This window comes from Phyllobates terribilis, unplaced genomic scaffold (assembly GCF_046119375.1).
Source record: "Phyllobates terribilis strain yellow unplaced genomic scaffold, ASM4611937v1 Scaffold_7__3_contigs__length_470593459, whole genome shotgun sequence".
NCBI classification, from domain to species: Eukaryota; Metazoa; Chordata; class Amphibia; order Anura; family Dendrobatidae; genus Phyllobates; species Phyllobates terribilis.
This window is the reverse complement of record NW_027362767.1, coordinates 117540739-117612827: the sequence shown is the minus strand read 5'-3', so window position 1 is coordinate 117612827 and position 72089 is coordinate 117540739.

Genomic DNA, 72089 nt, shown 5'->3' with positions numbered 1-72089 from the left:
GTAAAGTGCCAATATGTGTCAGAGCATAAATCAGTAAAATGCAAGTGCCTATGTTTGTTTAAATTGTAACACATTATATCAGCTATTCAAAGTGTTGCAAATGGGGAGGAATTTAAATGTAAATTATTAGTGATCAAACATGATTCTTACTTACTTATAGTTGATTAGGAGCTTGCTACCCGGCCACCGCCCCGACGACACCGTTTCTCCCTGGCTTTTTAAAAAAAAAAGTTTGTCTACAAGAACAAAACAACGAAACACGAAAAGTGCAACGGTCACTTTAAATATTCTTTTAATGTTTTTAAGTAAGTGAGGCTGCGCACCCACTATGCGTTTTTCAATCGTTTTTGCCGCGGAATTTACGCAGTGAAAATGCTTAAAAAACACTTGGTAATATTTGCCCCATGGTCCCCAATGATAATCCGCATGTGCTGGGCACATGATGCAGAAATTTCCGCTGCGGATTATCATTGCGGAAAAATAAGCAGCAAGTCCATTAATTTTGCGGACACGCAGCGTAATTGCCGCCATTGACTTTCATAATATCCGTGTCAGCACATTTGCACACACGGATATTATGTGATTCTATGTGCGGATGGTACCCGGGTCTGGAGAAGAGGAGACTATCATCCAGACCTGGGTACCAGAGAACCTGTTAAAAAAAGAATTTAAAATAAAAAATAAAGATTATACTTAACTTCTGATGGCCCCCGGTCTCGACAGTGATGCGTCCGGTCTGTTGTATCGGTCACGGTGGTGTGAAGGACCTGCTAGGACGTCATTTAGTCATGCGACTGGTCACGCGACCGCTTACGTCGGCGGTCGCGTGACCTGTCACATGACTCAATGACGTCATTGCAGGTCCTTTCACACCACCGCGACCCATACAACAGACCGGACGGAGCGGAGAAAATATCGGGGGCCATCGAAAAGTAAATATAATCTTTATTTTTTACCATTTTTATTCTTTTTTTTTAACTATTACTTGGTCACACTATATAAATACATGCCGTTTGCATGGATTTATATAGTGTGACCAAGTTGTCAAGCATCACTTGGAAAAGCGCTTGGTAACCTGCATGCGGAAATGCATGTGAAAAACGATTGACAAATGCTTCTACCTGGCAGGAAAAAAGCATGTAAAATCCGCATGCGTTTTTCCTGCCAGGGAGAAGCGGAAAAAATATGCAGCATTTCTGCATCGTGGGCACATAGCCTAAGAATCATGTTTGATCACTGATAATTTACATTTAAATTCCCCCCCATGTGCAACACTTTGAATAGCTGATATAATGTGTTACAGTTTAAACAAACATAGGCACTTGCATTTTACTGATTTATGCTCCGACACATATTGGCACTTTGCACTTTTTTTTCATTATTTATTGCTGCAATCAAATATAGGGAGTATTGATATTTATGATATAAAAGCACTAGCACTTTCAAAATTAATTTAATATCTCTCTCATTTACAGCCATCAGCACATTAAAACCTCAGAGTTGAATCTTATTTAGGGAGGATCAATAAACATTTAAAAAAAAAATTTAAAAAAACTTTTTTACATGCTGTGCTACCTGATTGCTACATGTTTTGATACCTTTGCTTATTTTATGTATGTTTTATACTTATTCATAATAAAATTAACATTTTTGTAACAATTAATTTATGCCTCATTTTAATAGAGACATTATGGGCGCTCTGTTAATGTGTTTTTGATCAAGGAATAATAGGACCTGTGAGGCTACTAAACATAAAATGGCTTCTATCAACCGAAAGGATAAAAATACAAGGTAATCAATCTGTCTTCACATAATTTAACTAAAACCCAATATGAGATCCTGAACAAGGGTCTAACTTTCTCACCTACTAATTATTTTATTTTTTTCACAGCTATGAGGGATTCGTATATCTTTCCACATAAATTGATATTGAGGAAGCTAAATAATCGTGTCATGCCTCATTGGGGTTGGACAGTGCTGCTGAGCGAGAGGCACTATTGGCTTTGGAAGAATTATTGAGGGAACAGATGCCTGACCACCAATGTATGTTTGCCCAAACCGTTATGCGTAGATCAATGAGGTCCAACCCTTGTCCTTATGTCCAACTGTTGAGGTCTTCACGATATTGGTTGACACCCAATCAATGTAAAAACCTCAAAGACCTGTTAGCTAGAAGCCACTATGTACCATGTACGCCTAACCCCCTTAGACTCAAGGGTTCCACTAATAGTTGTTTCCCATGCGGGCACTGTTTTGCCTGCTCCAATGTCTCTCGCTGCTCTAATTTTGAGATAATTTCTTGCAGCAGCACTAATGTGATACATTATGCAATATACAGCTGCCCTAAACTATATGTTGGCCTTACTTCTACAGAGCTGAGAGTGAGGGTTAGGAAGCATGTGAGGGACAGTGGTGCAGACAAGACAGTGGATGTTATCACGCAGTTAAAACACTATGGAGAAAGTAGCGTAAATAGGGTCTTATCTGACATACAATTCGAGTTATTTATCAGATTGTACTAACCTCAATTATGACTTTAAAGGCGTTTTTTAAATCATTGTACAGCTGCTGCAGATCCACGGGTTGCAAAACTGACAAGCATGAAGATAGGAATCATTTCTGGATACGTTTTGTGCTGCTGTGTATGGAAAACACTAATTCTCAGGGATTTATTCAAACATTTGGTTTTTTTCAACGCGTTTTAGAGTGTTAAGCACTTCTTCTTCAGAGAATAACCACATACTCCGGAAGAAGCGAAAGCGAAACAGCGTTGGGGTAGGGAGACACTGCACCTTTATTTTCTTCTTCTTTGGTGGTTTCTGATTCGATGTAATGTACCTTCCTCTACTTGCTACTTCAGATTTGCTGCTATCTAGTTTTCCTTGTCCATGACGTGACAACTGAGTATCAATATTGTTTAAATTGTGACACTTTTCCCTGATGTGAATATGACTGTACTTGCACTTTATTAATATAATTATACTTGCAATTACTTTTCATTCCAGGTAATATCCTCTAATTCTTTATTACTTTAGATATGCTGCTATCTATGTTTTCTTTGCCTATTATGTGGTATCCAAGTACCTACATTGTACAAATTGGGAGGCTTTTTTTAATAAGACTATAGCTGCACTTGCACTTTATCGAGGTTATTGCACTTGCACTTTGAACATATGTATGCCATTGCAGCATTAAACCCTAAAAGCCCTTACTACTTGAGAACCAAGGACTCCTATCTGGCCTATTAATTAAGAATAACTTGGATACACCACAATATTAATTGGGATTTATGCTATGCCTGTGTCTCCCCCTTTGTTAGAGGGTTTTTTCTGCATTGATTGCAAAGTGTCTAGCATTACACAACTCTTTTTGGGACATATGGTTGAATAAGAGAAGAGAGCCAAGCTTACTACATAGATACAGTATCAGAACCAAGTGTACTACATAAATATGTTAATAGATCTAAGATTACTACATAGAAGGGATAAAATAACCAAATTTACTAAATAAATATGTTACCAAACCCGAGCTAACTACATAAATACTGAAACAGAACTTACTACATAGATACATTACTAAGCTTACTATATAGAAACAATAACACAACCAAATGTAGTAAATAGATAGGTTATCAGAACCAAGCTTAATACATAAATATGGGAACAGAACCAAGTTTACTACACAGACATGGGAACAAAACCAAGCTTACTACATAGATATGGGAACTGAGAAAAGCTTACTACATAGATACATTACCAGAACTTAGCTTACTACACATACACCGTAACAGAAGAGAGCTTACTATATAGATAAAGGAACAGAACAAAGCTTGCTACATAGATACTGTACCAGAACCAAGCAAACTGCATAGATCTGTTATCAGAACCAAGCTTCTTATTGTACATATTTGACTAGAAATAAGTTGATTACATAGATTTGTTACCAGAACAAAGCTTGTAACATAGATGTGATAATAGAGGCAAGATTACTACATAGATATGCTACTAGAACCAAACTCACTACAGAGATACAATAACAGAACAAAATTTACTAGATAAATACGGTACAAGAACCAAAGTCATTGCAAAGTACTTATCCAACAGTAAGAGTTGTGACAGAGTCACTGGTGAAGTATGTGAGGCGAGGTATGTTTCTCTACGGCTATTAGCCCTAGTGAACTGATCTACAACTTTCCACCAGGGTGTTATATGTTGGAGGGTTTAATCACCATTTTGAAGGGTGTGGTTTGTTGTGAATGACATAGAGATGGGAGGGAAGTCATTCATCCTACCTCCCCTCAGGGTGTGGCTGAGCAAGGTTAAATGCTTAGTCACTATTTTTTTTTAACTGGTGTGTGATCTGCAGAGTGAAGTCTCCAAGCTGTGCATGGTGAAGCCAGAGACCTCCACCAAAGGACTGGTGTTTGGTGGGACTTCACTGTGTTACATGTTACGAGGTCATGGGGGATTCCCTGTTGAGAGGAACAGAGGCCGCTATCTGCAGACCAGACATAACCTCAAGAGAAATGTGCAGTCTTCCAGGTGCAAAAATTAAAGATGTGTCTGACAGGATACCAAGACTCTTCAGACCTACAGATCACTACCCATTCCTGCTAATACATGTGGGGACAAATGACACCGCAAGAAAGGACCTGGAAACCATCTGCAGTGACTTTGAAAACTTAGGCAAGAAAGTGAAAGAATTGGGAGCGCAGGTGGTCTTCTCATCCATCCTCCCAGTGGATGGCCATGGAACAATGAGGTGGAATAAGATTCTACAGGTGAACAACTGGCTATGTCAATGGTGCAGTCAACAAGGATTTGGATTTCTGTATCACAGAATGAATTACCTATATGATGGACTACTTGCTAGAGATGGGGTGCACCTTAGGAAGACTGGAAACCGTGTATTTGGAAGTCGCCTTGCTACACTCATCAGGAGAGCTTTAAACTAGAACAATGTGGGAAGGGAAGCAAAAGGCCAGAAAAAGCTATACAGCTGACAAATACTATTGAGATCACTGCTATTGGAATTGGAAAGAAAGAACAAAGACAAAAAAATCTAAATAATAAAAATATGGGAGGAAGAGAAACCAATCACAAACTAAAATGTTTTTATACAAATGCACAAAGCATGGGAAACAAACAAGGAGAATTGGAACTACTAACGCAGGAAAAGAAATATGATGTCATTGGAATCACTGAAACTTGGTGGGACGATACACATGATTGGAATACAAGGCTAGAAGGATACAACCTATTTGCAAGAAACAGACTTGATAAAAGAGGAGGAGGTGTCGCATTGTATGTTAGAAAAGCGTATATCTGCACAGAGATTGAAGCTTCAGAGACTGGGAGTTCTGTGGAAACTGTTTAGGTCAGAATACAAGGAGAGAACAACGGAAAGGACACCATTGTAGGCATTTACTACAGGCCACCTGGGCAAACTGAACATATGGATGAACTCTTTATGTATCAAATGACCAAGTTCTCCAAAAAATATGACGTAGTGGTCATGGGAGATTTCAACTATCCAGACATTTGTTGGGAATCTCTCTCAAGTAAAACTAACAGGTCAAGCAAATTCTTATCCTCTCTTGCTGACAACTTTATCTTCCAAAAGGTAGGGGAGAAAACAAGGGGATCTGCTACTTTGGATCTAATCCTTATAAACAGGGAGGAAATGGTTGAGGAGGTAAAAGTGGCTGGGACGCTAGGAGGCAGCGATCATGCTATTATAGAATTTTGGATAAATAGAGGAGGAAGCCATGTGAAGACTCAAACTTCAAGGTTAGATTTCAGAAAAGCAGATTTTAAGCGACTCAGAAAGAGAATAGGAGGGATCCAATGGCTGGATGTCCTTAAGGACAAAAATGTCCAGGAAGGATGGGAAATTTTTATAAATGAGATTCTCAAAGCACAATCATTAACAATCCCAAAAAGTAGGAAAAATGGGAAGCATTTAAGGAAAGCAGGATGGATGAACACAGAACTTAAACACATGCTAAAAAGAAAGAAAGAAATGTTTATCAAATGGAAAGAGGGAGGTATATCTAAAGAAGATTATAATGCAGTCGGCAGAACCTGTAGGGCACGTATTAGGTTAGCTAAAGCTGACAATGAATTAAGGCTTGCAAGAGATGTCAAAAGCAATAAAAAAGGATTTTGGGGGTATGTCAAAAGTAAAAGAAAAGTCAAAGATGCTATACGATTTTTACAGGATGAAAATGGTGAAATGGTACGAAAGGATGCTGAGAAGGCCGAACTTTTTAATTCCTCTTTTGCATCAGTTTTCTCTCAGAAAGAAAATGTAACATCAACTGAACTTCACTGTCCTATTAAAGGAATAGAAGTTTCCAGGTTATTTGTAAACAGAAAGATTGTTTGGGAATATTTAGCTAACATAAATGAGTTCAAGTCTCCAGGTCCAGATGAATTACACCCCATTACACCCCAGAGTACTGAAGGAAATCGTAGAAGAAATTTTAGAACCACTCTCCATAATCATTGAAAATTCTTGGAGAACAGGAGAAGTCCCAGAAGACTGGAGAAGAGCAAATGTTGTTCCTATCTTCAAAAAGGGGAAGAAGGTGGACCCAGGGAACTATAGGCCAGTGAGTCTGACTTCTATAGCAGGAAAGATCTTTGAACAAATTATTAAACAACATGTTTGTAAGTACCTGGGTAAGAATGAAGTGATTAACCAGAGTCAGCATGGGTTTGTAACTAACAAGTCGTATCAGACTAACTTAATTTCCTTCTATGACAGAATCACTGACTGGGTGGATCAGGGAAATGCTGTAGATATAGTATATCTTGACTTCAGCAAAGCATTTGACAAAGTATCTCACACCATCCTTATTGAAAAAATGACCAAGTATGGAATGGACAAGGCAACTGTTAGGTGGATTCATAACTGGCTTAGTGATCGGACTCAAAGAGTGGTCATAAATGGCTTCACATCCAGTTGGATTAATGTCTCAAGTGGGGTACCACAGGGCTCTTTCCTGGGAACTGTATTGTTCAACATCTTTATCAATGATTTAGATGAAGCAATTGATTGTAAACTGATTAAATTTGCTGATGACACAAAGCTTGGAGGGATAGCTAACACTAGAGAAGAGAGAGAGAGGATTCAAAAAGACCTAAATAAACTGGAGCAGTGGGCAGCAACTAACAGAATGTTTTTTAACAGGGAAAAATGCAAAGTACTACACCTTGGCAATAAAAATGAAAAAAGCATATACAGAATGGGAGGAATAGAGCTAAGCAACAGTACATGTGAAAAAGACTTATGTATACTAATAGATCATTGACTGAACATGAGTCGACAGTGTGATGCAGCAGCATAAAAGGCAAATACAATTCTGGGATGTATTAACAGAAGCATACAGTCCAGATCACGTGAAGTCATTATCGCACTTTACTCCTCATTGGTCAGACCTCATCTGGAATACTGTGTTCAGTTTTGGGCACCACATTTTAAAAAAGACATTGACAAACTGGAGCAAGTTCAGAGAAGAGTGACCAGAATGGTGACCGGTCTGCAAACCATGTCCTATGAGGAACGGTTACAGGATTTGGGAATGTTTAGCTTGCAAAAAAGAAGACTGAGAGGTGACTTAATAGCTGTCTACAAATATCTCAAGGGCTGTCACATTGTAGAAGGATCATAGAATCATAGAATGGTAGAGTTGGAAGGGACCTCCTGGGTCATCTGGTCCAACCCCCTGCTCAAAGCAGGATTCACTAAATCATCTCAGACAGATGTCTGTCCAGCCTCTGTTTGAAGACGTCCATTGAAGGGGAACTCACCACCTCTCGTGGCAGCCTGTTCCACTCATTGATCACCCTAACTGTCAAAAAGTTTTTTCTAATATCTAATCTGTGTCTCCTCCCATTCAGTTTCATCCCATTGCTTCTAGTCTTTCCTTGTGCAAATGAGAATAAAGATGATCCTTCTACAATGTGACAGCCCTTGACATATTTGTAGACAGCTATTAAGTCTCCTCTCAGTCTTCTTTTTTGCAAGCTAAACATTCCCAAATCCTGCAACCGTTCCTCATAGGACATGGTTTGCAGACCAGTCACCATTCTGGTCGCTCTTCTCTGATCTTGCTCCAGTTTGTCTATGTCTTTTTTAAAATGTGGTGCCCAAAACTGTACACAGTATTCCAGATGAGGTCTGACCAAAGAGGAGTAAAGACCGATAATGACTTCACGTGATCTAGACTGTATGCTTCTGTTAATACATCCCAGAATTGTATTTGCCTTTTTTGCTGCTGCATCACACTGTTGACTCATGTTCAGTCTATGATCTATTAGTATACCTAAGTCTTTTTCACATGTACTGTTGCTTAGCTCTATTCCTCCCATTCTGTATATGCTTTTTTCATTTTTATTGCCCAGATGTAGTACTTTGCATTTTTCCCTGTTAAAAACCATTCTGTTGGTTGCTGCCCACTGCTCCAGTTTATTTAGGTCTTTTTGAATCCTCTCTCTCTCTTCTCTAGTATTAGCTATCCCTCCAAGCTTTGTGTCATCAGCAAATTTAATCAGTTTACCCTCAATTCCTTCATCTAAATCATTGATAAAGATGTTGAACAATACAGGTCCCAGGACAGAGCCCTGTGGTACCCCACTTGAGACATTCATCCAGCTGGATGTGAAGCCATTTACAACCACCCTTTGAGTCCAATCACTAAGCCAGTTATGAATCCACCTAACAGTTGCCTGGTCCATTGCATACTTGGTCATTTTTTCAATAAGGATGGTGTGAGATACTTTGTCAAATGCTTTGCTGAAGTCAAGATATACTATATCTACAGCATTTCCCTGATCCACCCAGTCAGTGATTCTGTCATAGAAGGAAATTAAGTTAGTCTGACATGACTTGTTAGTTACAAACCCATGCTGACTCTGGTTAATCACTTCATTCTTATCCATGTACTTACATACATGTTGTTTAATAATTTGTTCAAAGATCTTTCCTGGTATAGAAGTCAGACTCACCGGCCTAGAGTTCCCTGGGTCCACCTTCTTCCCCTTTTTGAAGATAGGAACAACATTTGCTCTTCTCCAGTCTTCTGGGACTTCTCCTGTTCTCCAAGAATTTTCAAAGATTATGGAGAGTGGTTCTAAAATTTCTTCTACGATCTCCTTCAGTACTCTGGGGTGTAATTCATCTGGACCTGGAGACTTGAACTCATTTATGTTAGCTAAATATTCCCTCACAATCTTTCTGTTTACAGATAACTTGGATTCCTCTATTCCTTTAATATGACAGTGAAGATCAGTTGATGTTACATTTTCTTTCTGAGAGAAAACAGATGCAAAATAGGAGTTAAAAAGTTCGGCCTTCTCAACATCCTCTCTTACCATTTCTCCATTTTCATCCTGTAAAAATCCTATAGCATCTTTGACTTTTCTTTTACTTTTGACATACCCCCAAAATCCTTTTTTATTGCTTTTGACATCTCTTGCAAGCCTTAATTCATTGTCAGCTTTAGCTAACCTGATACGTGCCCTGCAGGATCTGCAGACTGCATTATAATCTTCTTTAGATATGCCTCCCTCTTTCCATTTAATAAACATTTCTTTCTTTCTTTTTAGCATGTGTTTAAGTTCTGTGTTCATCCATCCTGGTTTCCTTAAATGCTTCCCATTCTTCCTACTTTTCGGGATTGTTAACGATTGTGCTTTGAGAATCTCATTTTTAAAAATTTCCCATCCTTCCTGGACATTTTTGTCCTTAAGGACATCCAGCCATTGGATCCCTCCTATTCTCTTTCTGAGTCTCTTAAAATCTGCCTTTCTAAAATCTAACCTTGAAGTTTGAGTCTTCACATGTCTTCCTCCTCTAGTTATCCAAAATTCTATAATAGCATGATCGCTGCCATCCTAGGGTCCCAGCCACCTTTACCTCCTCAACCATTTCCTCCCTGTTTATAAGGATTAGATCCAAAGTAGCAGATCCCCTTGTTTTCTCCCCTACCTTTTGGAAGATAAAGTTGTCAGCAAGAGAGGATAAGAATTTGCTTGACCTGTTAGTTTTACTTGAGAGAGATTCCCAACAAATGTCTGGATAGTTGAAATCTCCCATGACCACTACGTCATATTTTTTGGAGAACTTGGTCAATTGATACATAAAGAGTTCATCCATATTTTCAGCTTGCCCAGGTGGCCTGTAGTAAATGCCTACAATGGTGTCCTTTCCGTTGTTCTCTCCTTGTATTCTTACCCAAACAGTTTCCACAGAACTCCCAGTCTCTGAAGCTTCAATCTCTGTGCAGATATACGCTTTTCTAACATACAATGCGACACCTCCTCCTCGTTTATCAAGTCTGTTTCTTGCAAATAAGTTGTATCCTTTTAGCCTTTTATTCCAATCATGTATATCGTCCCACCAAGTTTCAGTGATTCCAATGACATCATATTTCTTTTCCTGCATTAGTAGTTCCAATTCTCCTTGTTTGTTGCCCATGCTTTGTGCATTTGTATAAAAACATTTTAGTTTGTGATTGGTTTCTCTTCCTCCCATATTTTTATTATTTAGATTTTTTTTGTCTTAGTTCTTCCTTTCCACTTCCAGTAGCAGAGATCTCAATAGTATTTGTCAGCTGTATGGCTTTTTCTGGCCTTTTGCTTCCCTTCCCACAATGTTCTAGTTTAAAGCTCTCCTGATGAGTGTAGCAAGGCGACTTTCAAATACATGTTTTCCAGTCTTCGTAAGGTGCACCCCATCTCTAGCAAGTAGTCCATCGTATAGGTAATTCATTCCGTGATCCAGAAATCCAAATCCTTGTTGACGGCACCATCGACGTAGCCAGTTGTTCACCTGTAGAATCTTATTCCACCTCATTGTTCCATGGCCATCCACTGGGAGGATGGATGAGAAGACCACCTGCGCTCCCAATTCTTTCACTTTCTTGCCTAAGTCTTCAAAGTCACTGCAGATGGTTTCCAGGTTCTTTCTTGCGGTGTCATTTTTCCCCACATGTATTAGCAGGAATGGGTAGTGATCTGTAGGTCTGAAGAGTCTTGATATCCTGTCAGACACATCTTTAATTTTTGTTCCCGGAAGACAGCACATTTCTCTTGAGGTTATGTCTGGTCTGCAGATAGCGGCCTCTGTTCCTCTTAACAGGGAATCCCCCATGACCACCACTCTCCGTTTTTTCTTCACAACATTCTTCTTTTTCCATCCAGGGGGATTCTGAGGGCTTACAAGGTTATTCATTGCTGGCAAAGTCTTATTTTGCTGTATTTCTTCATAGTTCTCCTGTGTGAGAGCTTGGTACTGGCTCATCTTTATTCTCATTTGAGAGCCTGGTACTGGATCATCTTTATTCTCATTTGCACAAGGAAAGACTAGAAGCAATGGGATGAAACTGAATGGGAGTAGACACAGATTAGATATTAGAAAAAACTTTTTGACAGTTAGGGTGATCAATGAGTGGAACAGGCTGCCACGAGAGGTGGTGAATTCCCCTTCAATGGACGTCTTCAAACAGAGGCTCGACAGACATCTGTCTGAGATGATTTAGTGAATCCTGCTTTGAGCAGGGGGTTGGACCAGATGACCCAGGAGGTCCCCTCCAACTCTACCATTCTATGATTCTATGATGGAGCGGGTGAAGCCCCGCTCACTTATGGACGGTGCTATACTTTATCTTTTGTTTTCCCGTTATCCTGGAGAGAACTTGTTTATTTTTGTGGAACCTTGCTGGAGTTTATGCCAGCAGGAATTTAACCTGAGACATGTTTCCTGAGTCTGCCTCTGTGAGAGCCGAGCAAGTCGCTTTACCACAGAGTGTTTAAAATAACTGTGAATGATGCACTAAATTATCATAGGACACTGTCGCGGTGGCCACTGGCAGCTTCAGGATGCAGCACACAAACGTAGATGGTGGGTGGTTTGGGTGACCAAAGGCACAATCGAATCCACAGTCTCTAACTTCCCATATTATCCTTTTTTTCCAGGCCCTAAAAGAGCACTAGCTCAATGGGCATAAGCACCCCTGCCTGATATAGGCTCCTCAGCCCAACTGATGTATGCTGTTCCCCTGCCCTACTAATGCAATGGTCTATAACCTATGACTGTGAGTGCTGGGAGTTTTAGTCTTGAAACAGCTGGCAAGTTGACCTCCTGTGGTGCCAGTGGGCTAAACAGTCTTCCATCTAAACAACCCAGGGTAGGGTGTCTGGCAGGAAACCTAAAATCTTTACAAACTAACCTGTCACCTGTGGACTAATCTCCCCACACCATCTTGGGCACAGCCTGGTCATAAATAGGAAAGAACCATCAGACTCATATACAGAATACTTCAGTTTACCGTGTATACTCTTAAATAACAATTGGGCATTGGAGGTCTCCTCCTCAGCTTACATACACAAACAGGGGCCACATGATGCTTTTGCTAAGGGTCCCTTTCTACTCAAAGCACAGCCCACAGGCACACACATAGGGGTCCATGCTCCTTACAGATCTCATTGCCCACTTTCCCTACAGTTCTAATCTGCAAACAAGCAACACTGTCAAATCCTGATAACACGACATCAGTGGCGCAGATCCAACCGGCCTTAAGATTAATGTTCTGTGCGGATTATAGCTTAAATGTTTTTGTCTCAAAAGTAAAATATTGTGCTTTGCTTTTTTCTCATTAATAGATTCAATAAGTTTCTGGCTCACTGCTGGATCTTTTCTTAAGGAGACAGCTTCTTCTAAACACAAGGAACTATCAAGCAGCCAGAAATGTACCACATATGATGGCCATAATTATACTGACATAGAAAACGGTTTTACACATGATAGGAGTAGACTAAACCAACAAATATGACCACACATACATATTAAAATAACCTGTATTATATAAGCATAAACACATACATGGTATGCATATTGTGTATTACCTTCTAGCCCCTGACGCGCGTTTCGCTGTCACTTCTTCTAGGGGCAAGGTATAGTGAAGACATAGCAAGAATTTATACAGTACTCAGTACTAACATGATGGGAAGCGCCTGAAGCTAATGGATGCCCTCAAAATAAGGTAAAATCAGCCTCAATGGTTACAGCTCACAGAAAAGGACAACAATTCAAAAAAAATCACAGAAAAAAACAGCCTTACCAATACCAGGTCAGATTACTAAAGCACAAGCAGGACGCGACGGATCCTCATGATAAATGCAGGGGCCACACAGGTGCGAAATACTGATGCGACAGCCACTTCCTCCATGAACTGCCCAGGTAAGGGGAGATGTTGGCAGAAGCAACTTACTTTATGTGAAGTTTTCTAGATACTGACTCTAAATACTGACGCGACAGCCACTTCCTCCATGAATTGCCCGGGTAAGGGGAGATGTTGGTAGAAGTAACTTACTTTATGGGAAGCTTTCTAGATACTGACTCAATTTAAAATTATGGGCGTTATTAATAGGCTGTAAGCCAAACACAGTGCTCCACACCTACCTATGTGACTGGCGTCTTATAGAGCTGCATTAGTGTGCATTGGTAATACTACACAGCCACTCACATATCCCTCAATGGTTACAGTAACCTATAGACATGCTAAAAAGAGGTGTATAGAGCTCACCACGCTAGTCCAGCACAGCTGAGGATACTGCATTGGTGGGTGCCGGATCCTACTAGTGCAGCACAGCATAAGAAGGTGGAAATAGAGGAAATTTTCAGCACTACAATTTTGAAGTTCATACCGTGTGGGAACTTGGTGTTTAGAGTCAGCATCTAGAAAACTTCCCATAAAGTAAGTTGCTTCTGCCAACATCTCCCCTTACCTGGGCATGTAACCTTCACGATACCGTAAAACAGCAAATGAGAATCATCCCCATTATGTTTAGTAATGAAATGTTTTACTGCTCTGGAGCAAGATCCTTTTTTTATTAATATTAGATAAGTGCTCTGCAATACGCTTTTACAATTTCCAGCCTGTACAGCCTACACATTTACCATAACAGAGATTACATTCAATGCAATATACAATATGGTGTGATTCACAATTAATAAATTCATTAATGGTGCGGCTGAAACCAGACGGTACCTAATGGCTGTGCTTTCCTGGCCACACATCTGTACTCTACTTTTAAAACCTTTTTCAGGGTGTCATCCTGGTTAATCACTGGTAAATATTTAGAAATAATAGCTTTAAACAGTGTTGAGCGAGCATGCTCGACACTGCTCGGTACTCGCCAGAGCATCTCGCTACTCGGGATGTTCGGCGAGCACTGAGCATTTCCGAGTTACTCGGGCGGGAACTCGGGTCTGCGCCCTGCACGTTTGGCGCTCTTTACAGAGCCAATAAACATGCAGGGATTTCCAGCCAGTCACTGTAATGAAGCAGCCATGTTGTTTGTGGGCATTACAGTGATTGGCTGACCGCACAGCATCACCTCGAGTATTTAAAACCGGGCGCCGCCATCTTGGACACAGTCGCTCCGGATCAGACAGTGTAGGGTCAGTGCTGCAGAGCTAGGGAGAGATTTATACTGCAAAATAGTTAGTGTAGGGTCTCTAAAGCCTGCCAAATCAAACAAACAGTCCTTCTGAGGACTAATATCCATCCCAGATATCAGGCAGGCAGGCAGGCTGTATATGAGACGCAGTGGTTATACCAGCAAACGCTGCATTACAGTCCTGTGTGCTCCTGCTGGACAAATTGCTAGACTTATCCCAAGGTCTCAGGGGCCAGGAAAAACACTTTTTTTTTCATCTAAATCCTGTATTTTTTTTTTCCTCAGTCAGACAAATACGCATCTTATTAATCTTTTGATATTTTTTCCACCCCCCAAAAAAATTGAGTGTGTCTGTGACTGTTCAGACACCAATATATCTGTTTAAAATATTCTGGTGTAGGCCACAAAACTAGAAGTTTGGTTTTGCAGTTCCACGGTTCAAATCTCTGTATTATCCAGCTTCTGGCCTTTTATCCGTAAAAAAAAACAGTAATAGTATCTCCCTGACTGTTCAGACACAAATAAATCTGTTTAAAATATTCTGGTGTAGGCCAGATTACTAGAAGTTTGGTTTTGCAGTTCCACGGTTCAAATCTCTGTATTATCTAGCTTTTGGCCTTTTTTCCGTAAAAAAAATAAGTAATAGTGTCCCCCTCACTGTTCAGACACAAATAGATCTGTTTAAAATATTCTGGTGTAGGTCAGATAACTAGAAGTTTGGTTTTGCAGTTCCACGGTTCAAATCTCAGTATTATCCAGCTTTTGGCCTTTTTTCCATAAAAAAAACAGTAATAGTGTCTCCCTGACTGTTCAGACACAAATATACAGTGGTGGCCAAAAGTATTGGCACCCCTGCAATTCTGTCAGATAATACTCAGTTTCTTCCTGAAAATGATTGCAATCACAAATTCTTTGGTATTATTATCTTTATTTAATTTGCTTGCAAGGAAAAAACACAAAAGAGAATGAAGCAAAAATCAAATCATTGATCATTTCACACAAAACTCCAAAAATGGGCCAGACAAAAGTATTGGCACCCTCAGTCTAATACTTGGTTGCACAACCTTTAGCCAAAATAACTGCGAACAACCGCTTCTGGTAACCATCAATGAGTTTCTTACAATGCTCTGCTGGAATTGTAGACCATTCTTCTTTGGCAAACTGCTCCAGGTCCCTGATATTTGAAGGGTGCCTTTTCCAAACTGTCATTTTGAGATCTCTCCACAGGTGTTCTATGGGATTCAGGTCTGGACTCATTGCTGGCCACCTTAGAAGTCTCCAGTGCTTTCTTTCAAACCATTTTATAGTGCTTTTGGAAGTGTGTTTTGGGTCATTGTCCTGCTGGAAGACCCATGACCTCTGAGGGAGACCCAGCTTTCTCACACTGGGCCCTACATTATGCTGCAAAATTTGTTGGTAGTCTTCAGACTTCATAATGCCATGCACACGGTGAAGCAGTCCAGTGCCAGAGGCAGCAAAGCAACCTCAAAACATCAGGGAACCTCCGCCATGTTTGACTGTAGGGATCGTGTTCTTTTCTTTGAATGCCTCTTTTTTTTTCCTGTACACTCTATGTTGATGCTTTTTCCCAAAAAGCTCTACTTTTGTCTCATCTGACCAGAGAACATTCTTCCAAAACGTTTTAGGCTTTCTCAGGTAAGTTTTGGTAAACTCCAGCCTGGCTTTTTTATGTCTCGGGGTAAGAAGTGGGGTCTTCCTGGGTATCCTACCATACAGTCCCTTTTCATTCAGACGCCGACGGATAGTACGGGTTGACACTGTTGTACCCTCGGACTGCAGGGCAGCTTGAACTTGTTTGGATGTTAGTCGATGTTCTTTATCCATCATCCGCACAATCTTGTGTTGAAATCTCTTGTCAATTTTTCTTTTCCGTCCACATCTAGGGAGGTTAGCAACAGTGCCATGGGCTTTAAACTTCTTGATGACACTGCGCACGGAAGACACAGGAACATTCAGGTCTTTGGAGATGGACTTGTAGCCTTGAGATTGCTCATGCTTCCTCACAATTTGGTTTCTCAAGTCCTCAGAAAGTTCTTTGGTCTTCTTTCTTTTCTCCATGCTCAATGTGGTACACACAAGGACACAGGCAGAGGTTGAGTCAACTTTAATCCATGTTAACTGGCTGCAAGTGTGATTTAGTTATTGCCAACACCTGTTAGGTGCCACAGGTAAGTTACAGGTGCTGTTAATTACACGAATTAGAGAAGCATCACATGATTTTTCAAACAGTGCCAATACTTTTGTCCACCCCCTTTTTTAGGTTTGGTGTGGAATTATATCCAATTTGGCTTTAGGACAATTCTTTTTGTGTTTTCTCATTGAAGACAAATTAAATGAAGATAATAATACCAAAGAATTTGTGATTGCAATCATTTTCAGGAAGAAACTGAGTATTATCTGTCAGAATTGCAGGGGTGCCAATACTTTTGGCCACCACTGTATCTGTTTAAAATATTCTGGTGTAGGCCAGATAACTAGAAGTTTGTTTTTGCAGTTCCACGGTTCAAATCTCTGTAATATCCAGCTTTCGGCCTTTTTTACATAAAAGAAAACAGTAATAGTGTCTCCCTGACTCTTCAGACACAAATATATCTGTTTCAAACATTTTGGTGTAGGCCAGATAACTAGAAGTTTGGTTTTGCAGTTGCACGGTTCAAATCTCTGTATTATCCAGCTATTGGCCTTTTTATATAAAAAAACAGTAATAGTGTCTCCCTGACTCTTCAGATACAAATATATCTGTTTAAAATATTCTGGTGTAGGCCAGAGAAATAGAACTGTGGTTTTCCTCTTCCACGGTTCTAATCTCCTTTTTATTACCCTTTTCCATTGATAGTGCGAGTATAAGCGATTTTACTTCATTTACAATGGGCAAGGTGCGTGGCAAGGGACATGGAACTGGACGTTCTGGTGATGGTACGTGTAGAGGACGGGGCCATGGCCAAGGTGAAAATGTGCCACAACCAACAGCCACATCTTCTCGCTCCCACTTTTTGACCGATTTACTAGGGAAGCACACTACACCAGAATTGCAAACTGATCAGTGTGAACAGGTTATTAATTGGATAGCAGATAATACTTCCAGTTACCTGGGCACCACCACCTTCGGTCTGTCTTCCACACGGTCAAGTTTTAGTAGCCGTGAGTCTCGACCGCATACTCCTCCTCACCCTGATGCTCCTTCCTCCCACCATGCCGAGTGTCGTCAGACAGCAACTGATTCCACAGTTGGACACTCTGAAGAGCTGTTCACTGGTCCATTTCCATATTTTTGCCACTCACCTGCTCCACTTGAAGTGGTGGAAGAGGAGATCCCATGTAGCGATGCCTAAATATTTGAATAGCCACGGCCAGAGGAAGTCGACACTAGCAATTTGTCACAACAGGTGGACGATGACGAGACACAATTGCCACGAAATGAGGAGGAGGATCGTGGTGCGCAAGTGGAAGAGGAAGAGGTGGTGGATGATCTAGTAACTGACCCAACGTGGCAGGAAGACACGCAGAGCAAGGCCAGCAGCACACAGGGGGAGGGAGGCAGAGTACCCCAACAGGCAGGAAGAAGCAGTGTGGTGGCCGCACACAGAAGGCGGGAAACAGTTCCCCGTAACATCAACACGAGGGACGTTGCCAGTACAACCGGTAGGTCTTCCAGAGTCTTGAATTTTTTTAAAGACTCTGCTGATAACCCCAAAAATGCCATTTGTACTACCTGCCATGCCAGCATCAGCAGGGGTGACAAAACTACCAGCCTGACCACCACCAGCATGATCAGGCACATGTCAGCAAAGCACCCGACTTTGTGGGGCGAACCCCAGGGTCCACGACCAGTGTCAGCGGGTGTCACCACTGCTTCTTCCGCTGTTGTGCGTGTAAAAGAACCCTCTGTTGTGCGTGCAAGGCAATCCCCTGTCCATACTGCATGCAAAGATGCCCCCTCCTCTCAGTCTTCACTTGTTATGGCAGTTTCTCAAGAAACAGCATCAACGTCCACGTCCACGTCCCATCGCAGGGTTCAATTGTCCATATCCCAGACCTTTGAACGAAAGCGCAAATTCGCAGACAACGCCCCACAGGCCACAGTCCTAAATTCGCACATTTCACGACTGCTTGCGTTGGAAATTCTGCCTTTTAGGCTGGTGGAGACGGAATCCTTCTGCAACCTTATGGAGGAGGCCGTCCCTCGGTACTCGGTCCCCAGTCGACACAATTTTGCCCGGTGTGCCATCCCCGCACTACGCACTACACAAGCACGTGTCCCAAAACATCTGCCGTGCCCTCAACAATGCAGTTACTGGGAGAGTCCACCTGACAACGCACAAGTGCTTGTGGCCAGGGATGGTACATCTCCCTGATGGCACACTGGGTAAACATAGTGGAAGCCGGGACCCAGTCGGACCTTGGGACGGAAAACATCCTCCCCACACCGAGGATTGCGGGCCCTATGTTAGTCAGAGTTGCCCCCACAGTGTACAGCTCCTGCGCATCATCCTTCTCCTCCTCCTCATGTTCAGCCTCCATCTCAGATATCACCACATCAGTTACAAGCTGGAAGCACTGCAGTACTGCCTCAGCCAAGCGGCAACAGGCTGTGCTGAAACTCATAAGCTTAGGTGAGAAACCTCACACTGCTTGTGAGTTGTGGACAGCTGAGAAAGAGCAGGCAGATATGTGGCTGAGACCGCTGAACCAACATCCAGGCATGGTCGTGTGTGACAATGGCCGTAACCTGGTGGCGGCTCTGAGGTGAGGCGAGATCACACACACACCATGCCTGGCTCATGTGCTTAACCTCGTGGTTCAGCGGTTTCTTAAATCGTACCCCGAGTTGCCAGATCTGCTCGTCAAAGTACGCCACCTGTCAGCTCATTTTCGGAAGTCGGCTACAGCTTCCGCCGCCCTTGCTGTGTTGCAGCAGCGTTTGCAGCTTCCAGCACACCGACTGGTGTGTGATGTCCCCACATGTTGGAACTCTACCCTCTACATGTTGCAAAGGATTTGAGAGCAGAAGAGAGCAGATGTTGAGTACCAGCTGCAAGAAGGCCGTTGATATTCAGGTCAGACTCCACACATAAGACCTCAGGAGTGGACCTGGATGTCTGACATATGTATCATGCTGACAAACTTTGAGGAGTCCACCAAGATGGTGAGTGGCGATGACACCATCATTAGCGTCAGCATCCCACTTGTCTGCCTTTTGCAACGCTCTCTGCAGAGAATTAAAGAGGAGGCATTGCAGCCAGAGTATGATGAGATGGATCAAGAAGCCGTAACGGGCGATTACACACAGCCCAGCCTCATCTCATCCCAACGTGCATTGGGGGACAATGAGGGAGAGGAGGAGGAGGAGGAAGAACAGGATCTGGTATCATGCGCTGTAGATGGTAGTACCTCTACAACTGTCATACCGTCGGTTCAGCGTGAGTGGCCTGAGGACAGGGGGGAGGAGGAGGAGAGCATGGTCAGTCGTCATCTTGGTGAGGACACGGAAGTCTTGCCCATTCCAGTCTGGCACGCATGGCTGACCTTATGTTACGCTGCCTTAACCGTGACCCTCGCGTTGTCAAAATGTTGGGTGACAGTCATTACTGGTTGGTGACACTTTTAGGCCCCCGCTACAAGGAGAACTTTCACTCTCTTATTCCTGAGGTGGAGAGGTCTACAAAAATGGGGCAGTACCAGAAGGCCCTTGCTGCAGAACTGTTAAAAAAAATTCCCATCTGAACACTTTAGAGGCAGAGGTCACTTTTCATTGCCCAACCAAGGCGTACAGGCGAGAGAGACGCAACTCCAATCCAGCAGAGGCAGGGGAACACTGTCAACATTCTGGGACAGTTTTCTGAGACCCGCCCAGCTTACAGGCCCTGAGGCGTGGGGTACTCTCACAAGGAGTGGAAAGTTTCAAAAGATGGTGAGGGAATAACTTGCCGACCGTACCAGCATCCTCCGTGATTCCTCTGTGCCTTTTAATTAATGTGTATCCAAACTGGACACTTGGAATGAACTCGCACAGTACGCCTTAGAGGTCCTGGCCTGCCCTGCCGCTAGCGTGTTATCGGGGCGTGTTTTTAGTGCCGCTGGGGGAATTATAACTGATAAGCGCACTTGCCTGTCAACTACTGTTGAGCGAGCACTAAGATGCTTGGGTGCTCGAAGCTCGGGCCGAGCTCACCGTGATACTCGGGTGCTCGACCCGAGCAACGAGCCCAATGTTAGTCTATGGGAGACCCGAGCATTTTTGCGGCGGCACCCCCGGCAGTCTGTAGAAAGCCTAAAAAGTGCCCAAAACTATAGTGACAGTGCTCAAATTACATGGGGACAGCATGGGCTTCGCCCCAGGAAGCATTTCTGACCACCAGGTCACAGCTGTCAACAACGTGGTCAGAGGTATTAAGCCACTTTTAACGGCTCACAATAAAACGTTCAAAAACTAAACTGAAACTGCTTTCCTGTGAAATATGTTAAGGAAGTTCCTTTCCAGGGTAAAGACTTGTGTATAACTTAAAATAAATAACCCCCCCAAAAAATACTCCTCCACACCATGGGCTATGTTCACAAGTAGCATTTTTTATGCGATTTTGCACTTTTGTATTGCTTTCAACCGTGACAAATGCATTCACTCGGTCCCCAGCCGCCCCGCGGCCGGTTGTCCACAGACGGTCCCCAGCCGCTTGGGGGCAGCTGGTTGTCCATAAACGGTCCCCAGATGCCCCTATTTCTCCTCTCAACTTCCCCAGACACACTTTTCTTAGCCCGGCCTGCTTTAGGGCAGCATTGGACGAGCCCACCAGAGAACCAAACTTCTCCGGTGGGCCCTGGATTCTCCATCAGGGGAGTTGAGAGTGCCAAGGTGAGGAACATGATGATGATAGAAGTTAGGATCTGCTTTGTTTTCTTGGAATGCAAGGGTAAGTGTGCAGCCTGCCACCCACCCACCCCCAGGCTGCAATACCATACTGCTTGCTTGCTTGCACTTGAAATTGGGCCTTTTAGGCATGTGGAGGCGGAATCTGGCTACCACGTCATGGCTGCGTTGGCAGCCTGGAATCCATACTCAGTCCCCAGCCGCCCGGTGGCCAGGTGTCCACACATGGTCCCCAGCCGCCTGGGGGCAGCCAGGTGTCAATAAACGGTCCCCAGCCGCCCCTATCTCTCCTGTCAACTTCCCCCCACACACTTTCTTAGCCCAGCCTGCTTTAGGGCAGCACTGGATGAGCCCACCAGAGAACCAGACTCCTCCGGTGGGCCATGGCTTCTCCATCAGGGGAGTTGAGAGCGCCAAGGTGAGGAGCATGATGATGATGATAGAACTTAGCATCTGCTTTGTTTTCTTGGAATGCAAGCACATGTAGGTAGTAGCGGATTGGCCTGAGGTGGTCAGCGTTTTGGCGCATATCCTACCTTCTCCGAGGATTGCTGGATGTTTTCCTGCTACTATCCCAGTTCTATGACTCCGATTAAAACTAAGCTTCAGGTGATAAATGATGGATGAGGTAGTGGAAAAGAAGAAAGAGCAGGAGGAACAGGGACCATTCACATCAATATCAGGTCAGTCAACCACATATGTCTTGTAGGATATGTTTCTGTAACAAAAGGAGCGTTTCGGCTACACAGTTATAGGGCATACAGTGAGTGCAATGCCTACCAAAAATTTTGAGGCACTCCAGTGCCCCTTGCAAATGACAACGAGGTCAGAGGGCCTTAGCTAAACCGTTTTTTCCATTTAAAGCAACTGGGTCTCCTGTACACTGTTGGCCTAAGCAGTGAATGGAAGGCTTTCCAAAAATTATGAGGAACTGCAATGACTTTGAAACAGACGTGGATTACAGCGTACTAAAAACCTTCTACCCATTATTGGAGAGTGGGTCTCCCTTATTTTTCGCCTTTGCATTGAAAAGCAAAAGCGGACTAAAATTAGGAGGAAATGCAATGCCCCTTGGAAGAGTCGTGGAGGTTAGAGGTAACTAAAAACAACATTTCAATGCCCCTTGGAAGAGCTGTGGAGTTCAGAGTGGCTAAAGAAGACGCTTTTAATGCCCCTTTGAAGAGACGTGGAGGTCACAGTAGCTTAACAAGATGGCTTTAATGCCCATCGGAAAAGACGTGGAGGTCCCAGTAGCTTAACAAGACGGTTTGAATGCCCCTTGGAAGAGACGTGGAGATCACAGTAGCTTAAAAAGACGGTTTTAATGCCCCTCGGAAAAGTGGTGGAGGTTGTAGTAGCTTAACAAGATGGTTTTAATGCCCCTTACAAGAGCCATACAGTACAGCATCATAAAAACATTATTCCCAGTATTGGGGAGTGTGTCTCCCATAGTCTTTGCTTATACCTTCCAAGCAAAAGCTGCCAAAAATTAGGACGGAGGAACTTGCAATGCCCCTTACAAGAGCCATGCAGTACAGCATATTACAAACATTATTCCCATTATTGGGGAGTGTGTCTCCCATAGTCTTTGCTTATGCCTTCCAAGCAAGAGCTGCCAAAAATTAGGACGGAGGAACTTTCAATGCCCCTTACAAGAGCCATGCAGTACAGCATATTACAAACATTATTCCCATTATTGGGGAGTGTGTCTCCCATAGTCTTTGCATATGCCTTCCAAGCAAAAGCTGCCAAAAATTAGGACGGAGGAACTTGCAATGCCCCTTACAAGAGCCATGCAGTACAGCATATTACAAACATTATTCCCATTATTGGGAAGTGGGTCTCCCATAGTATTTGCTTATGCCTTCCAAGCAAAAGCTGCCAAGAATTAGGACGGAGGAACTTGCAATGCCCCTTACAAGAGCAATGCAGTACAGCATATTACAAACATTATTCCCATTATTGGGAAGTGTGTCTCCCATAGTCTTTGCTTATGCCTTCCAAGCAAAAGCTGCCAAAAATTAGGACAGAGGAACTTGCAATGCCCCATATAAGAGCCATGCAGTACAGCATATTACAAACATTGTTCCCATTATTGGGAAGTGGGTCTCCCATAGTATTTGCTTATGCCTTCCAAGCAAAAGCTGCCAAAAATTAGGACGGAAGAACTTGCAATGCCCCTTACAAGAGCCATGCAGTACAGCATATTACAAACATTATTCCCATTATTGGAGAGTGTGTCTCCCATAGTCTTTGCTTATGCCTTCCAAGCAAAAGATGCCAAAAATTAGGACGGAGGAACTTGCAATGCCCCAAACAAGAGACATGCAGTACAGCATATTACAAACATTATTCCCATTATTGGGGAGTGGGTCTCCCATAGTCTTTGCTTATGCATTCCAAGCAAAAGGTGCCAAAAATTAGGACGGAGGAACTTGCAATGCCCCTTACAAGAGCCATGCAGTACAGCATATTACAAACATTATTCACATTATTGGGGAGTGTGTCTCCCATAGTCTTTGCTTATGCATTCCAAGCAAAAGGTGCCAAAAATTAGGACGGAGGAACTTGCAATGCCCCTTACAAGAGCCATGCAGTACAGCATATTACAAACATTATTCCCATTATTGGGGAGTGTGTCTCCCATAGTCTTTGCTTATGCATTCCAAGCAAAAGGTGCCAAAAATTAGGACGGAGGAACTTGCAATGCCCCTTACAAGAGCCATGCAGTACAGCATATTACAAACATTATTCCCATTATTGGGGAGTGTGTCTCCCATAGTCTTTGCTTATGCCTTCCAAGTAAAAGCTGCCAAAAATTAGGAGGAAATGCAATGCCCGTTCGAAGAGCTGTGGAGGTTAGAGTTAATTAAAAACAATATTTCAATGACCCTTGGAAGAGCTTTGGAGTTCAGAGTGGTTTAACAAGACGCTTTTAATGCCCCTTGGAAAAGTGGTGGAGGTCGCAGTAGCTTAACAAGACGGTTTGAATGCCCCTTGGAAAAGTGGTGGAGGTCGCAGTAGCTTAACAAAACGCTTTTAATGCCCCTTCCAAGAGCCATACAGTACAGCATCTTAAAAATATTATTCCCATTATTGGGGAGTGGGTCTCCCACAGTCTTTGCTTATGCCTTCCAAGCAAAAGCTGACAAAAATAAGGATGGAGGAACTTTCAATAATGGCAACACGGACCACAATCACCCTGGTGGTATAGTGGTGGTGGAGGCTGAGGATAAGAACATAAAACAGCCGAAATGAGGAAGCGTATACCCATGTGTGGGTGTGAAGCGGTGCATGTGAATACACCTCTCGAAATAACACAGTGGATTTGACTTTATCTTACTCTGCTGTCATTTGGTGGTGATGAGAAGTCTGGCCAATCCAGCCCTTGTTCATTTTGATAAGGGTCAGCTTGTCAGCGATGTCAGTTGACAGGCGAGTGCGCTTATCAGTTATAATTCTCCCAGCGGCACTAAAAACACGCTCCGATAACACACTAGCGGCAGGGCAGGTCAGGACCTCCAAGGCGTGCAGAGCGAGTTCAGTCCAAGTGTCCAGCTTGGATAACTAATAATTAAAATGCACAGAGGAATCACGGAGGACACTGGTACGGTCGGCAAGGTACTCCCTCACCATCTTTTGAAACTTTCCACTCCTTGTGAGAGTACCCCGCGCCTCAGGGTCTGTCCGAAGGGAGGGTCTGAGAAAACTGTCACAGAACGTTGACAATGTTCCCCTGCCTCTGCTGGATTGGAGTTGCCTCTCTCTCGCTTGTACACCTTGGTTGGTCAACGAACTGTGACCTCTGCCGCTAGCGTGTTCAGATGGGAATTTTTTTAACAGTTCTGCAGTAAGGGCCTTCTGGTACTGCCCCATTTTTATAGACCTCTCCACCTCAAGAATAAGAGAGTGAAAGTTCTCCTTGTAGTGGGGGTCTAAAAGTGTCACCAACCAGTAATGACTGTCACCCAACATTTTGACAACGCGAGGGTCACGGTTAAGACAGCGTAACATAAAGTCAGCCATGCGTGCCAGACTGGTAATGGGCAAGACTTCCGTGTCCTCACCAAGATGACGACTGACCATGCTCTCCTCCTCCTCTTCCTCCTCCCCCTGTCCTCAGGCCACCCACGCTGAACTGACGGTATGACAGTTGTACAGGTACTACCGTCTACAGCGCATGATACAAGTTCCTGTTCTTCCTCATCCTCCTCCTCTCCGCATTGTCCTCCAATGCATGTAGGGATGAGATGAGGCTGGGCTGTGTGTAATCGACCGCTACGGGTTCTTCATCCATCTCATCATACTCTGGCTGCAATGCCTCCTCTTTAATTCTCTGCAGCGAGCGTTGCAAAAGACAGACAAGTGGAATGCTGACGCTAATGATGGCGTCATCGCCACTCACCATCTTGGTGGACTCCTCAAAGTTTGTCAAGATGGTACATATGTCAGACATCCAGGTTCACTCCTGAGGTCTTATGTGTGGAGTCTGACCTGAATATCGACGGCCTTCTTGCAGCTGGTAGTCCACAACTGCTCTCTTCGGCTCACAAATCCTTTGCAACATATGGAGGGTAGAGTTCCAATGTGTGGGGACATCACACACCAGTCGGTGTGATGGAAGCTGCAAAAGCTGCTGCAACACAGCAAGGGCGGCGGAAGCTGTAGCCGACTTGCGAAAATGAGCTGACAGGCGGCGTACTTTGACGAGCAGATCTGGCAACTCGGGGTACGATTTAAGAAACCGCTGAACCACGAGGTTAAGCACATGAGCCAGGCATGGATGTAGGTTCAGCGCTCTCAGCCACAGATCTGCCTACTCTTTCACAGCCGTCCACAACTCACAAGCAGTGTGAGGTTTCTCACCTAAGCTTATAAGTTTCAGCACAGCCTGTTGCCGCTTGGCGGAGGCAGTACTGCAGTGCTTCCAGCTTGTAACTGATGTGGTGATATCTGAGATGGAGGCTGAACATGAGGAGGAGGAGGATGATGCGCAAGAGCTGTACACTGTACACTGTGGGGGCAACTCTGATTGACATAGGGCCCGCAATCCTCGGTGTGGGGAGGATGTGTTCCGTCCCAAGGTCCGACAGGGTCCCGGCTTCCACTATGTTAACCCAGTGTGCCGTCAGGGAGATGTACCATCCCTGGCCACAAGCACTTGTTCACGTATCCGTTGTCAGGTGGACTCTCCCAGTAACTGGGTTGTAGAGGGAACGGCAGATGTTTTGGGACACGTGCTTGTGTGTGTGGGGATGGCACACCGGGCAAAATAGTGTCAGCTGGGGACCGAGTACTGAGGGACGGCCACCGCCATAAGGTTGCGGAAGGATTCCGTCTCCACCAGCCTAAAAGGCAGCATTTCCAACGCAAGCAGTCGTGAAATGTGCGAATTTAGGACTGTGGCCTGTGGGGCGTTGTCTGCGAATTTGCGCTTTCGTTCAAAGGTCTGGGATATGGACAATTGAATGCTGCGGTGGGACGTGGATGCTGTTTCTTGAGAAACTGCCATAACAAGTGAAGACTGAGAGGAGGGGGCATCTTTGCATGCAGTATGGACAGGGGATTGCCTTGCACACACAACAGGGGGTTCTATTGCACGCACAACAGCGGAAGAAGCAGTGGTGACACCCGCTGACACTGGTCGTGGACCCTGGGGTTCGCCCCACAAAGTCGGGTGCTTTGCTGACATGTGCCTGATCATGCTGGTGGTGGTCAGGCTGGTAGTGTTGTCACCCCTGCTGATGCTGGCATGGCAGGTAGTACAAATGGCATTTTTGGGGTTATCAGCAGAGTCTTTAAAAAAATTCCAGACTCTGGAAGACCTACCGATTGTACTGGCAACGTCCCTCGTGTTGGTGTTATGGGGAACTGTTGCCCGCCTTCTGTGTGCGGCCACCACACTGCTTCTTCCTGCCTGTTGGGGTACTCTGCCTCCCTCACCACGTGTGCTGCTGGCCTTGCTCTGCATGTTCTCCTGCCATGTTGGGTCAATTACTAGATCATCCACCACCTCCTCCTCTTCCACTTGCGCACCATAATCCTCCTCCTCACTTCCTGTTAATTGTGTCTCGTTATCGTCCACCCCTTGTGACAAATTGCCAGCGTCGACTTCCTGTGGCCGTGGCAGTTCAAATATTTAGGCATCGCTACATGGGATCTCCTCTTCCACCACTTCAAGAGGAGCAGGCGAGGGGCACAAATATGTAAATGGACCAGTGAACAGCTCTTCAGAGTGTTCAAGTGTGGGATCAGTTGCTGTCTGACGACACTCGGCATTGTGGGAGGAAGGAGCATCAGGGTGAGGAGGAGTATGCGGTCGAGACTCACGGCTACTAAGAGTTGACCGTATGGAAGACAGACTGGAGGTGGTGGTGCCCAGGTAACTGGAAGTATTATCTGCTATCCAATTAATAAATTGTTCACACTGATCAGTTCGCAATACTGGTGTTTTGTAATCCCTACTAATTCAGTCAAGAAGTGGGAGCGAGAAGATGTGGCTGTTGGTTGTGGCACATTTTCACCTTGGCCACGGCCCCGTCCTCTGCACGCACCATCACCAGAACGTCCAGTTCCATGTCCCTTGCCACGCGCCTTGCCCATTGTAAATGAAGTAAAATAGCTTACACTTGCACTATCAATGGAAAAAGGGTAATAAAAAGTAGATTAGAAACGTGGAAGAGGAAAATCACAGTTCTATTTCTCTGGCCTACACCCGACTCTTTTAAACAATCTGAACAATCAGTGAGAAACTATTACTGTTTTTCTTTACGGAAAAAATACCAAAAGCTGAATAATAGAGATTTTTTACCGTGGAATGGCAAAACCACAGTTATTGTTTACTGGGGTATACCAGAAAATTTTAAATAGATATATTTGGGGCTGAACAGTGAGCGACACACTCAAACTGTTTTTTTTTAGGTAAAAATGGCCCAAAAGTGGATAATACAGAGATTTGACCCGTGGAACTGCAAAACCACACTTGTATTTCTCGGGCCTACACCAGACTATTTTCAACAGATATATTTGTGTCTGAACAATCAGGAGACTGTTAGGAGGGCGGTTGCAGACAACTTTAATATAATGGAACGAAACTGACCCCGGGGTCCGCAATGCAGCCTGGTGGACTGCTGCCGAACACTTTCCGGGTGGAAAGGGAAGCAACCAACTTAAATGTAAAACCCTTCCGTGTTTCTGCACACTGGAACGGGTATAGCAATTCGCACTATCTCCGTTGGCTGCACGAGAGATAAGCAGAGAAAAACTATCTGTAGTCTTGTTACAGCACAGGAACTACAGTGGCGGCGCTAGGATGCGTGTGTGACTATGCCAACGGGTACACTTGCCCCCAGCCGGCGTGCTACCGGACTGAAGGGTTCAACTCCACATGGCTGACAGGCGTTAGCCGTGAACAGGACGTCTGCAGGCTGCTCGGGGTGATAGGTGACCCCTTTGCTGAGCCAGGCTGCTAGAAGAAGCTGCCTGCCTGTATGGAGCTAACTTGCCTAAGCGACCTGTGCTAATTAGCCGAGCGAACTCTGGCATCGGCAGGTCACGGATGGAACAGCTAGGGAGCAGGTGGAACAGAGTTGTCCACACAACAGCATCACTTGCTCAAATGATCTGAGCACGTCGCCATGTTTGTGGGCGGGCCTTTTAGAGACTAAGCCCTGCCCACCGACACGCCATTGGTGACGTTACCCGTGGACCAATCAGGTGGCGCCAAGTCACCGGGTCAGGTGGGTGCCAACCCACCAATCATGATCCGCCAGGTCACGGACATGCTCAGTGCGGCAAATCCAGGACTTAGATTCCACAAGCCCTGTCTCCCTCTGCAACCCAGGTTTAACATTGCTAGGCACAACTACCTGGGAGACAAACAGTGCTCGCAGACCAGCTAGGCGTTGAGGCTGACGGCGATGCTGAGCAGCATCAGCCCTGGCTGGACCAAAATAGGAGACCACAAAAGGTCCTGGACCCATTTCGAATCCAGCAACAGACCGACACCTAACATTATCCCCCCCTTTAACATCCCCCTCCACTTGATGCTCATTTTCCTCCATGAGCCGGGGGGCAAGGATGTGGTCCATCGGGTCACAGAGAGGATTCTTGAAACTGTGACCCATCCGGTGTACAGGGTACCCTCTTTTAGGGTGGGAAGCAGGATGGCAAGAAATGACATTTGGCTCCCTATGTGTGGGATCATTCACGGTTGACAGAGGGAAAGGACCCGCCGGTCTCTGGCGAAAAGATTTATCTCTCGCACAGACGGGACACGCAAGAACAAAGTCCTTGATATCCTGGCGCCACCGGGGCCACCAATAGGACCGTTGAAAGGACTTAGTGGTATGTTTAACCCCCAGGTGAGCTCCGGTCTTAGGGGCATGAGCCCAGGAGAGCACCATACTCCATAGATTAGGGGAAAGAAAAGTCCTCCCCGACGGAACCAGGTTGGAGGACACTGCAGCCACCCTCTCCTCCTGAGAGTTCTTTGAGACATACTCTGACAAGACAGGGGTCCTGGAAACAGACAAGGAATCTGTACCGGATGTCGCAATGATAGGAGAATCAGAGACTACCCTCCGGGTGACTTTGACCAAACACTGAGATGTACAATTCTCACTCCAGGAAGAAATTCTCCCCGTCTTCCAGTCAATGTGTGGAGTATGACAACATAACCAGGGGAGACCCAGTAACACCTCGTCTAATCCACCGGGAATAATAAGAAATAAGATAACCTCCCGGTGGCCCTGAGGTAATCACATGGTGAGAGGGATCGACTGATGGGTGATTTGCACATCCAGGAGTGAATCATTGGCAACACTAATGTTCATTGGACTAGAGAGTAGCTCAATAGGGATGGTATGCCTCTGGGCAAACGTAGATGACAAAAAATTACCCTCAGCACCAGAGTCCACCCACGCCTTGGCAGCAACTGCTGATCTACTAAAGGACAACGTCACTTTATATGATAACTTGGAGGACTAAGTCCTGGAATTTAATACACCTCCTCCAACGGTGGTAAGACCCACTCATTTTACCGACTGCTTGGAACCCTTATTTATGGGGTGCTCCAAGAGATGTACAGGTCGGGAACGAGAGGGGCCAGACTCAGTCCAGGATATATCCATAGCCTCAGGCTCCGGGTCGAGAGTCTTGGGTTTGGACCCAAAGACGCCTGGTGCCAACAGATACTGAGGTCTGCCAACCTCTAGCTCTAACTTGTGTTCTGCATGACGCAAGTCTATAAGGTCAGCGAGAGATATTAACTCCTCCAGAGAGGTTGGAATCTCTCTGGTAGATAAAGCATCTTTAATATGCCCAGCCAAACCCTTCCAGAACACCGGGATAAGCGACCATTCAGACCAATCCTGTTCAGCCGCTAAGGTTCTGAACTGGACGGCATAGTGGCTGGCGGTGGCCGAACCCTGGACCAACGCAAGGAGCTTGAGAGCCGTATCATGCGTGATCTGAGGACCCAGGAAAACACTTTTTAGGTTCTTAAGGAAAAGACCCGCATTTACTACAACCGGGTCGTTACACTCCCATAGAGGAGTAGCCCACTCCAGAGCACTGTGAGAAAGCAATGAGATGATATATCCCACTTTGGCTCTTTAAGAAGGGAACCGTGCCTCCATCATCTCCAAATGAATGGAGCATACATTAATAAAACCCGTGCAGAGTTTACCATCCCCAGAAAATTTCTGCGGGAGAGCAAACCGGGGTAATGAGGCACTTGCAGTGGTTGCAGTATTCACCGCAGCAGAGTTAGTAATATTGGCTGCTAGAGTAGCCGCCTGGGAAGCTACTACAGCGATATCAGCAACCGGAGCAGCTTGTTCCAGAGACCTAAGTCTGGTCTCCAGTTGCTGTATATAGCGCTGCAGCTGCTAATTGTCGGCCATGTTCGGCAAGACCCGTGCACTCAGATACTGTTAGGAGGGCGGTTGCAGACAACTTTAATATAATGGAACGCAACCGACCCCGGGGTCCGCGATGCAGCCTGGTGGACTGCTGCCGAACACTTTCCGGGTGGAAGGGGAAGCAACCAACTTAAATGTAAAACCCTTCTGTGTTTCTGCACACTGGAACGGGTATAGCATTTCGCACTATCTCTGTTAGTTGCACGAGAGATAGGCAGAGAAAAACTATCTGTAGTCCTGTTACAGCACAGGAACTACAGTGGCGGTGCTAGGATGCGAGTGTGACTACGCCAACGGGTACACGTGCCCCCAGCCGGCGTGCTACCGGACTGAAGGGTCCAACTCCACGTGGCTGACAGGCGTTAGCCGTGAACAGGACGTCTGCAGGCTGCTCGGGGTGATAGGCGACCCCTTTGGCTGAGCCAGGCTGCTAGACGAAGATACCTGCCTCTGTGGAGCTAACCTGCCTCTATGGAGCTAACCTGCCTAAGCGACCTGTGCTAATTAGCCGAGCGAACTCTGGCATCAGCAGGTCACGGAGTGAACAGCTATGGAGCACGTGGAACAGAGTTGTCCACACAACAGCATCACTTGATCAAATGATCTGAGCGCGTCGCCATGTTTGTGGGCGGGTCTTTTAAAGACTAAGCCCTGCCCACCAACGCGCCATTGGTGACAATACCCGTGGATCAATCAGGTGGCGCCAGGTCACCGGGTCAGGTGGGTGCCAACCCACCAATCATGATCTTGACAGTGATGCTGAGCAGCATCAACCCTGGCTGGACCAAAATGGGAGACCACAGAAGGTCCTGGACTCATTTCGAATCCAGCACCAGACCGACGCCTAACAAGACACTACTGTTTTTCTTTACGGCAAAAAAGCAGGATAATACAGAGATTTGACCATTCTAACTGCAAAACCACACTTGTATTTCTCGGGCCTACACCAGACTATTTTCAACAGATATATTTGTGTCTGAACAATCAGGAGACACTACTGTATTTCTTTAAGGCAAAAAAATGCAAAAAAGCAGGATAATACAGAGATTTGACCCGTGGAACTGCAAAACCACACTTGCATTTCTCGGGCCTACACCAGACTATTTTCAACAGATATATTTGCATCTGAACAATCAGGAGACACTACTGTTTTTCTTTACGGCAAAAAATGCAAAACAGCAGGATAATACAGAGATTTGACCCGTGGATCTGCAAAACCACACTTGCATTTCTCGGGCCTACACCAGACTATTTTCAACAGATATATTTGTGTCTGAACAATCAGGAGACACTACTGTATTTCTTTAAGGCAAAAAATGCAAAAAAGCAGGATAATACAGAGATTTGACCCGTGGAACTGCAAAACCACACTTGTATTTCTCGGGCCTACACCAGACTATTTTCAACAGATATATTTGTATCTGAACAATCAGGAGACACTACGGTTTTTCTTTACGGCAAAAAATGCAAAAAAGCAGGACGATACAGAGATTTGACCCGTGGATCTGCAAAACCACACTTGCATTTCTCGGGCCTACACAAGACTATTTTCAACAGATATATTTGTGTCTGAACAATCAGGAGACACTAGTGTTTTCTTTACCGAAAAAATGCAAAAAAGCAGGATAATACAGAGATTTGACCCGTGGAACTGCAAAACCACACTTGTATTTCTCGGGCCTACACCAGACTATTTTCAACAGTTATATTTGTGTCTGAACAATCAGGAGACACTACCGTTTAACTTTACGGCAAAAAATGCCAAAAGTAGAATAGAGATTTTTTTACCGTGGAACAGCAAAACCACAGTTATAATTTACTGGTGTATACCAGACTATTTTCAACAGATATATTTGCGTCTGAACAATCAGGAGACACTAATACTGTTTTATTTACGGCAAAAAATGATAAAAGCAGGATAAAACAGAGATTTGACCCGTGGAACTGCAAAACCACACATCCATTTCTCGGGCCTACACCAGACTATTTTCAACAGATAAATTTGTCTGAAAAATCAAGGAGACACTATGATTTTTTTTTATGGCAAAAAATGCCAAAAGCAGGATAATAGAGATTTTTTAACGTGGAACAGCAAAACCAGTTATAATTTACTGGTGTATACCAGACTATTTTCAACAGATATATTTGTGTCTGAACAATCAGGAGACACTACTACTGTTTTTCTTTACGGCAAAAAATGGCAAAAGCAGGATAATACAGAGATTTGACCCGTGGAACTTCAAAACCACACTTCTATTTTTCTGGCCTACACCAGACTATCTTCACCAGATATATTTGTGTCTGAAAATGCAGGGAGACACTATTAGTTTTTTTACGGCAAAAAATGTCAAAAGCAGGATAATAGAGATTTTTTACCGTGAAACAGCAAAACCACATTTATAATTTACTGGTGTATACCAGACTATTTTCAACAGATATATTTGTGTCTGATCAATCAGGAGACACTACTACTGTTTTTCTTTACGGCAAAAAATGGCAAAAGCAAGATAATACAGAGATTTGACCCGTGGAAATGCAAAACCACATTTGTATTTCTTGGGCCTACACCAGACTATTTTCAACAGATATATTTGTGTCTGAACAATCAGGAGACACTAACATTTAACTTTACGGCAAAAAATGCCAAAAGTTGGATAATAGAGATTTTTTTACCGTGGAACAGCAAAAACACAGTTATAATTTACTGGTGTATACCAGACTATTTTCAACAGATATATTTGTGTCTGAACAATCAGGAGACACTACTATTTTAATTTACGGCAAAAAATGGCAAAAGCAGGATAATACAGAGATTTGACCCGTGGAACTGCAAAACCACACTTCTATTTTTCGGGCCTACACCAGACTATTTTCAACAGATATATTTGTGTCTGAAAAATCAAGGAGACACTATTAGTTTTTTTTTATGGCAAAAAATGCCAAAAGCAGGATAATAGAGATTTTTTACCGTGGAACAGCAAAACCGCAGTTATAATTTACTGGTGTATACCAGACTATTTTCAACAGATATATTTGTGTCTGAACAATCAGGAGACACTATTAATTTTTTTTAAGGCAAAAAATGCCAAAAGCAGGATAATAGAGATTTTTTACCGTGAAACAGCAAAACCACATTTATAATTTACTGGTGTATACCAGACTATTTTCAACAGATATATTTGTGTCTAAGAAATCAGGGAGACTCTATTAGGTTTTTTTTTACAGCAAAAAATGCCAAAAGCAGGATAATAGAGATTTTTTACCGTGGAACAGCAAAACCACAGTTATAATTTACTGGTGTATACCAGACTATTTTCAACAGATATATTTGTGTCTGAACAATCAGGGAGACACTACTACTGTTTTTCTTTACGTCAAAAAATGGCACAAGCAGGATAATACAGAGATTTTACCCGTGGAACAGCAAAACCACACTTCTATTTCTCTGACCTACACCAGACTATTTTCAACAGATAAATTTGTGTCTGAAAAATCAGGGAGACATTATTAGGTTTTTTTTTACGGCAAAAAATTCCAAAAGCAGGATAATAGAGATTTTTTACCGTGGAATAGCAAAACCGCAGTTATAATTTACTGGTGTATACTAGACTATTTTCAACAGATATATATTTGTGTCTGAACAATCAGGAGACACTACTACTGTTTTTCTTTACAGCAAAAAATGGCAAAAGCAGGATAATACAGAGATTTGACCCGTGGAACTGCAAAACCACACTTCTATTTCTCGGGCCTACAACAGACTATTTTCAACAGATATATTTGTATCTGAACAATCAGGAGACACTATTAGTTTTTTTATGGCAAAAAATGCCAATAGCAGGATAATAGAGATTTTTTACCGTGGAACAGCAAAACCACAGTTATAATTTACTGGTGTATACCAGACTATTTTCAACAGATATATTTGTGTCTGAACAATCAGGAGACACTATTATTTTTATTTTACGGCAAAAAATGCCAAAAGCAGGATAGTGGAAAGTTTTTACCGTGGAACAGCAAAACCACAGTTATAATTTACTGGTGTATACCAGACTAGTTTCAACAGATATATTTGTGTCTAAACAATCAGGAGACACTACTACTGTTTTTCTTTACGGCAAAAAATGGCACAAGCAGGATAATACAGAGAATTGATCCATGGAAATACAAAACCACACTTCTATTTCTCGGGCCTACAACAGACTATTTTCAACAGATATATTTGTGTCTGAAAAATCAGGGAGACACTATTAGTTGTTTTTTTTACGGCAAAAAATTCCAAAAGCAGGATAATAGATTTTTTTTACCGTGGAATAGCAAAACCACAGTTATAATTTACTGGTGTATACCAGACTATTTTCAACAGATATATTTGTGTCTGAACAATCAGGAGACACTATTATTTTTTTTTATGGCAAAAAATGCCAAAAGCAGGATAATATAGATTTTTTTTACCGTGGAACAGCAAAACCACACTTATAATTTACTGGTGTATACCAGACTATTTTCAACAGATATATTTGTGTCTGAACAATCAGGAGACACTATTATTTTTATTTTACGGCAAAAAATGCCAAAAGCAGGATAATGGAAAGTTTTTACCGTGGAACAGCAAAACCACAGTTATAATTTACTGGTGTATACCAGACTAGTTTCAACAGATATATTTGTGTCTGAACAATCAGGAGACACTACTACTGTTTTTCTTTACGGCAAAAAATGGCAAAAGCAGGATAATACAGAGATTTGACCCATGGAAATGCAAAACCACACTTCTATTTCTCGGGCCTACACCAGACTATTTTCAACAGATATATTTGTGTCTGAAAAATCAGGGAGACACTATTATTTTTTTTTTACAGCAAAAAATGCCAAAAGCAAGATAATAGAGATTTTTTACCGTGGAACAGCAAAACCACAGTTATAATTTACTGGTGTATACCAGACTATTTTCAACAGATATATTTGTGCCTGAACAATCAGGAGATACCACTACTGTTTTTCTTTACAGCAAAAAATGGCAAAAGCAGGATAATACAGAGATTTGACCCGTGGAACTGCAAAACCACACTTCTATTTCTTGGGCCTACACCAGACTATTTTCAACAGATATATTTGTGTCTGAAAAATCAGGAAGACACTATTAGGTTTTTTTACGGCAAAAAATGCCAAAAGCAGGATAATAGAGATTTTTTACCGTGGAACAGCAAAACCACAGTTATAATTTACTGGAGTATACCAGACTATTTTCAACAGATAAATATGTGTCTGAACAATCAGGAGATACTATTAGTTTTTTTTTTATGGCAAAAAATGCCAAAAGCAGGATAATAGAGATTTTTTACCGTGGAACAGCAAAACCACAGTTATAATTTACTAGTGTATACCAGACTATTTTCATCAGATATATTTGTGTCTGAACAATCAGGAGACACTACTACTGTTTTTCTTTACGGCAAAAAATGGCAAAAGCAGGATAATACAGAGATTTTACCAGTGGAACTGCAAAACCACACTTCTATTTCTCGGGCCTACACCAGACTATTTTCAAAAGATATGTGTGTTTGAAAAAAAAGGGAGACACTATTATTATTTTTTTACGGCAAAAAATGCCAAAAGCAGGATAATTGATATTTTTTACCATGGAACAGCAAAACCACAGATATAATTTACTGGTGTATACCAGACTATTTCCAACAGATATATTTGTGTCTGAACAATCAGGAGACACTATTATTTTATTTTACGGCAAAAAATGCCAAAAGCAAGATAATAGAGATTTTTTACCGTGGAACAGCAAAACCACAGTTATAATTTACTGGTGTATACCAGACTATTTTCAACAGATATATTTGTGTCTGAACAATCAGGAGACACTACTACTGTTTTTCTTTACGGCAAAAAATGCAAAAAAGCAGGATAATACAGAGATTTGACCCGTGGAACTGCAAAACCACACTTCTATTCCTCGGGCCTACACCAGACTATTTTCAACAGATATATTTGTGTCTGAAAAATCAGGGAGACACTACTACTGTTTTTCTTTACGGCAAAAAATGCAAAAAAGCAGGATAATACAGAGATTTGACCCGTGGAACTGCAAAACCACACTTCTATTTCTCGGGCCTACATCAGACTATTTTCAACAGATATATTTGAGTCTGAAAAATCAGGGAGACACTATTAGTTTTTTTCTTACGGCAAAAAATGCCAAAAGCAGGATAATAGAGATTTTTTACCGCGGAACAGCAAAACCACAGTTATAATTTACTGGTTTATACCAGACTTTTTTAAATATATATATTTGCGGCTGAATAGTGAGCGACACACTCAAACTGTTTTTTTTAGATACAAATGGCCCAAAACTGGATAATACAGAGGTTTGAAACATGGAACTGCAAAACCACACTTCTATTTCTCTAGCCTACACCAGACTATTTTGAACAGATATATTTGTGTCTGAAGTATCAGAGACACACTTTTTTTTTTTTTTGGGGGGGGGGGGGGACACCAAAAGGTTAATAAGACGGTTATTTGTACAGTGTGAAGGAGGAAAAAAAAAAAGCGGATTTAGATGAAAAAAAAAGGATTTTTCCTGGCCCCCGAGACCTGGAGCTAAGTCCAGCAATTTCAGCAACAGGAGCACACAGGACTGTAATGCAGCGTTAGCTGGTATAACCACTGCGTCTCCTATACAGCCTGCCTGATATCTGGGATGGATATCAGTCCTGAGAAGGACAGTTTGTTTGATCTGGCAGCCTTTACAGACCCTACACTAACTATTTCTCTCCCTAAATCAGCAGCGCTGTCCCTACACTGTCTGATCCGGAGCGCAAAGATGGCGGCGCCCGGTTTTAAATACTCGAGGTGACGCTGTGCAGCCAGCCAATCACTGTAATGCCCACAAACAACATGGCTGTGGCATTACAGTGACTGGCTGGCAATCCCTGCATGTTCATTGGCTCTGTGAAGAGCGCCAAACATGCAGGGCAGAGACCCGAGCTCCCGCCCGAGTAACCCTGAAATGCTCGGTGCTCGCCGAACATCCCGAGTAGCGTGATGCTCGGGCGAGTACCGAGCAGTGTCGAGCATGCTCGCTCAACACCACTGTCAACTGACAATGCTGACAAGCTGACCCTTATCAAAATGAACAAGGGCTGGATTGGGCCAGACTTCTCATCACCAACAAATGACAGCAAAGTAACATAAAGTCAAATCTACTGTGTTATTTCGGGAGGTGTATTCCCATGCACCGCTTCACACCCACACATGGGTATATGCTTCCTCATTTAGGCTGTATTTTGTTCTTCTCCTTATCCTCAGCCTCCACCACCACTATACCACCAGGGTGACCGTGGTCCGTGTTGCCAGCATTGCAAGTTACTCCGTCCTAATTTTTGGCAGCTTTTGCTTGGAAGGCATAGGCAAAGACTACGGGAGACCCACTCCCCAATAATGGGAATAATGTTTTGAATATGATGTACTGCATGGCTCTTGTTTGCCAGCATTGCAAGTTCCTCCGTCCTAATTTTTAGCAGCTTTTGCTTGGAAGGCATAGACAAAGACTATGGAAGACCCACTCCCCAATAATGGGAATAATGTTTTTAACATGCTGTACTGCATGGCTCTTGTAAGGGGCATGAAAACTGTCTTGTTAAGCTACTCTGAACTCCACGTCTCTTCCAAGGGGCATTAAAACCGTCTTGTTAAACCACTCTGACCTCCACGTCTCTTCCAAGGGGCATTAAAACCGTCTTTTGTAAGCTACTGCGACCTCCACCACTCTTTCAAGGGGCATTGATATTGTCTTTTTATTCCACTGTGACCTCCACGTCTCTTCCAAGGGGCATTAAAACCATTTTGTTAAGCTACTGCGACCTCCACCACTTTTCCAAGGGGCATTAAAACCATCTTGTTAAGCTACGGCGACGTCCACCACTTTTCCAAGGGGCATTAAAACCATCTTGTTAAGCTACGGCGACGTCCACCACTCTTCCAAGGGGCATTAAACCTTCTTGTTAAGCTACTGCGACCTCCACCACTCTTCCAACAGGCATTAAAACAGTCTTGTTAAGCTACTACGACCTCCACCACTCTTCCAAGGGGCATTGATATTGTTTTTTTATTCCACTGCGACCACCACCACTCTTCCAAGGGGCATTAAAACCGTCTTGTTAAGCTACTGCGATCTCCACCACTCTTCCAAGGGGCATTGATATTGTCTTTTTATTCCACTGTGACCTCCACGTCTCTTCCAAGGGGCATTAAAACCATCTTGTTAAGCTACTGCGACCTCCACCACTCATCCAAGGGGCATTGATATTGTCTTTTTATTCCAGTGCGACCTCCACGTCTCTTCCAAGGGGCATTAAAACCATCTTGTTAAGCTACTGCGACCTCCACCACTCTTCCAAGGGGCATTGATATTGTCTTTTTATTCCACTGCGACCTCCACCACTCTTCCAAGGGGCATTGATATTGTCTTTTTATTCCACTGCGACCTCCACCACTCTTCCAAGGGGTATTAAAACGGTCTTGTTAAGCTAATGCGACCTCCACCACTCTTCCAAGGGGCAATGATAATGTCTTTTTATTCCACTGCGACCTCCACCACTCTTCCAACGGGCATTAAAACCGTCTTGTTAAGCTACTGCGACCTCCACCACTCTTCCATGGGGCATTGACATTGTCTTTTTATTCCACTGTGACCTCCACGTCTCTTCCAAAAGGCATTAAAACCATCTTGTTAAGCTACTGCGACCTCCACCACTCTTCCAAGGGGCATTAAAACCGTCTTGTTAAACCACTCTGAACTCCTCAGCTCTTCCAAAGGGCATTGAAATGTTGTTTTTAATTAACTCTAACCTCCACGACTCTTCCAACGGGCATTGCATTTCCTCCTAATTTTAGTCAGCTTTTGCTTTTCAATGCATAGGCGAACACTAAGGGAGACCGACTCCCCAATAATGGGTAGGTTTTTAGTATGCTGTAATCCATGTCTGTTGCAAGGGGCATTGCAGTTCCTCATAATCTTTGGAAAGCCTTCCATTCACTGCTTAGGCCAACATTGTACAGGAGACCCAGTTGTATAAATGGAAAAAAAGGTTTAGTTAATGGTTAATGACCTCTGACCTCCATGTCACTTCCAAAGGGCATTGGAATGCCTCTAAATTTTTGGTAGGCATTGCACTCACTATGCCCTATAACTGCGTAGCCAAACCGCTCCTTTTGGTACAGAAACATATCTTACAAGACATGTGTGGTTGACTGACCTGATATTGATGTGAATGGTTCCTGTTCTTTCTGCTCTTTCTCCTTTGCCACCACCTCATCCATCATTCAACACCTGAAGCTTTGTTTTAATGGGAGTCATAGAACTGGGATAGTAGCAGGAAAACATCCAGCAATCCTCAGAGGAGGTAGGATATGCGCCAAAACGCAGACCACCTCAGGCCTAGCCGCTAATACATACATGCGCTTGCATTCCAAGGAACAGAAAGCTAAGGAGATGAATGGTCTCATGAACATGAATAATTTACTCGTTGTGTAGGAGGCCGACCACTGCTGCTACCTTCTGAACTTTGTGTTGAAGCCTGATTGACCCAGGACCCGCAATCCTCTATGTCTGGAGGACGTGTTCCATCCCAGTGTCCAACTGTGTCCCGGCTTCCACAATATTAAACCAGTGTGAAGGCGTCAGTGAGATGGACCATCACTGTCCACATTCACTTGTCCACGTATTTGTGGTTAGGCTGTTCTTCAAATAGGGGCAGCTGGGAACCGTTTATGGACACCCGGCCGCCCCCTTTGCGGCTGGGGACCAAGCGTGGACAACCGGCCGCTGGGCGGCTGGGGACTGAGTATGGATACCAGGCCGCCGACACAGCCATGACATGTTGGCCAGCGTCTGCCTCCACAAGCCTAAAAGGCCTCATATCAAGTGCAAGCAAGCTAGCAGTATGGTATTGCAGCCTGGGGGTGGGTGGGTGGGTGGCAGGCTGCACACTTATGCTTGCATTCCAAGAAAACAAAGCAGATACTAACTTCTATCATCATCATCATGCTCCTCACCTTGGCACTCTCAACTCCCCTGATGGAGAAGCCAGGGCCCACCAGAGGAGTCTGGTTGTCTGGTGGGCTCGGCCAATTCTGCCCTAAAGCAGGCCAGGCTAAGAAAAGTGTGGGGAAGGTTACCGGGACAAATAGGGGTGGCTGGGGACCGAGTATGGACACCCGGCCGCCCCCTGGCGGCTGGGGACCAAGCGTGGACACCCGGCAGCCGGGCGGCTGAGGACTGAGTATGGATAACAGGCTGCTGACGCATGTCTCCCCACACCATCTTGGGCACAGCCTGGTCATAAATAGGAAAGAACCATCAGACTCATATACAGAATACTTCAGTTTACCGTGTATACTCTTAAATAACAATTGGGCATTGGAGGTCTCCTCCTCAGCTTACATACACAAACAGGGGCCACATGATGCTTTTGCTAAGGGTCCCTTTCTACTCAAAGCACAGCCCACAGGCACACACATAGGGGTCCATGCTCCTTACAGATCTCATTGCCCACTTTCCCTACAGTTCTAATCTGCAAACAAGCAACACTGTCAAATCCTGATAACACGACATCAGTGGCGCAGATCCAACCGGCCTTAAGATTAATGTTCTGTGCGGATTATAGCTTAAATGTTTTTGTCTCAAAAGTAAAATATTGTGCTTTGCTTTTTTCTCATTAATAGATTCAATAAGTTTCTGGCTCACTGCTGGATCTTTTCTTAAGGAGACAGCTTCTTCTAAACACAAGGAACTATCAAGCAGCCAGAAATGTACCACATATGATGGCCATAATTATACTGACATAGAAAACGGTTTTACACATGATAGGAGTAGACTAAACCAACAAATATGACCACACATACATATTAAAATAACCTGTATTATATAAGCATAAACACATACATGGTATGCATATTGTGTATTACCTTCTAGCCCCTGACGCGCGTTTCGCTGTCACTTCTTCTAGGGGCAAGGTATAGTGAAGACATAGCAAGAATTTATACAGTACTCAGTACTAACATGATGGGAAGCGCCTGAAGCTAATGGATGCCCTCAAAATAAGGTAAAATCAGCCTCAATGGTTACAGCTCACAGAAAAGGACAACAATTCAAAAAAAATCACAGAAAAAAACAGCCTTACCAATACCAGGTCAGATTACTAAAGCACAAGCAGGACGCGACGGATCCTCATGATAAATGCAGGGGCCACACAGGTGCGAAATACTGATGCGACAGCCACTTCCTCCATGAACTGCCCAGGTAAGGGGAGATGTTGGCAGAAGCAACTTACTTTATGTGAAGTTTTCTAGATACTGACTCTAAATACTGACGCGACAGCCACTTCCTCCATGAATTGCCCGGGTAAGGGGAGATGTTGGTAGAAGTAACTTACTTTATGGGAAGCTTTCTAGATACTGACTCAATTTAAAATTATGGGCGTTATTAATAGGCTGTAAGCCAAACACAGTGCTCCACACCTACCTATGTGACTGGCGTCTTATAGAGCTGCATTAGTGTGCATTGGTAATACTACACAGCCACTCACATATCCCTCAATGGTTACAGTAACCTATAGACATGCTAAAAAGAGGTGTATAGAGCTCACCACGCTAGTCCAGCACAGCTGAGGATACTGCATTGGTGGGTGCCGGATCCTACTAGTGCAGCACAGCATAAGAAGGTGGAAATAGAGGAAATTTTCAGCACTACAATTTTGAAGTTCATACCGTGTGGGAACTTGGTGTTTAGAGTCAGCATCTAGAAAACTTCCCATAAAGTAAGTTGCTTCTGCCAACATCTCCCCTTACCTGGGCATGTAACCTTCACGATACCGTAAAACAGCAAATGAGAATCATCCCCATTATGTTTAGTAATGAAATGTTTTACTGCTCTGGAGCAAGATCCTTTTTTTATTAATATTAGATAAGTGCTCTGCAATACGCTTTTACAATTTCCAGCCTGTACAGCCTACACATTTACCATAACAGAGATTACATTCAATGCAATATACAATATGGTGTGATTCACAATTAATAAATTCATTAATGGTGCGGCTGAAACCAGACGGTACCTAATGGCTGTGCTTTCCTGGCCACACATCTGTACTCTACTTTTAAAACCTTTTTCAGGGTGTCATCCTGGTTAATCACTGGTAAATATTTAGAAATAATAGCTTTAAACAGTGTTGAGCGAGCATGCTCGACACTGCTCGGTACTCGCCAGAGCATCTCGCTACTCGGGATGTTCGGCGAGCACTGAGCATTTCCGAGTTACTCGGGCGGGAACTCGGGTCTGCGCCCTGCACGTTTGGCGCTCTTTACAGAGCCAATAAACATGCAGGGATTTCCAGCCAGTCACTGTAATGAAGCAGCCATGTTGTTTGTGGGCATTACAGTGATTGGCTGACCGCACAGCATCACCTCGAGTATTTAAAACCGGGCGCCGCCATCTTGGACACAGTCGCTCCGGATCAGACAGTGTAGGGTCAGTGCTGCAGAGCTAGGGAGAGATTTATACTGCAAAATAGTTAGTGTAGGGTCTCTAAAGCCTGCCAAATCAAACAAACAGTCCTTCTGAGGACTAATATCCATCCCAGATATCAGGCAGGCAGGCAGGCTGTATATGAGACGCAGTGGTTATACCAGCAAACGCTGCATTACAGTCCTGTGTGCTCCTGCTGGACAAATTGCTAGACTTATCCCAAGGTCTCAGGGGCCAGGAAAAACACTTTTTTTTTCATCTAAATCCTGTATTTTTTTTTTCCTCAGTCAGACAAATACGCATCTTATTAATCTTTTGATATTTTTTCCACCCCCCAAAAAAATTGAGTGTGTCTGTGACTGTTCAGACACCAATATATCTGTTTAAAATATTCTGGTGTAGGCCACAAAACTAGAAGTTTGGTTTTGCAGTTCCACGGTTCAAATCTCTGTATTATCCAGCTTCTGGCCTTTTATCCGTAAAAAAAAACAGTAATAGTATCTCCCTGACTGTTCAGACACAAATAAATCTGTTTAAAATATTCTGGTGTAGGCCAGATTACTAGAAGTTTGGTTTTGCAGTTCCACGGTTCAAATCTCTGTATTATCTAGCTTTTGGCCTTTTTTCCGTAAAAAAAATAAGTAATAGTGTCCCCCTCACTGTTCAGACACAAATAGATCTGTTTAAAATATTCTGGTGTAGGTCAGATAACTAGAAGTTTGGTTTTGCAGTTCCACGGTTCAAATCTCAGTATTATCCAGCTTTTGGCCTTTTTTCCATAAAAAAAACAGTAATAGTGTCTCCCTGACTGTTCAGACACAAATATACAGTGGTGGCCAAAAGTATTGGCACCCCTGCAATTCTGTCAGATAATACTCAGTTTCTTCCTGAAAATGATTGCAATCACAAATTCTTTGGTATTATTATCTTTATTTAATTTGCTTGCAAGGAAAAAACACAAAAGAGAATGAAGCAAAAATCAAATCATTGATCATTTCACACAAAACTCCAAAAATGGGCCAGACAAAAGTATTGGCACCCTCAGTCTAATACTTGGTTGCACAACCTTTAGCCAAAATAACTGCGAACAACCGCTTCTGGTAACCATCAATGAGTTTCTTACAATGCTCTGCTGGAATTGTAGACCATTCTTCTTTGGCAAACTGCTCCAGGTCCCTGATATTTGAAGGGTGCCTTTTCCAAACTGTCATTTTGAGATCTCTCCACAGGTGTTCTATGGGATTCAGGTCTGGACTCATTGCTGGCCACCTTAGAAGTCTCCAGTGCTTTCTTTCAAACCATTTTATAGTGCTTTTGGAAGTGTGTTTTGGGTCATTGTCCTGCTGGAAGACCCATGACCTCTGAGGGAGACCCAGCTTTCTCACACTGGGCCCTACATTATGCTGCAAAATTTGTTGGTAGTCTTCAGACTTCATAATGCCATGCACACGGTGAAGCAGTCCAGTGCCAGAGGCAGCAAAGCAACCTCAAAACATCAGGGAACCTCCGCCATGTTTGACTGTAGGGATCGTGTTCTTTTCTTTGAATGCCTCTTTTTTTTTCCTGTACACTCTATGTTGATGCTTTTTCCCAAAAAGCTCTACTTTTGTCTCATCTGACCAGAGAACATTCTTCCAAAACGTTTTAGGCTTTCTCAGGTAAGTTTTGGTAAACTCCAGCCTGGCTTTTTTATGTCTCGGGGTAAGAAGTGGGGTCTTCCTGGGTATCCTACCATACAGTCCCTTTTCATTCAGACGCCGACGGATAGTACGGGTTGACACTGTTGCACCCTCGGACTGCAGGGCAGCTTGAACTTGTTTGGATGTTAGTCGATGTTCTTTATCCATCATCCGCACAATCTTGTGTTGAAATCTCTTGTCAATTTTTCTTTTCCGTCCACATCTAGGGAGGTTAGCAACAGTGCCATGGGCTTTAAACTTCTTGATGACACTGCGCACGGAAGACACAGGAACATTCAGGTCTTTGGAGATGGACTTGTAGCCTTGAGATTGCTCATGCTTCCTCACAATTTGGTTTCTCAAGTCCTCAGAAAGTTCTTTGGTCTTCTTTCTTTTCTCCATGCTCAATGTGGTACACACAAGGACACAGGCAGAGGTTGAGTCAACTTTAATCCATGTTAACTGGCTGCAAGTGTGATTTAGTTATTGCCAACACCTGTTAGGTGCCACAGGTAAGTTACAGGTGCTGTTAATTACACGAATTAGAGAAGCATCACATGATTTTTCAAACAGTGCCAATACTTTTGTCCAACCCCTTTTTTAGGTTTGGTGTGGAATTATATCCAATTTGGCTTTAGGACAATTCTTTTTGTGTTTTCTCATTGAAGACAAATTAAATGAAGATAATAATACCAAAGAATTTGTGATTGCAATCATTTTCAGGAAGAAACTGAGTATTATCTGTCAGAATTGCAGGGGTGCCAATACTTTTGGCCACCACTGTATCTGTTTAAAATATTCTGGTGTAGGCCAGATAACTAGAAGTTTGTTTTTGCAGTTCCACGGTTCAAATCTCTGTAATATCCAGCTTTCGGCCTTTTTTACATAAAAGAAAACAGTAATAGTGTCTCCCTGACTCTTCAGACACAAATATATCTGTTTCAAACATTTTGGTGTAGGCCAGATAACTAGAAGTTTGGTTTTGCAGTTGCACGGTTCAAATCTCTGTATTATCCAGCTATTGGCCTTTTTATATAAAAAAACAGTAATAGTGTCTCCCTGACTCTTCAGACACAAATATATCTGTTTAAAATATTCTGGTGTAGGCCAGAGAAATAGAACTGTGGTTTTCCTCTTCCACGGTTCTAATCTCCTTTTTATTACCCTTTTCCATTGATAGTGCGAGTATAAGCGATTTTACTTCATTTACAATGGGCAAGGTGCGTGGCAAGGGACATGGAACTGGACGTTCTGGTGATGGTACGTGTAGAGGACGGGGCCATGGCCAAGGTGAAAATGTGCCACAACCAACAGCCACATCTTCTCGCTCCCACTTTTTGACCGATTTACTAGGGAAGCACACTACACCAGAATTGCAAACTGATCAGTGTGAACAGGTTATTAATTGGATAGCAGATAATACTTCCAGTTACCTGGGCACCACCACCTTCGGTCTGTCTTCCACACGGTCAAGTTTTAGTAGCCGTGAGTCTCGACCGCATACTCCTCCTCACCCTGATGCTCCTTCCTCCCACCATGCCGAGTGTCGTCAGACAGCAACTGATTCCACAGTTGGACACTCTGAAGAGCTGTTCACTGGTCCATTTCCATATTTTTGCCACTCACCTGCTCCACTTGAAGTGGTGGAAGAGGAGATCCCATGTAGCGATGCCTAAATATTTGAATAGCCACGGCCAGAGGAAGTCGACACTAGCAATTTGTCACAACAGGTGGACGATGACGAGACACAATTGCCACGAAATGAGGAGGAGGATCGTGGTGCGCAAGTGGAAGAGGAAGAGGTGGTGGATGATCTAGTAACTGACCCAACGTGGCAGGAAGACACGCAGAGCAAGGCCAGCAGCACACAGGGGGAGGGAGGCAGAGTACCCCAACAGGCAGGAAGAAGCAGTGTGGTGGCCGCACACAGAAGGCGGGAAACAGTTCCCCGTAACATCAACACGAGGGACGTTGCCAGTACAACCGGTAGGTCTTCCAGAGTCTTGAATTTTTTTAAAGACTCTGCTGATAACCCCAAAAATGCCATTTGTACTACCTGCCATGCCAGCATCAGCAGGGGTGACAAAACTACCAGCCTGACCACCACCAGCATGATCAGGCACATGTCAGCAAAGCACCCGACTTTGTGGGGCGAACCCCAGGGTCCACGACCAGTGTCAGCGGGTGTCACCACTGCTTCTTCCGCTGTTGTGCGTGTAAAAGAACCCTCTGTTGTGCGTGCAAGGCAATCCCCTGTCCATACTGCATGCAAAGATGCCCCCTCCTCTCAGTCTTCACTTGTTATGGCAGTTTCTCAAGAAACAGCATCAACGTCCACGTCCACGTCCCATCGCAGGGTTCAATTGTCCATATCCCAGACCTTTGAACGAAAGCGCAAATTCGCAGACAACGCCCCACAGGCCACAGTCCTAAATTCGCACATTTCACGACTGCTTGCGTTGGAAATTCTGCCTTTTAGGCTGGTGGAGACGGAATCCTTCTGCAACCTTATGGAGGTGGCCGTCCCTCGGTACTCGGTCCCCAGTCGACACAATTTTGCCCGGTGTGCCATCCCCGCACTACGCACTACACAAGCACGTGTCCCAAAACATCTGCCGTGCCCTCAACAATGCAGTTACTGGGAGAGTCCACCTGACAACGCACAAGTGCTTGTGGCCAGGGATGGTACATCTCCCTGATGGCACACTGGGTAAACATAGTGGAAGCCGGGACCCAGTCGGACCTTGGGACGGAAAACATCCTCCCCACACCGAGGATTGCGGGCCCTATGTTAGTCAGAGTTGCCCCCACAGTGTACAGCTCCTGCGCATCATCCTTCTCCTCCTCCTCATGTTCAGCCTCCATCTCAGATATCACCACATCAGTTACAAGCTGGAAGCACTGCAGTACTGCCTCAGCCAAGCGGCAACAGGCTGTGCTGAAACTCATAAGCTTAGGTGAGAAACCTCACACTGCTTGTGAGTTGTGGACAGCTGAGAAAGAGCAGGCAGATATGTGGCTGAGACCGCTGAACCAACATCCAGGCATGGTCGTGTGTGACAATGGCCGTAACCTGGTGGCGGCTCTGAGGTGAGGCGAGATCACACACACACCATGCCTGGCTCATGTGCTTAACCTCGTGGTTCAGCGGTTTCTTAAATCGTACCCCGAGTTGCCAGATCTGCTCGTCAAAGTACGCCACCTGTCAGCTCATTTTCGGAAGTCGGCTACAGCTTCCGCCGCCCTTGCTGTGTTGCAGCAGCGTTTGCAGCTTCCAGCACACCGACTGGTGTGTGATGTCCCCACATGTTGGAACTCTACCCTCTACATGTTGCAAAGGATTTGAGAGCAGAAGAGAGCAGATGTTGAGTACCAGCTGCAAGAAGGCCGTTGATATTCAGGTCAGACTCCACACATAAGACCTCAGGAGTGGACCTGGATGTCTGACATATGTATCATGCTGACAAACTTTGAGGAGTCCACCAAGATGGTGAGTGGCGATGACACCATCATTAGCGTCAGCATCCCACTTGTCTGCCTTTTGCAACGCTCTCTGCAGAGAATTAAAGAGGAGGCATTGCAGCCAGAGTATGATGAGATGGATCAAGAAGCCGTAACGGGCGATTACACACAGCCCAGCCTCATCTCATCCCAACGTGCATTGGGGGACAATGAGGGAGAGGAGGAGGAGGAGGAAGAACAGGATCTGGTATCATGCGCTGTAGATGGTAGTACCTCTACAACTGTCATACCGTCGGTTCAGCGTGAGTGGCCTGAGGACAGGGGGGAGGAGGAGGAGAGCATGGTCAGTCGTCATCTTGGTGAGGACACGGAAGTCTTGCCCATTCCAGTCTGGCACGCATGGCTGACCTTATGTTACGCTGCCTTAACCGTGACCCTCGCGTTGTCAAAATGTTGGGTGACAGTCATTACTGGTTGGTGACACTTTTAGGCCCCCGCTACAAGGAGAACTTTCACTCTCTTATTCCTGAGGTGGAGAGGTCTACAAAAATGGGGCAGTACCAGAAGGCCCTTGCTGCAGAACTGTTAAAAAAAATTCCCATCTGAACACTTTAGAGGCAGAGGTCACTTTTCATTGCCCAACCAAGGCGTACAGGCGAGAGAGACGCAACTCCAATCCAGCAGAGGCAGGGGAACACTGTCAACATTCTGGGACAGTTTTCTGAGACCCGCCCAGCTTACAGGCCCTGAGGCGTGGGGTACTCTCACAAGGAGTGGAAAGTTTCAAAAGATGGTGAGGGAATAACTTGCCGACCGTACCAGCATCCTCCGTGATTCCTCTGTGCCTTTTAATTAATGTGTATCCAAACTGGACACTTGGAATGAACTCGCACAGTACGCCTTAGAGGTCCTGGCCTGCCCTGCCGCTAGCGTGTTATCGGGGCGTGTTTTTAGTGCCGCTGGGGGAATTATAACTGATAAGCGCACTTGCCTGTCAACTACTGTTGAGCGAGCACTAAGATGCTTGGGTGCTCGAAGCTCGGGCCGAGCTCACCGTGATACTCGGGTGCTCGACCCGAGCAACGAGCCCAATGTTAGTCTATGGGAGACCCGAGCATTTTTGCGGCGGCACCCCCGGCAGTCTGTAGAAAGCCTAAAAAGTGCCCAAAACTATAGTGACAGTGCTCAAATTACATGGGGACAGCATGGGCTTCGCCCCAGGAAGCATTTCTGACCACCAGGTCACAGCTGTCAACAACGTGGTCAGAGGTATTAAGCCACTTTTAACGGCTCACAATAAAACGTTCAAAAACTAAACTGAAACTGCTTTCCTGTGAAATATGTTAAGGAAGTTCCTTTCCAGGGTAAAGACTTGTGTATAACTTAAAATAAATAACCCCCCCAAAAAATACTCCTCCACACCATGGGCTATGTTCACAAGTAGCATTTTTTATGCGATTTTGCACTTTTGTATTGCTTTCAACCGTGACAAATGCATTCACTCGGTCCCCAGCCGCCCCGCGGCCGGTTGTCCACAGACGGTCCCCAGCCGCTTGGGGGCAGCTGGTTGTCCATAAACGGTCCCCAGATGCCCCTATTTCTCCTCTCAACTTCCCCAGACACACTTTTCTTAGCCCGGCCTGCTTTAGGGCAGCATTGGACGAGCCCACCAGAGAACCAAACTTCTCCGGTGGGCCCTGGATTCTCCATCAGGGGAGTTGAGAGTGCCAAGGTGAGGAACATGATGATGATAGAAGTTAGGATCTGCTTTGTTTTCTTGGAATGCAAGGGTAAGTGTGCAGCCTGCCACCCACCCACCCCCAGGCTGCAATACCATACTGCTTGCTTGCTTGCACTTGAAATTGGGCCTTTTAGGCATGTGGAGGCGGAATCTGGCTACCACGTCATGGATGCGTTGGCAGCCTGGAATCCATACTCAGTCCCCAGCCGCCCGGTGGCCAGGTGTCCACACATGGTCCCCAGCCGCCTGGGGGCAGCCAGGTGTCAATAAACGGTCCCCAGCCGCCCCTATCTCTCCTGTCAACTTCCCCCCACACACTTTCTTAGCCCAGCCTGCTTTAGGGCAGCACTGGATGAGCCCACCAGAGAACCAGACTCCTCCGGTGGGCCATGGCTTCTCCATCAGGGGAGTTGAGAGCGCCAAGGTGAGGAGCATGATGATGATGATAGAACTTAGCATCTGCTTTGTTTTCTTGGAATGCAAGCACATGTAGGTAGTAGCGGATTGGCCTGAGGTGGTCAGCGTTTTGGCGCATATCCTACCTTCTCCGAGGATTGCTGGATGTTTTCCTGCTACTATCCCAGTTCTATGACTCCGATTAAAACTAAGCTTCAGGTGATAAATGATGGATGAGGTAGTGGAAAAGAAGAAAGAGCAGGAGGAACAGGGACCATTCACATCAATATCAGGTCAGTCAACCACATATGTCTTGTAGGATATGTTTCTGTAACAAAAGGAGCGTTTCGGCTACACAGTTATAGGGCATACAGTGAGTGCAATGCCTACCAAAAATTTTGAGGCACTCCAGTGCCCCTTGCAAATGACAACGAGGTCAGAGGGCCTTAGCTAAACCGTTTTTTCCATTTAAAGCAACTGGGTCTCCTGTACACTGTTGGCCTAAGCAGTGAATGGAAGGCTTTCCAAAAATTATGAGGAACTGCAATGACTTTGAAACAGACGTGGATTACAGCGTACTAAAAACCTTCTACCCATTATTGGAGAGTGGGTCTCCCTTATTTTTCGCCTTTGCATTGAAAAGCAAAAGCGGACTAAAATTAGGAGGAAATGCAATGCCCCTTGGAAGAGTCGTGGAGGTTAGAGGTAACTAAAAACAACATTTCAATGCCCCTTGGAAGAGCTGTGGAGTTCAGAGTGGCTAAAGAAGACGCTTTTAATGCCCCTTTGAAGAGACGTGGAGGTCACAGTAGCTTAACAAGATGGCTTTAATGCCCATCGGAAAAGACGTGGAGGTCCCAGTAGCTTAACAAGACGGTTTGAATGCCCCTTGGAAGAGACGTGGAGATCACAGTAGCTTAAAAAGACGGTTTTAATGCCCCTCGGAAAAGTGGTGGAGGTTGTAGTAGCTTAACAAGATGGTTTTAATGCCCCTTACAAGAGCCATACAGTACAGCATCATAAAAACATTATTCCCAGTATTGGGGAGTGTGTCTCCCATAGTCTTTGCTTATACCTTCCAAGCAAAAGCTGCCAAAAATTAGGACGGAGGAACTTGCAATGCCCCTTACAAGAGCCATGCAGTACAGCATATTACAAACATTATTCCCATTATTGGGGAGTGTGTCTCCCATAGTCTTTGCTTATGCCTTCCAAGCAAGAGCTGCCAAAAATTAGGACGGAGGAACTTTCAATGCCCCTTACAAGAGCCATGCAGTACAGCATATTACAAACATTATTCCCATTATTGGGGAGTGTGTCTCCCATAGTCTTTGCATATGCCTTCCAAGCAAAAGCTGCCAAAAATTAGGACGGAGGAACTTGCAATGCCCCTTACAAGAGCCATGCAGTACAGCATATTACAAACATTATTCCCATTATTGGGAAGTGGGTCTCCCATAGTATTTGCTTATGCCTTCCAAGCAAAAGCTGCCAAGAATTAGGACGGAGGAACTTGCAATGCCCCTTACAAGAGCAATGCAGTACAGCATATTACAAACATTATTCCCATTATTGGGAAGTGTGTCTCCCATAGTCTTTGCTTATGCCTTCCAAGCAAAAGCTGCCAAAAATTAGGACAGAGGAACTTGCAATGCCCCATATAAGAGCCATGCAGTACAGCATATTACAAACATTGTTCCCATTATTGGGAAGTGGGTCTCCCATAGTATTTGCTTATGCCTTCCAAGCAAAAGCTGCCAAAAATTAGGACGGAAGAACTTGCAATGCCCCTTACAAGAGCCATGCAGTACAGCATATTACAAACATTATTCCCATTATTGGAGAGTGTGTCTCCCATAGTCTTTGCTTATGCCTTCCAAGCAAAAGATGCCAAAAATTAGGACGGAGGAACTTGCAATGCCCCAAACAAGAGACATGCAGTACAGCATATTACAAACATTATTCCCATTATTGGGGAGTGGGTCTCCCATAGTCTTTGCTTATGCATTCCAAGCAAAAGGTGCCAAAAATTAGGACGGAGGAACTTGCAATGCCCCTTACAAGAGCCATGCAGTACAGCATATTACAAACATTATTCACATTATTGGGGAGTGTGTCTCCCATAGTCTTTGCTTATGCATTCCAAGCAAAAGGTGCCAAAAATTAGGACGGAGGAACTTGCAATGCCCCTTACAAGAGCCATGCAGTACAGCATATTACAAACATTATTCCCATTATTGGGGAGTGTGTCTCCCATAGTCTTTGCTTATGCATTCCAAGCAAAAGGTGCCAAAAATTAGGACGGAGGAACTTGCAATGCCCCTTACAAGAGCCATGCAGTACAGCATATTACAAACATTATTCCCATTATTGGGGAGTGTGTCTCCCATAGTCTTTGCTTATGCCTTCCAAGTAAAAGCTGCCAAAAATTAGGAGGAAATGCAATGCCCGTTCGAAGAGCTGTGGAGGTTAGAGTTAATTAAAAACAATATTTCAATGACCCTTGGAAGAGCTTTGGAGTTCAGAGTGGTTTAACAAGACGCTTTTAATGCCCCTTGGAAAAGTGGTGGAGGTCGCAGTAGCTTAACAAGACGGTTTGAATGCCCCTTGGAAAAGTGGTGGAGGTCGCAGTAGCTTAACAAAACGCTTTTAATGCCCCTTCCAAGAGCCATACAGTACAGCATCTTAAAAATATTATTCCCATTATTGGGGAGTGGGTCTCCCACAGTCTTTGCTTCTGCCTTCCAAGCAAAAGCTGACAAAAATAAGGATGGAGGAACTTTCAATAATGGCAACACGGACCACAATCACCCTGGTGGTATAGTGGTGGTGGAGGCTGAGGATAAGAACATAAAACAGCCGAAATGAGGAAGCGTATACCCATGTGTGGGTGTGAAGCGGTGCATGTGAATACACCTCTCGAAATAACACAGTGGATTTGACTTTATCTTACTCTGCTGTCATTTGGTGGTGATGAGAAGTCTGGCCAATCCAGCCCTTGTTCATTTTGATAAGGGTCAGCTTGTCAGCGATGTCAGTTGACAGGCGAGTGCGCTTATCAGTTATAATTCTCCCAGCGGCACTAAAAACACGCTCCGATAACACACTAGCGGCAGGGCAGGTCAGGACCTCCAAGGCGTGCAGAGCGAGTTCAGTCCAAGTGTCCAGCTTGGATAACTAATAATTAAAATGCACAGAGGAATCACGGAGGACACTGGTACGGTCGGCAAGGTACTCCCTCACCATCTTTTGAAACTTTCCACTCCTTGTGAGAGTACCCCGCGCCTCAGGGTCTGTCCGAAGGGAGGGTCTGAGAAAACTGTCACAGAACGTTGACAATGTTCCCCTGCCTCTGCTGGATTGGAGTTGCCTCTCTCTCGCTTGTACACCTTGGTTGGTCAACGAACTGTGACCTCTGCCGCTAGCGTGTTCAGATGGGAATTTTTTTAACAGTTCTGCAGTAAGGGCCTTCTGGTACTGCCCCATTTTTATAGACCTCTCCACCTCAAGAATAAGAGAGTGAAAGTTCTCCTTGTAGTGGGGGTCTAAAAGTGTCACCAACCAGTAATGACTGTCACCCAACATTTTGACAACGCGAGGGTCACGGTTAAGACAGCGTAACATAAAGTCAGCCATGCGTGCCAGACTGGTAATGGGCAAGACTTCCGTGTCCTCACCAAGATGACGACTGACCATGCTCTCCTCCTCCTCTTCCTCCTCCCCCTGTCCTCAGGCCACCCACGCTGAACTGACGGTATGACAGTTGTACAGGTACTACCGTCTACAGCGCATGATACAAGTTCCTGTTCTTCCTCATCCTCCTCCTCTCCGCATTGTCCTCCAATGCATGTAGGGATGAGATGAGGCTGGGCTGTGTGTAATCGACCGCTACGGGTTCTTCATCCATCTCATCATACTCTGGCTGCAATGCCTCCTCTTTAATTCTCTGCAGCGAGCGTTGCAAAAGACAGACAAGTGGAATGCTGACGCTAATGATGGCGTCATCGCTAGTGTTGAGCCACCCCCGTAGTGTTCGGGTTCGGTTCGGTTCGTCGAACACCGGGATGTTCGAGGAACTGTTCGTCGAACTGTTCGTCGAACACCTTAGAACACCGTCGAACACCGTTAAAACCAATGGCAGGCAAACAAAAACACATAGAAACACATAGAAAACACCTGCAAAGGTGTCCAAAAGCTGACAAACTGCTCAGAAGACACTCTCTTTAAAAAAGCCGGCCGGCAAATTCAGCAGCGGCATACACCGGTACCCGACAATTTAGACAAGAAGGAATAGAGCATCACACATAGATTAGATAGATAGAAACATGTCAGTCACACATATAAGAAGCACAGTGACAGTGTTGGTTACTGCACTTGTCATTTAGTGTAAAGGATTTATTAAAAAAAATATTAGTGTTTTCATGCACCGTCTCTTTAAAAAAGCCGGCCGGCAATTCAGCATCTGTACCCGACAATTTAGAACAGAAAGAATAGAGCTTCACACATAGATTAGATAGATAGAAACATGTCAGTCACATATATAATAAGTACAGTGATAGTGTTGCTTACTGTACTTGTCATTTAGTGTAAAGGATTTATTTAAAAAAATAATAGTGTTTTCATGCACTGTCTCTTTAAAAAAGCCGGCCGGCAATTCAGCAGCGGTACCCGACAATTTAGAACAGAAAGATAGAGCATCACACATAGATTAGATAGATAGAAACATGTCAGTCACATATATATGAAGTACAGTGATAGTGTTGGTTACTGTACTTGTCATTTAGTATTAAAATAAAGGATTTATTATTAAAAAAATTGGCGTGGGGTTCCCCTTAATTTTAGGCTCTAGCGGAGGTTAAGCAGACGGCTGGGGCAGATGTTTGAAGCCTGGGAAGGGGGTAATACCCACGGAGCTTCCCAGGCTACTAATATCAGCCTCCAGCTGAATACATAGCCTTTACTAGCTATTAAAATGGGGGACCCCCCAAAAAAAATGACGTGGGGTCCCCCCTAATTTAATAGCTAGCAAAGGCTAGGCAGACAGCTGGGGGCTGATATTAATAGCCCAGGAAGGGAGCCATGAATATTGGCCCCCTCCCAGGCTAGAAACACCAGCCGTCAGCCGCCCCAGAAATGGCGCATTCATAGGATGCGCCAATTCTGGCACTTAGCCTCGCTCTTCCACGCTGCCCTGGTGCGGTGGCAGGGGGTAATAGGGTTGGGGTTGATGTCAGCTTATAATGCCAGCTGACATCAAGCCCAGGTTAGTAATGGAGAGGCGTCTATAAGACACCCCCATTACTAACCCCATAGTCAAAGTTAAAAAAAACACAAACACCCAGAATAAAGTCCTTTAATTGAAATAAAGACACAATTCTTTATTGTTCTAAATTAAACCATACTTACCATCACGCCCATTCCAGCTGAAGCCAACGATCTCCTGCAATAAAAGAAAAATAATAAAGCAACCTCATCCTTACCTTTCCATGGTTCCCACGACAGCTTCAGCTCTGCTACATCGAGATGACAGGCTGGACCGCAGCAGAACGCTGCCATCCAGCCTGTCATCCCGCAGACACTGAGAAGCGCAGGCTTGCTTGCGCTGCTCAGCGTCTCTCTGTGACGACATCCAGATGAGCCGAGTTCATGTCCAATGAACTCGGCTCACCTCATGCACGTCACTGACAGCGTGGGAAAATTCTCACGCTGAAGCGCTGATTGCAGGAGAATTTTCCCACGCTGTCAGTGACGTGCAGGAGGTGAGCTGAGTTCATTGGACATGAGCTCACCTCATGCACATCACTGACAGCGTGGGAGTATTCTCCTGCACTCAGCACTTCAGCGTGAGAATTTTCCCACGCTGTCAGTGACGTGCATGAGGTGAGCCGAGTTCATTGGACATGACCTCGGCTCATCTGGATGCCGTCACAGCGAGACAGTGAGGAGCGCAAGCATGCCTGCGCTTCTCAGTGTCTGCGGGATGATAGACTGGATGGCAGCGTTCTGCTGCGGTCCAGCCTGTCATCTCGATGTAGCAGAGCTGAAGCTGTCGTGGGAACCATGGAAAGGTAAGGATGAGGTTGGTTTATTATTTTTCTTTTATTGCAGGAGATCGTTGGCTTCAGCTGGAATGGGTGTGATGGTAAGTATGGTTTAATTTAGAACAATAAAGAATTGTGTCTTTATTTCAATTAAAGGACTTTATTCTGGGTGTTGTGTTTTTTTTAAATACTTTACTAGAAATTCATGGCGGTCATGTCTAATACTGGCGTGACCCCATGAATTTTGGGCTTGGGGCCAGCTGATAATACCAAGCTGGCCCTAACCCCTTTATTACCCAGTGAGCCACCGCACCAGGGCCCTGGATGAGTTGGGTACAGCGCCAGAAGATGGCGCTTCTATGAACGCGTCATTTTCCGGGGTGGCTGCGGACTGCAATTTGTAGCGGGGGGGGGCCCAGAAAGCTTGGGCCTCCCTGCGCTGCAGATTCCAGCCCCCAGCTGCCTAGTTGTACCTGGCTGGACACAAAAATAGGGCGAAGCCCCACGTACTTTTTTTTTAATTATTTCATGAAATTCATGAAATAATTAAGAAAAAAAGGCCTTCCCTATATTGTTGTGTCCGGCCAGGTACAAATAGGCAGCTGGTGGTTGGGGGCAGCCCGTTCCTGCCTGCTGTACCTGGCTGGACACAAATATAGTGCGAAGCCCCACTTCAATTTTTTTTAATTATTTCATGAAATTCATGAAATAATTAAGAAAAAAAGGGCTTCCCTATATTGTTGTGTCCGGCCAGGTGCAAATAGGCAGCTGGTGGATGGGGGCAGCCCGTTCCTGCCTGCTGTACCTGGCTGGACACAAATATAGTGCGAAGCCCCACTTCAATTTTTTTTAATTATTTCATGAAATTCATGAAATAATTAAGAAAAAAAGGGCTTCCCTATATTGTTGTGTCCGGCCAGGTACAAATAGGCAGCTGGTGGATGGGGGCAGCCCGTTCCTGCCTGCTGTACCTGGCTGGACACAAATATAGTGCGAAGCCCCACTTCAATTTTTTTAAATTATTTCAGGAAATTCATGAAATAATTTAAAAAAAATTGACGTGGGGCTTCGCACTATATTTGTGTCCAGCCAGGTACAGCAGGCAGGAACGGGCTGCCCCCATCCACCAGCTGCCTATTTGTACCTGGCCGGACACAACAATATAGGGAAGCCCTTTTTTTCTTAATTATTTCATGAATTTCATGAAATAATTAAAAAAAATTGAAGTGGGGCTTCGCACTATATTTGTGTCCAGTCAGGTACAGCAGGCAGGAACGGGCTGCCCCCAACCACCAGCTGCCTATTTGTACCTGGCCGGACACAACAATATAGGGAAGCCCTTTTTTTCTTAATTATTTCATGAAATAATTTAAAGAAAATTGACGTGGGGCTTCGCCCTGTTTTTGTGTCCAGCCAGGTACAACTAGGCAGCTGGGGGCTGGAATCCGCAGCGCAGGGAGGCCCAAGCTTTCTGGGCCACCCCCGCTGCAAATTGCAGTCCGCAGCCACCCCGGAAAATGGCGCGTTCATAGAAGCGCCATCTTCTGGCGCTGTACCCAACTCATCCAGGGCCCTGATGCGGTGGCTCACTGGGTAATAAAGGGGTTAGGGCCAGCTTGGCATTATCAGCTGGCCCTAAGCCCGAAATTCATGGGGTCACGCCAATATTAGACATGACCACCATGAATTTCTAGTAAAGTATTTAAAAAAAACACAACACCCAGAAAAAAGTCCTTTAATTGAAATAAACACACAATTCTTTATTGTTCTAAATTAAACCATACTTACCATCACGCCCATTCCAGCTGAAGCCAACGATCTCCTGAAATAAAAGAAAAATAATAAAGCAACATCATCCTTACCTTTCCATGGTTCCCATGACAGCTTCAGCTCTGCTACATCGAGATGACAGGCTGGACCGCAGCAGAACGCTGCCATCCAGTCTGTCATCCCGCAGACACTGAGAAGCGCAGGCTTGCTTGCGCTCCACAGTGTCTCTCTGTGAGGGCATCCAGATGAGCCGAGTTAATGTCCAATGAACTCGGCTCACCTCATGCACGTCACTGACAGCGTGGGAAAATTCTCCTGCACTCACCGCTTCAGCGTGGGAGAATTCTCACACTGAAGCGCTGAGTGCAGGAGAATTCTCCCACGCTGTCAGTGACGTGCAGGAGGTGAGCTGAGTTCATTGGACATTAACTCGGCTCATCTGGATGTCGTCACAGAGAGACGCTGAGCAGCGCAAGTAAGCCTGCGCTTCTCAGTGTCTGCGGGATGAGAGGCTGGATGGCAGCGTTCTGCTGCGGTCCAGCCTGTCATCTCGATGTAGCAGAGCTGAAGCTGTCGTGGGAACCATGGAAAGGTAAGGATGAGGTTGCTTTATTATTTTTCTTTTATTGCAGGAGATCGTTGGCTTCAGCTGGAATGGGCGTGACGGTAAGTATGGTTTAATTTAGAACAATAAAGGATTGTGTCTTTATTTCAATTAAAGGACTTTATTCTGGGTGTTTGTGTTTTTTTTAACTTTGACTATGGGGTTAGTAATGGGGGTGTCTTATAGACGCCTCTCCATTACTAACCTGGGCTTGATGTCAGCTGGCATTATAAGCTGACATCAACCCCAACCCTATTACCCCCTGCCACCGCACCAGGGCAGCGTGGAAGAGCGAGGCTAAGTGCCAGAATTGGCGCATCCTATGAATGCGCCATTTCTGGGGCGGCTGACGGCTGGTGTTTCTAGCCTGGGAGGGGGCCAATATTCATGGCTCCCTTCCTGGGCTATTAATATCAGCCCCCAGCTGTCTGCCTAGCCTTTGCTAGCTATTAAATTAGGGGGGACCCCACGTCATTTTTTTTGGGGGGTCCCCCATTTTAATAGCTAGTAAAGGCTATGTATTCAGCTGGGGGCTGATATTAGTAGCCTGGGAAGCTCCGTGGGTATTACCCCCTTCCCAGGCTTCAAACATCTGCCCCAGCCGTCTGCTTAACCTCCGCTAGAGCCTAAAATTAAGGGGAACCCCACGCCATTTTTTTTAATAATAAATCCTTTATTTTAATACTAAATGACAAGTACAGTAACCAACACTATCACTGTACTTCATATATATGTGACTGACATGTTTCTATCTATCTAATCTATGTGTGAAGCTCTATTCTGTCTGTTATAAATTGTCGGGTACAGATGCTGAATTGCCGGCTGGCTTTTTTAAAGAGACGGTGCATGAAAACACTATTATTTTTTTTGATAAATCCTTTACGCTAAATGACAAGTACAGTAAGCAACACTGTCACTGTACTTCATATATATGTGGCTGACATGTTTATATCTATCTAATCTATGTGTGAAGCTCTATTCTTTCGGTTCTAAATTGTCGGGTACCGGTATATGCCGCTGCTGAATTGCCGGCTTTTCATGTTTCACTGTGAGCACTGTTCCCATCGATTTGGGCAATCACTGTAATGCCACAACCACCATGGCTGTGGCATTACAGTGAGTGACAGACAATCCCTGCATGATTGGTGCTCTAAATAGCGCCAGACATGCAGGACACGCTTTTGGTGCACGAACAGTTATCGAACATAACCTCGAACAGCCGAATTTTTTGCAAATCGTTCGGGTTCGTCGAACAACTCGAACACCGCCCAAAACAGCTCGAATTTGAGATTGGCGAACAGTTCTAGTCGAACACCGCTCATCTCTAGTCATCGCCACTCACCATCTTGGTGGACTCCTCAAAGTTTGTCAAGATGGTACATATGTCAGACATCCAGGTTCACTCCTGAGGTCTTATGTGTGGAGTCTGACCTGAATATCGACGGCCTTCTTGCAGCTGGTAGTCCACAACTGCTCTCTTCGGCTCACAAATCCTTTGCAACATATGGAGGGTAGAGTTCCAATGTGTGGGGACATCACACACCAGTCGGTGTGATGGAAGCTGCAAAAGCTGCTGCAACACAGCAAGGGCGGCGGAAGCTGTAGCCGACTTGCGAAAATGAGCTGACAGGCGGCGTACTTTGACGAGCAGATCTGGCAACTCGGGGTACGATTTAAGAAACCGCTGAACCACGAGGTTAAGCACATGAGCCAGGCATGGATGTAGGTTCAGCGCTCTCAGCCACAGATCTGCCTACTCTTTCACAGCCGTCCACAACTCACAAGCAGTGTGAGGTTTCTCACCTAAGCTTATGAGTTTCAGCACAGCCTGTTGCCGCTTGGCGGAGGCAGTACTGCAGTGCTTCCAGCTTGTAACTGATGTGGTGATATCTGAGATGGAGGCTGAACATGAGGAGGAGGAGGATGATGCGCAAGAGCTGTACACTGTACACTGTGGGGGCAACTCTGATTGACATAGGGCCCGCAATCCTCGGTGTGGGGAGGATGTGTTCCGTCCCAAGGTCCGACAGGGTCCCGGCTTCCACTATGTTAACCCAGTGTGCCGTCAGGGAGATGTACCATCCCTGGCCACAAGCACTTGTTCACGTATCCGTTGTCAGGTGGACTCTCCCAGTAACTGGGTTGTAGAGGGAACGGCAGATGTTTTGGGACACGTGCTTGTGTAGTGTGGGGATGGCACACCGGGCAAAATAGTGTCAGCTGGGGACCGAGTACTGAGGGACGGCCACCGCCATAAGGTTGCGGAAGGATTCCGTCTCCACCAGCCTAAAAGGCAGCATTTCCAACGCAAGCAGTCGTGAAATGTGCGAATTTAGGACTGTGGCCTGTGGGGCGTTGTCTGCGAATTTGCGCTTTCGTTCAAAGGTCTGGGATATGGACAATTGAATGCTGCGGTGGGACGTGGATGCTGTTTCTTGAGAAACTGCCATAACAAGTGAAGACTGAGAGGAGGGGGCATCTTTGCATGCAGTATGGACAGGGGATTGCCTTGCACACACAACAGGGGGTTCTATTGCACGCACAACAGCGGAAGAAGCAGTGGTGACACCCGCTGACACTGGTCGTGGACCCTGGGGTTCGCCCCACAAAGTCGGGTGCTTTGCTGACATGTGCCTGATCATGCTGGTGGTGGTCAGGCTGGTAGTGTTGTCACCCCTGCTGATGCTGGCATGGCAGGTAGTACAAATGGCATTTTTGGGGTTATCAGCAGAGTCTTTAAAAAAATTCCAGACTCTGGAAGACCTACCGATTGTACTGGCAACGTCCCTCGTGTTGGTGTTATGGGGAACTGTTGCCCGCCTTCTGTGTGCGGCCACCACACTGCTTCTTCCTGCCTGTTGGGGTACTCTGCCTCCCTCACCACGTGTGCTGCTGGCCTTGCTCTGCATGTTCTCCTGCCATGTTGGGTCAATTACTAGATCATCCACCACCTCCTCCTCTTCCACTTGCGCACCATAATCCTCCTCCTCACTTCCTGTTAATTGTGTCTCGTTATCGTCCACCCCTTGTGACAAATTGCCAGCGTCGACTTCCTGTGGCCGTGGCAGTTCAAATATTTAGGCATCGCTACATGGGATCTCCTCTTCCACCACTTCAAGAGGAGCAGGCGAGGGGCACAAATATGTAAATGGACCAGTGAACAGCTCTTCAAAGTGTTCAAGTGTGGGATCAGTTGCTGTCTGACGACACTCGGCATTGTGGGAGGAAGGAGCATCAGGGTGAGGAGGAGTATGCGGTCGAGACTCACGGCTACTAAGAGTTGACCGTATGGAAGACAGACTGGAGGTGGTGGTGCCCAGGTAACTGGAAGTATTATCTGCTATCCAATTAATAAATTGTTCACACTGATCAGTTCGCAATACTGGTGTTTTGTAATCCCTACTAATTCAGTCAAGAAGTGGGAGCGAGAAGATGTGGCTGTTGGTTGTGGCACATTTTCACCTTGGCCACGGCCCCGTCCTCTGCACGCACCATCACCAGAACGTCCAGTTCCATGTCCCTTGCCACGCGCCTTGCCCATTGTAAATGAAGTAAAATAGCTTACACTTGCACTATCAATGGAAAAAGGGTAATAAAAAGTAGATTAGAAACGTGGAAGAGGAAAATCACAGTTCTATTTCTCTGGCCTACACCCGACTCTTTTAAACAATCTGAACAATCAGTGAGAAACTATTACTGTTTTTCTTTACGGAAAAAATACCAAAAGCTGAATAATAGAGATTTTTTACCGTGGAATGGCAAAACCACAGTTATTGTTTACTGGGGTATACCAGAAAATTTTAAATAGATATATTTGGGGCTGAACAGTGAGCGACACACTCAAACTGTTTTTTTTTAGGTAAAAATGGCCCAAAAGTGGATAATACAGAGATTTGACCCGTGGAACTGCAAAACCACACTTGTATTTCTCGGGCCTACACCAGACTATTTTCAACAGATATATTTGTGTCTGAACAATCAGGAGACTGTTAGGAGGGCGGTTGCAGACAACTTTAATATAATGGAACGAAACTGACCCCGGGGTCCGCAATGCAGCCTGGTGGACTGCTGCCGAACACTTTCCGGGTGGAAAGGGAAGCAACCAACTTAAATGTAAAACCCTTCCGTGTTTCTGCACACTGGAACGGGTATAGCAATTCGCACTATCTCCGTTGGCTGCACGAGAGATAAGCAGAGAAAAACTATCTGTAGTCTTGTTACAGCACAGGAACTACAGTGGCGGCGCTAGGATGCGTGTGTGACTATGCCAACGGGTACACTTGCCCCCAGCCGGCGTGCTACCGGACTGAAGGGTTCAACTCCACATGGCTGACAGGCGTTAGCCGTGAACAGGACGTCTGCAGGCTGCTCGGGGTGATAGGTGACCCCTTTGCTGAGCCAGGCTGCTAGAAGAAGCTGCCTGCCTGTATGGAGCTAACTTGCCTAAGCGACCTGTGCTAATTAGCCGAGCGAACTCTGGCATCGGCAGGTCACGGATGGAACAGCTAGGGAGCAGGTGGAACAGAGTTGTCCACACAACAGCATCACTTGCTCAAATGATCTGAGCACGTCGCCATGTTTGTGGGCGGGCCTTTTAGAGACTAAGCCCTGCCCACCGACACGCCATTGGTGACGTTACCCGTGGACCAATCAGGTGGCGCCAAGTCACCGGGTCAGGTGGGTGCCAAACCACCAATCATGATCCGCCAGGTCACGGACATGCTCAGTGCGGCAAATCCAGGACTTAGATTCCACAAGCCCTGTCTCCCTCTGCAACCCAGGTTTAACATTGCTAGGCACAACTACCTGGGAGACAAACAGTGCTCGCAGACCAGCTAGGCGTTGAGGCTGACGGCGATGCTGAGCAGCATCAGCCCTGGCTGGACCAAAATAGGAGACCACAAAAGGTCCTGGACCCATTTCGAATCCAGCAACAGACCGACACCTAACATTATCCCCCCCTTTAACATCCCCCTCCACTTGATGCTCATTTTCCTCCATGAGCCGGGGGGCAAGGATGTGGTCCATCGGGTCACAGAGAGGATTCTTGAAACTGTGACCCATCCGGTGTACAGGGTACCCTCTTTTAGGGTGGGAAGCAGGATGGCAAGAAATGACATTTGGCTCCCTATGTGTGGGATCATTCACGGTTGACAGAGGGAAAGGACCCGCCGGTCTCTGGCGAAAAGATTTATCTCTCGCACAGACGGGACACGCAAGAACAAAGTCCTTGATATCCTGGCGCCACCGGGGCCACCAATAGGACCGTTGAAAGGACTTAGTGGTATGTTTAACCCCCAGGTGAGCTCCGGTCTTAGGGGCATGAGCCCAGGAGAGCACCATACTCCATAGATTAGGGGAAAGAAAAGTCCTCCCCGACGGAACCAGGTTGGAGGACACTGCAGCCACCCTCTCCTCCTGAGAGTTCTTTGAGACATACTCTGACAAGACCCGGGTCCTGGAAACAGACAAGGAATCTGTACCGGATGTCGCAATGATAGGAGAATCAGAGACTACCCTCCGGGTGACTTTGACCAAACACTGAGATGTACAATTCTCACTCCAGGAAGAAATTCTCCCCGTCTTCCAGTCAATGTGTGGAGTATGACAACATAACCAGGGGAGACCCAGTAACACCTCGTCTAATCCACCGGGAATAATAAGAAATAAGATAACCTCCCGGTGGCCCTGAGGTAATCACATGGTGAGAGGGATCGACTGATGGGTGATTTGCACATCCAGGAGTGAATCATTGGCAACACTAATGTTCATTGGACTAGAGAGTAGCTCAATAGGGATGGTATGCCTCTGGGCAAACGTAGATGACAAAAAATTACCCTCAGCACCAGAGTCCACCCACGCCTTGGCAGCAACTGCTGATCTACTAAAGGACAACGTCACTTTATATGATAACTTGGAGGACTAAGTCCTGGAATTTAATACACCTCCTCCAACGGTGGTAAGACCCACTCATTTTACCGACTGCTTGGAACCCTTATTTATGGGGTGCTCCAAGAGATGTACAGGTCGGGAACGAGAGGGGCCAGACTCAGTCCAGGATATATCCATAGCCTCAGGCTCCGGGTCGAGAGTCTTGGGTTTGGACCCAAAGACGCCTGGTGCCAACAGATACTGAGGTCTGCCAACCTCTAGCTCTAACTTGTGTTCTACATGACGCAAGTCTATAAGGTCAGCGAGAGATATTAACTCCTCCAGAGAGGTTGGAATCTCTCTGGTAGATAAAGCATCTTTAATATGCCCAGCCAAACCCTTCCAGAACACCGGGATAAGCGACCATTCAGACCAATCCTGTTCAGCCGCTAAGGTTCTGAACTGGACGGCATAGTGGCTGGCGGTGGCCGAACCCTGGACCAACGCAAGGAGCTTGAGAGCCGTATCATGCGTGATCTGAGGACCCAGGAAAACACTTTTTAGGTTCTTAAGGAAAAGACCCGCATTTACTACAACCGGGTCGTTACACTCCCATAGAGGAGTAGCCCACTCCAGAGCACTGTGAGAAAGCAATGAGATGATATATCCCACTTTGGCTCTTTAAGAAGGGAACCGTGCCTCCATCATCTCCAAATGAATGGAGCATACATTAATAAAACCCGTGCAGAGTTTACCATCCCCAGAAAATTTCTGCGGGAGAGCAAACCGGGGTAATGAGGCACTTGCAGTGGTTGCAGTATTCACCGCAGCAGAGTTAGTAATATTGGCTGCTAGAGTAGCCGCCTGGGAAGCTACTACAGCGATATCAGCAACCGGAGCAGCTTGTTCCAGAGACCTAAGTCTGGTCTCCAGTTGCTGTATATAGCGCTGCAGCTGCTAATTGTCGGCCATGTTCGGCAAGACCCGTGCACTCAGATACTGTTAGGAGGGCGGTTGCAGACAACTTTAATATAATGGAACGCAACCGACCCCGGGGTCCGCGATGCAGCCTGGTGGACTGCTGCCGAACACTTTCCGGGTGGAAGGGGAAGCAACCAACTTAAATGTAAAACCCTTCTGTGTTTCTGCACACTGGAACGGGTATAGCATTTCGCACTATCTCTGTTAGTTGCACGAGAGATAGGCAGAGAAAAACTATCTGTAGTCCTGTTACAGCACAGGAACTACAGTGGCGGTGCTAGGATGCGAGTGTGACTACGCCAACGGGTACACGTGCCCCCAGCCGGCGTGCTACCGGACTGAAGGGTCCAACTCCACGTGGCTGACAGGCGTTAGCCGTGAACAGGACGTCTGCAGGCTGCTCGGGGTGATAGGCGACCCCTTTGGCTGAGCCAGGCTGCTAGACGAAGATACCTGCCTCTGTGGAGCTAACCTGCCTCTATGGAGCTAACCTGCCTAAGCGACCTGTGCTAATTAGCCGAGCGAACTCTGGCATCAGCAGGTCACGGAGTGAACAGCTATGGAGCACGTGGAACAGAGTTGTCCACACAACAGCATCACTTGATCAAATGATCTGAGCGCGTCGCCATGTTTGTGGGCGGGTCTTTTAAAGACTAAGCCCTGCCCACCAACGCGCCATTGGTGACAATACCCGTGGATCAATCAGGTGGCGCCAGGTCACCGGGTCAGGTGGGTGCCAACCCACCAATCATGATCTTGACAGTGATGCTGAGCAGCATCAACCCTGGCTGGACCAAAATGGGAGACCACAGAAGGTCCTGGACTCATTTCGAATCCAGCACCAGACCGACGCCTAACAAGACACTACTGTTTTTCTTTACGGCAAAAAAGCAGGATAATACAGAGATTTGACCATTCTAACTGCAAAACCACACTTGTATTTCTCGGGCCTACACCAGACTATTTTCAACAGATATATTTGTGTCTGAACAATCAGGAGACACTACTGTATTTCTTTAAGGCAAAAAAATGCAAAAAAGCAGGATAATACAGAGATTTGACCCGTGGAACTGCAAAACCACACTTGCATTTCTCGGGCCTACACCAGACTATTTTCAACAGATATATTTGCATCTGAACAATCAGGAGACACTACTGTTTTTCTTTACGGCAAAAAATGCAAAACAGCAGGATAATACAGAGATTTGACCCGTGGATCTGCAAAACCACACTTGCATTTCTCGGGCCTACACCAGACTATTTTCAACAGATATATTTGTGTCTGAACAATCAGGAGACACTACTGTATTTCTTTAAGGCAAAAAATGCAAAAAAGCAGGATAATACAGAGATTTGACCCGTGGAACTGCAAAACCACACTTGTATTTCTCGGGCCTACACCAGACTATTTTCAACAGATATATTTGTATCTGAACAATCAGGAGACACTACGGTTTTTCTTTACGGCAAAAAATGCAAAAAAGCAGGACGATACAGAGATTTGACCCGTGGATCTGCAAAACCACACTTGCATTTCTCGGGCCTACACAAGACTATTTTCAACAGATATATTTGTGTCTGAACAATCAGGAGACACTAGTGTTTTCTTTACCGAAAAAATGCAAAAAAGCAGGATAATACAGAGATTTGACCCGTGGAACTGCAAAACCACACTTGTATTTCTCGGGCCTACACCAGACTATTTTCAACAGTTATATTTGTGTCTGAACAATCAGGAGACACTACCGTTTAACTTTACGGCAAAAAATGCCAAAAGTAGAATAGAGATTTTTTTACCGTGGAACAGCAAAACCACAGTTATAATTTACTGGTGTATACCAGACTATTTTCAACAGATATATTTGCGTCTGAACAATCAGGAGACACTAATACTGTTTTATTTACGGCAAAAAATGATAAAAGCAGGATAAAACAGAGATTTGACCCGTGGAACTGCAAAACCACACATCCATTTCTCGGGCCTACACCAGACTATTTTCAACAGATAAATTTGTCTGAAAAATCAAGGAGACACTATGATTTTTTTTTATGGCAAAAAATGCCAAAAGCAGGATAATAGAGATTTTTTAACGTGGAACAGCAAAACCAGTTATAATTTACTGGTGTATACCAGACTATTTTCAACAGATATATTTGTGTCTGAACAATCAGGAGACACTACTACTGTTTTTCTTTACGGCAAAAAATGGCAAAAGCAGGATAATACAGAGATTTGACCCGTGGAACTTCAAAACCACACTTCTATTTTTCTGGCCTACACCAGACTATCTTCACCAGATATATTTGTGTCTGAAAATGCAGGGAGACACTATTAGTTTTTTTACGGCAAAAAATGTCAAAAGCAGGATAATAGAGATTTTTTACCGTGAAACAGCAAAACCACATTTATAATTTACTGGTGTATACCAGACTATTTTCAACAGATATATTTGTGTCTGATCAATCAGGAGACACTACTACTGTTTTTCTTTACGGCAAAAAATGGCAAAAGCAAGATAATACAGAGATTTGACCCGTGGAAATGCAAAACCACATTTGTATTTCTTGGGCCTACACCAGACTATTTTCAACAGATATATTTGTGTCTGAACAATCAGGAGACACTAACATTTAACTTTACGGCAAAAAATGCCAAAAGTTGGATAATAGAGATTTTTTTACCGTGGAACAGCAAAAACACAGTTATAATTTACTGGTGTATACCAGACTATTTTCAACAGATATATTTGTGTCTGAACAATCAGGAGACACTACTATTTTAATTTACGGCAAAAAATGGCAAAAGCAGGATAATACAGAGATTTGACCCGTGGAACTGCAAAACCACACTTCTATTTTTCGGGCCTACACCAGACTATTTTCAACAGATATATTTGTGTCTGAAAAATCAAGGAGACACTATTAGTTTTTTTTTATGGCAAAAAATGCCAAAAGCAGGATAATAGAGATTTTTTACCGTGGAACAGCAAAACCGCAGTTATAATTTACTGGTGTATACCAGACTATTTTCAACAGATATATTTGTGTCTGAACAATCAGGAGACACTATTAATTTTTTTTAAGGCAAAAAATGCCAAAAGCAGGATAATAGAGATTTTTTACCGTGAAACAGCAAAACCACATTTATAATTTACTGGTGTATACCAGACTATTTTCAACAGATATATTTGTGTCTAAGAAATCAGGGAGACTCTATTAGGTTTTTTTTTACAGCAAAAAATGCCAAAAGCAGGATAATAGAGATTTTTTACCGTGGAACAGCAAAACCACAGTTATAATTTACTGGTGTATACCAGACTATTTTCAACAGATATATTTGTGTCTGAACAATCAGGGAGACACTACTACTGTTTTTCTTTACGTCAAAAAATGGCACAAGCAGGATAATACAGAGATTTTACCCGTGGAACAGCAAAACCACACTTCTATTTCTCTGACCTACACCAGACTATTTTCAACAGATAAATTTGTGTCTGAAAAATCAGGGAGACATTATTAGGTTTTTTTTTACGGCAAAAAATTCCAAAAGCAGGATAATAGAGATTTTTTACCGTGGAATAGCAAAACCGCAGTTATAATTTACTGGTGTATACTAGACTATTTTCAACAGATATATATTTGTGTCTGAACAATCAGGAGACACTACTACTGTTTTTCTTTACAGCAAAAAATGGCAAAAGCAGGATAATACAGAGATTTGACCCGTGGAACTGCAAAACCACACTTCTATTTCTCGGGCCTACAACAGACTATTTTCAACAGATATATTTGTATCTGAACAATCAGGAGACACTATTAGTTTTTTTATGGCAAAAAATGCCAATAGCAGGATAATAGAGATTTTTTACCGTGGAACAGCAAAACCACAGTTATAATTTACTGGTGTATACCAGACTATTTTCAACAGATATATTTGTGTCTGAACAATCAGGAGACACTATTATTTTTATTTTACGGCAAAAAATGCCAAAAGCAGGATAGTGGAAAGTTTTTACCGTGGAACAGCAAAACCACAGTTATAATTTACTGGTGTATACCAGACTAGTTTCAACAGATATATTTGTGTCTAAACAATCAGGAGACACTACTACTGTTTTTCTTTACGGCAAAAAATGGCAAAAGCAGGATAATACAGAGATTTGACCCGTGGAACTGCAAAACCACAGTTCTATTTCTCGGGCCTACACCAGACTATTTTCAACAGATATATTTGTGTCTGAAAAATCAGGAAGACACTATTAGGTTTTTTTTACGGCAAAAAATGCCAAAAGCAGGATAATAGAGATTTTTTACCGTGGAACAGCAAAACCACAGTTATAATTTACTGGAGTATACCAGACTATTTTCAACAGATATATATGTGTCTGAACAATCAGGAGATACTATTTTTTTTTTTTTACGGCAAAAAATGCCAAAAGCAGGATAATAGAGATTTTTTACTGTGGAACAGCAAAACCACAGTTATAATTTACTAGTGTATACCAGACTATTTTCATCAGATATATTTGTGTTTGAACAATCAGGAGACACTACTACTGTTTTTTTTATGGCAAAAAATGGCAAAAGCAGGATAACACAGAGATTTGACCCGTGGAACTGCAAAACCACACTTCTATTTCTCGGGCCTACACCAGACTTTTTTCAAAAGATATACAGTGGGTATGGAAAGTATTCAGACCCCTTTAAATTTTTCACTCTTTGTTTCATTGCAGCCATTTGGTAAATTCTAAAAAGTTCATTTTTTTTCTCATAAAAGTATACTCTGCACCCCATCTTGACAGAAAAAAACAACTGTAGAAATTTTTGCAAATTTATTAAAAAAGAAAAATTGAAATATCACATGGCCATAAGTATTCAGACCTTTTGCTCAGACACTCATATTTAAGTCACATGCTGTCCATTTCTTTGTGTTCCTCCTTGAGATGGTTCTACTTCTTCATTGGAGTCCAGCTGTGTTTAATTAAACTGATAGGACTTGATTTAGAAAGGCACACACCTGTCTATATAAGACCTCACAGCTCACGGTGCATGTCAGACCAAATGAGAATCATGAGCTCAAAGGAACTGCCCAAGGAGCTCAGAGACAGAATTGTGGCAAGGCACAGATCTGGCAAAGGTTACAAAACAATTCCTGCAGTACTCAAGGTTCCTAAGAGCACAGTGGCCTCCATAATCCTTAAATGGAAGAAGTTTGCGACCACCAGATGTCTTCCTAGACCTGGCCGCCCAGCCAAACTGAGCAATCGTGGGAGAAGAGCCTTGGTGAGAGAGGTAAAGAAGAACCCCAAGATCACTGTGGCTGAGCTCCAGAGTTGCAGTGAGGAGATGGGAGAAAGTTCCACAAAGTCAACTATCACTGCAGCCTTCCACCAGTTGGGCCTTTATGCCAGAGTGGCCGACGGAAGTCTCTCCTCATTGCAAGACATATGAAAGCCCGCATAGAGTTTACTCAAAAACACATGAAGGACTCCCTGACTATGAGAAATAAGATTCTCTGGTCTGATGAGACGAAGATAGAACTTTTTGGTAATAATTCTAAGTGGTATGTGTGGAGAAAACCAGGCACTGCTCATCACCTGCTCAATACAATCCCAACAGTCAAACATGGTGGTGGCAGCATCATGCTATGGGGGTTGTTTTCCAGCTGCAGGGACAGGACGACTGGTTGCACTTGAAGGAAACATGAATGCGGCCAAGTACAGAGATAT